Source organism: Eleutherodactylus coqui, chromosome 3 (genome assembly GCF_035609145.1).
Source record: "Eleutherodactylus coqui strain aEleCoq1 chromosome 3, aEleCoq1.hap1, whole genome shotgun sequence".
Taxonomy (NCBI): domain Eukaryota; kingdom Metazoa; phylum Chordata; class Amphibia; order Anura; family Eleutherodactylidae; genus Eleutherodactylus; species Eleutherodactylus coqui.
In genome coordinates, this window is record NC_089839.1 from 254,502,806 (window position 1) to 254,574,894 (window position 72,089).

Here is a 72,089-nt window from a genome sequence, read left to right on the forward strand (position 1 = left end):
CTGTCACGTGTGCCGATTCCAGTCAATCAGGAGGCTGGAATCGGCAATGGAACGCACAGAGCCCATGGTGCACCATGGGAGAAGACCCGCGGTACACCATGGGAGAAAACCGCAGTGTATCCCTGGGAAAGGACCGGCGGCCATCTTAGGGAGAAGATTTTTATAACTCCATATTTCGTCGGATCGGTGAGTAGTAAGCGGTTTAAAAACCGCTTTAAATTGCTATTTTATGCCAGGGGGGTGACAGGGGGAATGGGGTAATATAACATTTTGATGTTTGCCGCGAGACAACACCTTTAAGTGATACCAATATCTTTTCCTAAGTATCCAGAGCTACATTGAGAAGCCCCAGTTTATACCATGACACTCCTTAACAGCTTCCATAGCTGCCTCGGCATCTCTAGGTACTTGTCTACCAGGACACTTTTCCAGGCAATAACAGCTTGGCGAATCAAGTGGTTTTAAATGGAGTCTTTGTTTATTGATTTGATTGAACTTCCTTTCACCAATCGCAGAGTTTAAATTTTAAGCTTGTGTGGTGCAGAGTGTTAAGGCAGCAGGTTCAATCCCCGCATGGTTCAGGTAGCCGGCTCAAGGTTGACTCAGCCTTCCACCCTTCCGAGGTCGGTAAGCTTGCTGGGGGTAATAAATAAATTACCTGAAAGTGCTGCGGAATAAGTTGGCACTATACAAATAACAAGTCCCTATCCCCAACTGTAGTCACATGACTACGTTGTATAGATTTTTACCAGTCCTTCTCAAAACCTTTTGGCTTATTTACATTAAATTACATTAATCTTATCTATAATTTATGGTATTTTTTTAAAATTACCATCTAGTAGATAATTCTTATTCATTTTTTATTTTAATATTCCCTCCCACCCCCATCTCTACTTTATCCTGATCTCTTTGGGGGGGGGGGTTTGAGGTATATATTGTAATTGTGTTATACAGGGGGTGGGAGCGACAACGACACACTGGACTCCAAAGTTCATCAAAACTCACTTAGTCTTTATTTTGGCATCTGTTCCAGGCCACACTAGACAGCGACACAAAGTCCATGCAGTATAACAGAAATGAACTGCTGCACCACGCAGGGTGCTCAGAGGCTTCCTCCTCAGGCTGTCAGGCACTGACTCCCTGGAGCTGCAGTCTTTTATGCTCCAGTAACGGGGTCAGCACCAAATAGAACTCATTGACTATACCGAATTCTATTCAGTTGCTATTATGCAGTCCAACATTTTCCCGTATGAAATAGAGCTACCTGCAGCTTTATTTTGTCCAGGTGTTATTGGAGATCTCTAGCGGAGGCTCAGAACGAAGGCTCTAACGTAGATGTGAACAAAACCTAAGCTTATGTTGTATGTTTTATAATTGCACCTGGTGAAAAGAGAATCTACTTCAGAAATGATGTTATTGCCAATAAAGTGTCTTCACTACATTCTCCATTTCTTGCACATTGGCATCCTTTCAGCAGGGTTATTATCCTTATGTGTTCACTCTTTCAGCACAGTATGAATGGAACCATGACAGCAGGTTGGCAGAGATATCTCACACATCCACACTAGCCTACACTTTCACTTTCACTGCACCAGCTACCCAGTAAATTCAGGCAGCATGTGGGGCTCTTTTTAGTGGGTCATAGGATATATAGCGGCCATCTTGCTAACTCTTTATAGTCAGCTTGTATTTAAAGCGTACCTATCTGATTAAATATGCCCTGTGACACAATCCCAATGATCATTGAAATACACAGCAATGTTCTGACATGCTCACAGAAAGGAAATGCTGATACTTTTGTCAGCAAGCAGGACATTGCCATGGATCTTGCACCTGAAACTTATTTAAGATGAATTGATATATTGATTCTCCTTGTAGGATTTTAGTCTGCTATATAAGGCTTACTAGAAATTATTTGTAAATTATAGCACCCGTGTTTCTGGTGGTGCAGTGCAGCGCACAGCTCTGCTATTTGCATGTCACACACACAACTGTGGTACATGCACATCACACACACACACCACACAGTTCTGCTACATGCGCGTGTCACTGACACACACAGCTCTAATACATGCGTGCGTTACGCACACAGCTGGACTACATGTGTGTGTCACACAGCTCTACTACATGCCCGCGTCACACACACACACACTTAGCTCTGGTGCATGCACCTGTCACACACACAGCTGTACTACATGAATTTGTCGGCCTGTGCTAGTTTAGGATCTGTGATGATGTTACCATCATGTGACCGTGTACTTCGCCCACACAGGTGACTGATCGCATGATGGTGACATCATCACAGGTCCTGTGAGCACATGGCTGCTGTCCAACTTTGCAGGTTTTTGATAAAATGAAACACCTAAGATGACATCAGCATCATGTGATCAGGGGCAGAAGTCAGAACCTAGGTAACATAGTAACATAGTTTGTAAGGCCGAATGAAGACAGTATCCATCTAGTTCAGCCTGTTTATCCTCCTGTGTTGTTGATCCAGAGGAAGGCAAAAAAAAAAAAAAACAAGAGCAAAAGCCAATTAGCCCTTTTGGCGTAAAATTCCTTCCTGACTCCCTAATGGCAATCAGACTAATCCCTGGATCAACCTCTAATAGTTCCTACCTGCCTGTATACCCGGATTAACAATTAACCTAAGATTAATATCCTGTAATATCCTTCCGTTCCAGAAAGACATCTAGTCCCCTTTTAAACTCCTCTATGGATTTTGTCATCAACACATCCTCAGGCAGAGAGTTCCACAGTCTAACTGCTCTTACAGTAAAGAACCCCTTTCTATGTTTGTGATGAAACCTGCTTTCCTCTAGACGTAGCGGATGCCCTCTCGTTACCGTCGCAGTCCTGGACATAAACAGATCATGGGAGAGATCCTTGTATTGTCCCCTCATGTATTTATACATAGTTATTTGATCACCCCTTAGCTGCCTTTTTTCTAGAGTAAATAACCCCAATTTTGATAGCCCCCTCTGGGTATTCCAGTCCCTTCATTCCGTTTATTAGTTTAGTTGCCCTTCTTTGAACCCCCTCTAGCACTGTAACATCTTTCCTGACTGATCACATGACGGTGACATCATCACAGGTCCTGTGAGCACATGGCTGCTGTCAGGCTCTGCATGTTTTATGCTTTGGGACCTGTGATTACGTCACTGTCATGTGATCAGGGGCGGAGCCTGAGAAGCACTCACAGGCAAGTGGTGATTAGCACTTTAATGGTGTACACTTCTTCAGCATCAAAACGTGAGGTCGGTCTCATTCAAAAACGTACGTCCAGAGATTAGCAGGCCTGCTATTAAGGCAACGAGATAAAGCTAGCTATTGAGTACATTTGTAAGACAAGTAAGGCTTGAACAATTGGTAACGGACTGTGACTAGGACTCACTATTATATTGAGTCTGTGAATTTTGAAATAACACTATTGGGGTTACCGCTGATCTTCGCAGAAGCCTGTAGAGTGTGGCGCAAGTGTTGTTGTTCACAAACTTTGTGCATTCAGCTGCAACAGACTGTTTTAATATTCTGCATTAAAGTGTCATTTGCTTTATCATAGCTGTGTGAACCTAACATGGTACTTGTTGTTCACAGAGTATTAAAGATAGTTATCCTTTAATACGCATAACATAACTGTTATTTGTCTTAGTAAGGTGTAGTTGGAAATACTTACAGTCTCGTATCAGTTTATTGATGTCTGAACTGTTACTACCCCGTTTCCCTGAAAATAAAACATACCCTGAAAATAAGACATAGCATGATTTTCCAGAATTTTTGAGGATGCAAAATGATTTTTCAGTCTTTTTGAGGATGCTTGAAATATAAGCACTATTCCAAAATTAAGCCCTGCTAACAGCTAATTAAAAAGGTCAATTTAAATAGTGTCCAGGCAGCTATACATGTAAAAAAGTTACACCTTTTTGAACAAAAATTAATATAAGACACTGTCTTATTTTCGGGGAAACACAGTAAGTTTTGTAACTCCATTATTTACATCGTATCATGTAACCTGTGTCGTACGGTGACCCAGTGCCAACAATACATCCTGTTCTGATGTCTGGCAAGTAATTCTTATCTGAATGATTACACGGAGGGAATAAGCACCAACCGACACGCTCATTGCTGGTCAGTGGTCGTTAGCATGGACAGATTATCTGCCCATATAAAAGGACTGTTACTAGTTAGGTATGAGTGTCATTGACTGATGGCTCGGATAGACTAATGGCTTTGCAGAGCGCTCACCGGTAAAGGCGGTTGACAAGAAGACTTAAAATTTCTTGGTATTACAAAGTCCAATAGAATGCAATATGGTAATTACCAGCATTACTGTCACTGTGTCAATGTCTTTACTTAGATTAACGAGTCGACTAATCCACACAAGAATGGAGCTTCCTTATACAGAGCCTCACTGTGTCTATTCCCGGCCGTACAGGTTCCATCACAATGTCTGGGTTCGCACGGAATGGATTTGCTGCGGAATTTCCGTGCAGATTGTCCGCATGGAAATTCCGCACACGGCTCCTAATTCCGGGATTAGCCAGCAAAATGGACGCGATTTAGCAAAAATCTCATCCACACGCTGCGGCCAATCCGTTGCGGCCAAACCATGCAGAAATGGCCATGCGGCGTGGAAAATAAAGAGGATTAATATAAAGTCACACGTATACACTAGCTTGTTACCCGCGACTCCGTCTGCGTGGAATCTGTATTTTTTAATCTAATCTGAGTTTTTGTGTATATTGAAACATAAAAAAGGCAGCTTGTCTTTCAGCTCGTTGATGCCTTCCTGCCTCAGCACGGTCATCCGATTCTTGGGTTCTAGTAATTTTGCGGCTCGAGCTCTGCTAGAGCTAAGCCATAGATATGACTTACGCGGCATATTAAAAGAAGACTAAAAAAAACGGACAGTAAATACGATCAAAAGGAAACCATTCCTTATACATCTGAGGTAAAATAAAGCAGTGCTGTGATTGGTTGCTATTTGTTATACTACTGAGGTAAAATAAAAGCGGCGCTGTGATTGGCTGCTATGGGTAAGGGCTCCTGCACACTTGCGTTTTTCTTACGTGATATCGCTGCGTTTTTTAGTGCAAATGTTAATGAGGCTTTCTAATGTTGAAAAAGGCATCACACAAAAATTACAAAGCACAAACTTGTAATGCCTTTTTGAACATTAGAAAGTCTCATTGACAATCGCGTAAAAAAAAACGCAGCGATATCGCGTGAAAAAAACGTGCAAGAAAAAAGCAAGTGTTCAGGAGCCCTAACACAGATTTTCTTTAATAACTCAATCAATGTTAATGTGTCTTTTGTTTAAGTTGTAAGGCAAAATCTGTTTGTTTGTGTCGTACAGCCCAGCTTTCATTTGTTACACCGCTGAGGTAAAACAAAAGCTGCGCTGTGATTGGTTGCCGTGGGCAACACAGACTTTCTTTAAAATCTCAATCTATGTTAATGTGTCTTTGGCTCAAGATTTAATCCCGGGCAACGCCTGGTATCCCAGCTAGCTTAATAATCGCATACATGCGGCAGTGACGTCTGCCCTCATCTGTCAGCCTGTTTGGGGAGGCCTAGCTTATGATGCGCAACCTCTTCCCCTCTGCTCCGCCATACTTAATAATCACATACATCGCCCTGCCAAATTTCATCAAAAGCGCTTCAGTGGTTCAGCCGTGACAAGGTAACAGACAGAGCTACTTTCACATTTATAATATTAGTAATATATATATATATATATATAACAGACACACATCTCTCAGCACAAGGTGTGTCCTTCTGTATTGCTCTCTTTCCTTCTTTCCTACACTATGGCCCTCACTGAAGTGACTGCAGTGTCACGGTATACAGTGGATATAAAGTATCTACACTCCTGTTAAAAGCCATGTTTTGTCATGTTAAAAAAAGCCGACCAGATAAATCATCTCCGATTTATTCCACCTTCAGTGTGACCCGTTATCTGTACATTTCCAGTGAAAATCAAACTGAAATCTTTTAGGCCTCCTTCACATGGGCGACACAACATTGCCGTGAGAAAATCACAGCAATATTGCAATCACAGCTATACCACGACTTTGGAGCACTATTTGCGAGGATTTTCGCAATGTGTGTTACATCACATTTAGTTAAACCAGTCATAGTGAGATTATACACATATATACACACATATATATAAAAAACAGTGCAACCATAAGTAGTGGTGAAGTGATTAGTGAAGGCTATATACTGAAATGATGCTGCTCATAGGTTGCTATGGACAACTTTTTGTTACTTTCTATACAGATTCCTCGATTTTTGCTTTATATATTTACATATATATACATGTTTGTTGAGGCTTTTATATACCCTGTTTCCTCAAAAATAAGATGTACCTTGACAATAAGGCCTACCTTGACTTTTTTGGAGGCTTACAATACAAGCCTATAAATAATAGTCAGTACACGGCTGCCATCACTTTACAGTAGACTTTTTATATCCACTGTATATATTCATAATAACAATACTACCTGAAATGCTTTCTAATAGGATAGGAGGAATTCTATCTGGGCTCAACAGATTTACATAATCAGCATTTTTGACAGAGCTTGTTTCTACAAAGCTATTGTTATAGATGGTCCTGTACAAATTCACAGGATTAAAGAGGTTGTCCAGGTATGAAACGATTTTTTAAACATGGGTGCAAATGTATTAACACAATAAAAGTAGCCATACTTACCTGATTGTACCCTCGACGATCCAGCGCTGCAGCCTTGTGGTCCTTCCAGTGTATTTTTTATGAATGTTATCACCTGATCGCTGCAGTTAATCAGAGGCCACAGCGGTCACATATCATTCTCCTGGCACCACGGCTCAGATGCTGTGACCCATGATGCCAGGAAAACAGTACCTGACCGCTGTGGTCTCTGATCTGACTACAGGACTGGGAGGACCATGGGAGCTGCAGCTGGATTGCCAGGGGAATAAATTGGTGAATACATCTATTTTAATTGGACAAAGACCCTGAGTGGGTTGAAACATAGTTTTTCACTGTGTCGCTGAGGGATAAACTTTGGATACTTTCACTGCACCAGATTGACTGCTGCCCTCATCTTTATGCATTGGTCAATGAACCCTTCCTGTCACCTGTTCAGAGCCTATTCGTACCTCCATCTAATTTGTGTCAACTGCAAGAAGCTTCCTGTCTGCATGGGCTAATATTCCTGCAGAACAATTTAAACGCCTAATAGAATCAATGCCACAATGAGCTGCCGCCCTTCTGAAGGCCCAAAGAGGTCCAACACATTATTAAATGAGTGTCTCTAGTTAAATGGTCATTCAATGTATAAAGGGGGAAGAATCCCATTATGATACTATTATTCTCATAAGGGTAGAAGGGTGAACAAGCACTAGTTCCCAGAATGGCATGGTGTTCTTAGACCAGCACTAGGTGGAAGGTCCTTAAAAACTATTTCAGGGAAGTATGATGTAAGCTTAAGGGCAAGGACCTCCAAAGTAGTATTATCTGAGCTACCTGTACCACACCAGAAAGGCAGTAGTAGATTAGCATGGTAAACAAGTGGCTCAAGAGTTGGTGTAGGAAGGAGGGGTTTGGGTCCCTGGAGAACTGGCCTAACTTTGCTGTTGGCTAAAGGTTCTACCATAGGGATGCACTGCATCTCAATGGGAAGGGTCTTGAAGGAGTAGATGGCTGGAAGGTTAAAGGAGTGTTTAAACTAGAGACAGGTGGGGAGGGCAACCACAAAGATAGGGAGGGGGAGGAAAGATAGTGTAGACAGTGGTCTGCTACTAGGCAATTGAAATGGGGGTGAAACAATGGGAGGGGTTAGTACAGATAAAACTGGCAGGATAACCAAAACCTTCTTAACTGTATGGTGAGTAATGCTAGAAGTCTAACCAATAAGGTTGATGAACTGGAAGCAATAATGTCTGAGGAAAACTACGACATAGCAGTAATAACTGAGACCTGGTTGGATGTGGTGCCAATATTCAAAAAGGGGATAAAAAGTGAACCTGGAAACTACAGGCCAGTAAGTCTAACTTTTATTGTGGATAAAATGTTTTAAGGATTTCTAAGAGATGCTATCCTGGAGTACCCTAAGGAAAAGAGCTGTATAACTCCATATCACCATGGATTCATGGGGATCGCTTCCGTCAAACCAATCTGATCAACTTTTATGAGGAGGTAAGTCCTAGACTGGATCAAGGAGAGTCATTGGATCTTGCGTATCTGGACATTTCCAAAGCGTTTGATACTGTGCCGCATAAAAAGTTGGTATATAAAGTGAGAATGCTTGGTCTGGGTGAAAATGTGTGTAAGTGGGTAAATAATTGGCTCAATGATAGGAAATAGAGGGTGGTTATTAATGGCACATAATCTGATTGGGTCACCATTGCTAGTGGGGCACCACAGGGGTCAGTATTGGGCCCTATTCTTTTTAATATATTAATGAACTGGTAGAAGGATTGCATATTAAAAAAGCAATATTTGCAGATGATACAAAACTATGCAAAGAAATTAACACAAGGGAGGACAGAATGTGGCTGCATACGGATCTGGATAAGTTGGGGGCTTGAGAAGAAAAGTGGCAAAGGTTTAACACTGATAAATGTAAGGTTCTGCACATGGGCAAAGGAAATACATGTCACCATTACACACTAAATGGGAAACCACTGGGTAACAGTAAGATGGAAAATGACTTGGCGATTTTAGTTAACTGTAAGCTTAACTGGAGCAACCAATGCCAGGCAGCTGCTACCAAGGCAAATAGGGTTATGGTGTTCATCAAAAGAGGTATAGGGTCATGTGACGAGAACGTTGTTACTGGTTAGACCACACATCGAATATTATGTACAGTTTTGGGCATCAGCACTCAAGAAGGACATATCACAGCTTGAGCAGGTTCAAAGGCAGGCAACTAAAGTAATAAGTAGAATTTTCGGACTACAATATCCAGAGAGGTTGTCAAATTTGGTGTTGTTTTGTTTTGAAAAAAGATGGCAAATGGGCAAGCTAATAACTATGTATAATATATTTGGGGACAATACAGACATCTCTCTCATGATCTATTTATACCCCGGACTGTGACTGTAACAATGGGGCGCCCTCTACGTCTAGAGGAAAGAAGTTTTCTACACCAATATAGAAGGGGGTTCTTTCCTAAGGATGCGCTGATGGCAAACTCGATAAAAGAGTTTAAGAGGTGCCTAGATGCCGTTGTTGAGCATTATAACAATATATGGTATAATCGCTAATTACTTCAGTAGGGTTGTTGATCCGTGGATTATTCTGATTGCTAGACTTGGAGTCAGGAAGGAATTTTTTCCCCTTAAATTGGGAACATTTGCTTCTATCTCATTGGGTTTTACTTCCTCTGGATTAACATTGGGAGAAATGGGGGGGGGGGGGGGTAATAGGCTGAACTGGATGGACATATGTCTTTTTTCAGCCTTACATACTATGTTACTATGTCTGTGTTTTTTGTTGCAGGTCTACAGTGTATTTTAACCTTTGAGTTTCAAGACTTGAAATCTGCAGCATAACTTGTGGCATAAATGGGCATGCAGAGGATTTAGAATCCGCAGCGTTTTTCAAAAACTCTGTGTTGGAAATTTTGCATTCCCATGTGCAAGACATTTTGGAAATCTTGTACTGTAAATACTGCATCATTTCTACAGCAAATTCCACAATGTAAGATTTATGCCGTGTGCAAAGCCGTTCTAACTGTCAATCATTTTCTAAATTGACTTCCTAATTTTATGTTAATTTTCTTTTTCCTTGGAATTAAGATTATCCAGTTCATCAGCTACATTCACTATTTGTGAGTCATGTATTTTGATGCTTAAATGCTCTTATCAGAATGATAATGAGACACTAATTTCCTGTATGTAATGTTTACAGAAGAAAGACTGAGGAATCTGTATAGGAAGTAACACAAAAGTTGTCCTCAACAACCTTTGAGCAGCATCATTGCAGTATTTAGCCTTCACTAACCACCTCACCACTGATTATGGTTGCACTGTTTACTTATACGAGTATCGCTATCACAGGTCTAGCTGGATATCATGTAACGAGACCTGATCATGGTAACAGAGATGTGCCCCCTGTTTATGAAATAAGCCTCATGTCCATGGGCAGATCAAATTCTGCATGTGGGAGCCCGCAGTGGAATCCAACCCTGCCCGTGGCAGAGCACACTCCGGGACTTGTCCGGGTCTTCTACAGGTCTTCTCTCTTCTCCACTGCGGATGCGTGCATAAGCGCTGGCCGGCGTGCTGCCGCACATGCACAGTAACATTTTTTTTAAACTCCTGCTTTCCTGTGGAATCCTCAGCCCGTCCGCAATTCAATTGCGGACAGGCCGCAGATCGGACAGCTTCCATTGACTTCAATGGAAGCTGTCCGTGCGGGATCCGTAGTGAAATGGACCATGCTGCCATTTTTTCCAGTACCAAAAGGTCTGCAAATCAAATCCACATGCTTTATTTTACTTGCGGGCACCCATGTATCCCTATGAACGGCTTTTGCGGAAATGCCAGCACAGAAGATCCGCCAAATCAGAAACCCCCAAATGAACATTGGGCCATACTCGTGAGAGTTGCCCAAATTCCCACATTTGTTACAGATGACCCAAGACATCTTGAGGGTTGTGGATCCACGCAGGTCGTGCAATGCGAGAAACTGCCGTGCAAATCCTCTCCGTGAAGTTACAATTCTTCTTTCCTCATTGAGTATCTCTTTCAATCTGACAGCATACAGCGGTCTTGGGGACGGTGGCTATGAGGACGTGGTGGGTGAACATTTCAAGCCTGACATGTATAAACACAAATAATACACTGTGTATGTGGAGAATATTATGTGCTTTGTTAAATTATTGCTGGAGAGACCCTGTAATTGTAAAACTGTAAGTTAATGGGTTCTATGCTGTTAGGTCTATTAGCCACTAAAACTAAAGTAACTTTGTAATACCCGACATTTGCCTTTAAATCATGGTGGTGTCTATAAGGAGAGGGCTGTTCATGCAGTCAACTCTTTTAGGGTGAATTCACACATCGCAGATTAGCTGTGAAATTTCAGAATGTAATTCTGCAGCAATGTCCAGTACAATGTGAGTGAATGGGGTTCTAACATAGTAATTCACTTATAGCAGAATGATCTGCAATGGAAGAGAGAGTCATTCTACTGATTTTGAAATCCGAATCATGCTCTATTTGTTATAAAAATGACATGGATTTTCATCACGGAATTCATTTATTGGGATACAGCAAGTTTATTCCGTTGTCAAAATCTGCAGGTGGATCTTCTCTGCGATGTATGCACATACCCTTAGGGCTCATTCACACAAACATATTTTCTGTCCGTATTACGTCCATATTGTTTACGTCCATAATACAGACAGCGTAAATTCCATGGATTTACATTGGGGTATTTAGATGGCTGTTTTATTTTTCACACACTGAAGAAAATCATAGCATGTCCTATTTTGGTTTGCAATCATAAAATTACCCATTAAAGTCTATGGGATTGCATAAAAACGCAGCAAATACACAGTGGCATGCATATTCACAGTGTTTTTATGCATTTTGCCAGGAGACAGTGGTTAGAAAATAGTGACATCAATTGGGCCTTCCGTTTTTTTTTGCCTCCGTAAAACATGCAAAGAATAGGAATGCAATACATGCGTAAAAAATGCTATAAATGCGCACATACTTAATGAAAATGGTTCAATTTTAAGGCCGCTCTCACACAGCCCGCTTTTTACAGCATTTACCGCAGCGTTTCAAACACCTTAAAAATGTCTCTATTGATTTCAATGGGGCTTCTCAGACCAATGTTCGAATTCGGCGTTTCAAACGCCATGCTTTTCGAGCCCTGTCTTTTCTATTTTCGGCGTTAAAGCATTTTTAAACGTGACGCGTCTCACATTGTATTTAATAGGGAGAGTTTTCAATATTGTGTACAAATGCTGTATTTCTACTATGCCCCTGTGTGAATGTGGCCTAATGCATCAAAATTGCATACGCCCATGGAATTGCCAACAGAAATATTGGCCATTTTCATTCCACATCAAAACCTGCATGGAGTCGTACAGATTCTGGTGCAGAATTTACGATGGGTTGCGGAACGGAATGCAGAAAAATTCCACCTGGATGAAAGGTTCCTAAAAGTTCAATGTGCAAAACCCACATTAAAGTCCTGACTACTGGATTCAGCTTCGTAAACCATTGGATCTCCAGCTGTTGCAGGACTACAACTCCCAGCATTTTCTTATAGTTGCTGGGAGTTTTAGTTGTGTAAATGCTATAGAGCCACAGGTTGGAGACCATGGGATTATAGCCGGTTTGTACAGAGGCGACTCTCTTCTTTATAAATCCTGGTTGTACTTTGCAAAACATTAAAACAAAAATAGAAAAATGGTTCATTTTGCAACATTATAGGAAAAAGTATTTCCCCTTACTATAGATTAACTTCTCAGTGGAGGTTGTTCAGATGTGAGAGGGAGTTTCCCGCAGAATGGAGATGCAGAAAGGGGAGTGCACTGCAGGAATCCACTGCCTGCTGGAGCCGCACTATATATCTGCCTTCCAGCAAGTTGCTGTTAGTTTGGGAACTGGAGCTCCTCTGTTCTCTGCACTGAAACTGTAGGTGAGTGACTGTTCTGCTTTATTCTGCTGCTTAGTAACTTCATATCAAGAATGTCATCATATTTAAGTATTGACTAGTAGCTCCTTAGCTATATATATATATTCCATAATGTTCATGCTTTGAGAATTTCCCACTGCTGAGTTAGAACCTGTTTGGGGTTCTCTTTCGCAATCTGACTGTGTTTTGTCCTTGCTTGAACTGTGTCTCATATTCCAGACCCTATAATGACAAATTCATTGTGTTCTCAAGGTTTGATTGATATGAAATATTTCAGTGAAATTACGTATGTTATTTAACGGTAACATCATTATATGGCTCCATGTATATAGGCTGTATGTAATATCAATAATATAATTGGCATTTTTATTACTGGGGAAGAATGGGAATATGCTCAGTTTACTGGTCTTGAACGAATGATTTCACTGTGATGTCCTTTGAAATGTAACTAAACTTTCAAAAAACGTTCGACTTGTCATAAATTTTGATTAGTGTCAGCGTGCTGAGCCCCCCACTGAACACTAAAATATTGAGGCAGAAGCGTGTATCTTGGTTGCTGTGCCCGATCCTCCTTTTCTATAGGACTCATGCTCATGGTACCCACCTCGGTACATATTGTATGTTGTAACATGTTTGTATTATTTGAGCACTTTACGGTGATGGTTTTGCACTGTACAACATTTATGGCCCCGTATAGTAAAGTATTTCTGCAGCGTGTGGTGGCGGTGACGCTAAATAGCGTGGCTATTTAGGCAACTGAATGGAAGTGTTATTGGAACAATGTATGGCAGTGTTACTTGGGTAGCATATTGTATAGCACATATAATTAAGCACTATACGCTATGGTTATTTTTTCACTGCTGGGCAGTACTTCATATGGATCATTGGCAGGTACCATCCAGCATAGGGCCAGCCCTGCTTTCATTTCAATGTATTATATTACTGTATTATAAGATCAATTTCACTTGCGCTGGTTCACAAAAGACGAAGTTGAAAATAGTGAGAAATTGAAACCCAAAGGGAAACATTTACTACAGACTGGGGATCTTATGTTTAGCAGCAGTGAGACAGAGAAATACTTATGCATCTTTGGCTGTCTGTGCAGCAGAGATGCAAATCTACACCAGCTACGAGCTGACATAGATTTGCGCTATAACTTGCGCAAGTTTCTGATGTAAATTATAGTAGATTAGTCAGGCTACGGGAAACGCTGCCCCTTTCACTAATCCCTGCTTACGCTTTTAAAAAGTGGCAAGAGCAGTGTAAAACTGAAAAAGGACACAAATTTTTGCGCAAATGCAAAATGCGACAACATTTTCGACTTTTTTCCACCATAGTTGGTGTACAAAAGCATGAATAAATTCTCCTCAAAGTAAACTAGAAAATTGCTAAACTCCAAGCCTTCCTTACATAAAAAAGGAAAACCTTGTTATAATGTTCCTTAACAAACCATGCAATCTGTGATGTAATATTGTGAAACTGTTGACTAATTACAGGTCACTTTCAGGGAGAAGAACTCAGGATAACATTGTCACTTCAGTTAACGCAGACTAACCGCTGAGAGAACTGCAGAGGCAACAATGAAGTTGGTCGGGATACTTGTTCTTATTTCTGTGCTGCATGTAACACATTCAGCAATTAACTCATTAGTAAAGCTTGTAAACAATGGATATGAAGACATTATCATTGCCATACATCCAAAGATTCCAGAAAACAAAAAGATCATTGAGAGCATAAAGGTAAGTCTTCTTATATTCCCTATAATACATATAGAGAGATAACAATATACACTGAGTATCTCGATGCAGGTCCTTCAGGTGAAGGTCAGTATCAAGAATTCAAGGGTAGAAAAAGAATCAGCAGCACTCCAAAATCATGACGGGAACTTGCTTTAGGCTGCCTGTCCATGGGCGTTGCGATATCCCGCGGCGGATCTCCGATGCGGGAGCAGCCGCCGGGGAGCAGGAGCCATCTGACGGTTCTCCGCACTGAGCCTATCTGCCAGATAGGCTCGCCGCGGAGAATCAGGGCATGCCGCAATTTGCCGCCCACGAGCGGAGAACCTCAATAATTCTCCGCTCGTGGACAGGGGGGGAAGCGCTCTCCATAGCAACACTATGGAAAGCATTCACTGCGTTCCCCGCGGCCGGATTATCGCCACGGGGAATGCAATGAAAATACGCCCGTGGACAGGCAGCCTAATTCATCCGTATGTTCACATACAAACATGGCTGAATAAAAGTAAAGGTACATAAATTCCAAAACACGTAACACAACGTTATCTTCATCTAGTAAGTGGGTAATATTTACTACAGTTTAGCTGGAAGGTTTCCAGACGCTCCGGCTGACCGTGAGTCACACGGCTTGAGTACCAACAAAGGAGAAAAGCCGGCTCCTTGAAAACACCTCTTATTACAAAAAATATATAGGATTATAGATGGTAGGTACCGTGTAACACTATGTCTACTCACAGACGCGTTTCAAATGCCCGCGTTTCGAAAAACACTTCTTTCTTGATCCCAAGTACATAAAACCCCAAGTGTGATGTCACATATGAAGATATAGGTGAATGAAAGAAGTTCACTTTTTTATCATTTTAGAATAATGTTGATTTATTTCTATAATTGATAGATACTCCCCTAGGTATATGTCTGATCACTAAAATCTATTGATCTACTATATATACATATAATATTTTTTTTCCCCAGAAAATGGTGACAGATGCTTCTCCCTATATGATGAAAGCTACAGAGAACAGGGTCTATATTAGGAGTGCAAAAATTATAATCCCTAATACCTGGTCCAGTGACAGTACATACAGCAGGCCAAAAACAGAGTCCTTTGACAAGGTAAGTCATGTCCATAATATAATTCTGCATGCTTATCATTACCAGCTCAGTATGTAAGCATTGTATAGTAGGTGAAGGTATAGAAAACCTGGTCTGTGCTATTTCTCTTCATGCAGTAAGTGACCAAATTATCTGTTCTCTTGGTTCTTCAAAGATCCACTATTTTTAGGCCTTATTCTTTATGCTGCAGAATTCAACCCTTGGAACACAAGTGTTATATCCCACAGAAGATCCACTTAAAAAACCGCTTCCAAATCCATACCACTTAGGTGCGAATTTGGCCACTGCAGTTTTCCAGTGTAATTGCTGCAGGTTTTCCGTTGAGGAATGCCCACAATGACTACCTGTATGTGAAGGAACCCTTATAGTTTCCTGATTGTGAGACTCCTCAAGCATTCACTACTTAAGGACGTTAGACTCTTAACCACTCTTTGAATAAAGTGCCCAGGGTAGTCAGCTGATTCCTTTGGGTCCCAATCCCAAATTGCTGATTTTGCTGGAGAAGCCAGGCAGGCATTTACCCTGCGATGATGGTAGTCCCATAATTGCATGCAGAATGATATGGCGTAGTTTATGGGTGTCAAACTCATGTCCCGCGGGCCGAATATCATTTCTTTTTTTCCATCTCTGCATGGTATGATTGCTATTTGAGTTATGGGCAGAGTTTAATGCTATATTATAGAGCCTATAATATACAATAACCTCTGTCCATGACTCAATGCATAGTCGCACCATGTACAGATAGAGGAAAAGAAATGATATTCAGTTAAATGTGATACATATGGTGTAGTTTAACTATCTATCCATCTATCTAATAAAATTTCCTGTTGCTCATGTAGCTCTAACATATTTCTTGGCACAGTAGAGAGATTACCACTATTCACCATTAGTCCCTGTCTCATAGACTAGAATACAGATTCCAATCTAATCTATTTATCTCAGGTATAAGCATTAGGTTGCCATTTGATTTATAGATGCATCCACCCTTACATTGGCATAAATTTTGTTAACGACCATAATTTGATACAAAAATGATACATTCTCACGCAATCAGTAAAAAAAAGTATACATTAACCCTTTCCAATCCCCTGTCTGATGTCTAAGGACATTCTGACTGAAGGCTGTACAGCTCCAATGTCGGAGGATGTCCGGCAGGGTGTGCTTACTGTAGATCTGTTGTCGGGGGCCTCTCCAGCATGTCACATACTGCAGTACTGGCTCTAGCCAGCAGATGGTGCCATTTTATAATGGCAAAAAGAGAAAGCCCCCTAGGAAACCCTGTATCCAAAATTGGATTGCAAAGGCTTAAGCATGAATGTCAATGAGTTACAGATGGCATGTGAATGGTCATCTTGTAATATTACACTTCCTTTGCAGCCATGGCTGCAGGGAATATAGACCAGCAGCGTCTTCCCTGGCAAAATCCGTTGCTTAACCCATGCTACGTCAGAAAGTCATACTGTTGAAAATACGTTTAATTCACATATATGTATACATTGTAACCAATACAAATAGTGAAATGTTGTGTGGTGCACTAAGTGACCAATTAGGGCATACGAATATCCTACAGTGCCCCCCCCCCCCCCCCCCCCCTATGAGCGGAAATGCAAAGCCGCTCTCTTAGAGTTGCTCCTGTTCTGGCGAACTTGTATTAAATGTTCTCCTATAATGCTACATCTTCCCTGCCGCGGCCACAGTAGGAGAAATGCCTGGCTGGTTACAACTTCTCTCGACAAAATCAGCTGTTCGGGACCCCAGCAAACATCTGATTTTGCCAGTGAAAGCCACATACTGTGAGGGCTTATAATGGAAAGAAAAAAAACTTTAAATGGGAAATATTAAAAGATACCATCAATATTGTGCACTTGGACCCCCAAACATCTCCAAAAGGCAGGTGCTTCAGTTAAAAGTCAACAAAGGTTGAAGCTCTCTGTCTACACCAATGTGATCTTCTGACACATAATTAAGAAAAAGCCACAGACAAGCCAAATCTGTTTTAAAAAAAGCAGACTTCCTTCATCCTGTTGCAACTTTAGATATAGTCCTGGCAGCACCACTATATGTTATCTCCTGGTATGTCAAAGCAGACGTACATGTTAATGGTGCTGATTAGTAGGGCCAGAAAAGGGGGTGGATGAGCTTTTCTAGGTGACTTGAGAATGACCCAACTAACTGACAAGTTGTGCTTTGGAGTATAACTATGATATGCATTGCTTCAAGACTTTAACTTTAATATTTGACTTGCACTTTTTTCTTAAGGCCGATATTATCATTGCCGATCCTTTTATTTATGGAGATTTTCCTTACACCTTGCAATATGGTGGCTGCGGAGAGAGAGGAAAGTACATACATCTTACACCAAACTTCATACTGAATGACGACGTACTGGAACTTTATGGACCCAGAGGTAAAGAGCGAAATATATAATTAAAGTCAATATATTAAGGCTCTTGTGCTCTCCTATTTTAGGGAAGGCTAGAGTAGAGAGGGAGATCAGCTTAATGTAATGTCAGCAAGGAGACCGGGAGCTGCTGGCAGGAGACTTGCTGGGAGGAGTAGGAGTTCTTTATTATGCTTTTACCATGGGGAAGCCATTTGCACATAAGGGTTTTAACTCGGACAACCTTTCTTAAGATACATTATTTGTATTTCTCTATAAAACTGGCCATGAGCCCAGTGCCCAGGAACTAGTGATATAAAAACCATAGAAGTTATCTGAAAGATAAAAACAAGAGTTGATCATTTAAGTGAATGCTTATATCCTAGTGAAAATAAAGACAAATTAAGAGTCATGCCATAACGAAAGCCTGTGGAAGCCGCCAAACAAGCAAATGCTCATTTGTAGGGTGATTGCATCTTTTATGCGGCACCAGAAATGATCTGTTGATGGCAGCACAGAGCTTTGTGTAAATAGTGATGTACTGCCAACAACAATTGAAGGTCCATGAATGATTGTTCGGTACATATAATGCTTCTGATTTGTCATGTAAATGGAGCAGATTGACGTACAAAAAAGTGGATTGGCGCTATCTTCCAATGTAAAAGGGCCTTAAAGGGTTTTTCCCCCTAACTTATAAAAAAGCTTCACAACTACTCTGTCCTTTCTGGTTGCTGCTGACCAGGACCTCTGTGACCGTATTTTTTCAGCAAGTCATTGGCTACAACAGTCACAGGTCCTGGTCAGCAGCAACCAAGAAGGACAGAGTGGTTAACTTTAACACTACCAGAGTAATGGACGCTCTTTGTTATCTATGCGCAAATTTAAAAAAGCATTCCTTTTTTTTTTTTTTAAGAAATCAATCACTGACATCTGCTACGAAGAATCCAGTTCTGTAGCTTGTTTCCCCTCCAGGCTGTGTATTCTGCACTTTTCTTCTGGCCTCCAGGTCACATGACCAGCATTCTGACAACATTCTGTGCCCGGGAGAAATCCTTTTGTTTTGGCAGTTGGCATAAATCTGCCCCATTAACTGCAGGGCACAGAGTGTTGTCAGAGTGCTGCTCATGTGACCTGTAGGCTGGAAGAAAAGTGCAGCATACAAAGCTTGGAGGGGAAGAGCTATAGAACTGGATTCTTAACAGCAGAGGTCAGGAATATTGTGATGGATTTCCAAGAAAAAAGTGCTTTTTTGAAGTCCTTAAAACGTGTTCTTTCTTTCCACAGGTCGTGTGCTTGTACATGAATGGGCTCACCTTCGATGGGGTGTCTTTGATGAGTACAATGAGGACATTCCCTTCTATATTAGTAGACAGGGCAAGGTGGAAGCAACAAGGTAATAAAATGGAACGTTATCGTTATAAAGCATGTGAGCAGAAAAGGAAAAAATACATTAATGTGCACTAAAGCCGGCTTCACACAGACATTTTGCTTTCCACTTAGTTGTTCCATCATAGGAGCAGCAAAATGGAAAGAAACTGTTTCAGTTTTCCAGTCTATAGAAATGTTATGAGGTGGACAAAAATATGGAACCATCGTATGAAATGCATGGGATTATAATCATTAGCACTGAGCTTCCCTTTTGACACCTGCCATGGGGCGCCTGCACACAAATTCCACAACAGGATTTCCTGTCGCTGAAAGCTGCCATAGGATTTCGTTAACAAACGCAATCCTATGCAGATGGCCGCGATTTGGCCGCGCGAAATCTCTCACAGTAAACAAATTGCGGCATGCTCTATTTCTGTGCGGGGCTCACAAAGCCCCGCACAGAAACGTCACTGCCCAGACGCGGGCTCCGGTCTGCGCATGCCGGCACATCAAACAGCCGGAGCCGTGGGCGCGGATGAGTATGCGCCGCTCTCTGCAGGCGCTCGGGTCGGGTCCTGCGGCGAGAATCCTCGCCACCGGATCCAATCCGCCCGTCTGCAGGCGGCCTTGCCGAGAGCTTTTCTGCCATATTTGTGTTTACTTAACCTCTTGCCCTGCTCTGGGTGGTTTTGGGAGCCAGCTGGTAACAGCAGCTGAGTGGCTCAGACCCCTGATCAGTGGAACCTTGTTGCTCGGGCAGATGTTCACCTCTGCTCGGTGGCATCTGTGCTATATTACCTCCACTCAAGTTACACAGGATTATAAATCATATTTCAATAAGACATGTAGAGATCGATTTTAAGGCAGTGCTTTTATATATATATAACTCCAAGATTCAATGTAGTTTTAGTATGTGGGCAGCAGACTGTGTGTCTCAGTTTTCAATATATTACCCAAGTTCTTAATAATAGCATTCACCTCCCTAACAACATGAAAGAAATACCATACTATACCTGTGGGCTAAAGATTTCTGATGTCACATGACTGTAGCTCAATCAGTTCTCTATGGCCGCGTTTGCATTACGAAATCCGCAGTCAGCGTCCACACCACGGTTCTGCAGCAAACATCTTCTAGACAGATAAGGTGTTTATAATGATGTGAATTTCTTAACCTTCTGTGGAAATATTACAGCTGCAGCGCCATTAAAAGCCAGTTTTTGTTGAACAGTTTTGGTAAATGATACCCTATACGTCTATTTTCAAGCTTCCGGTTCACATCTATAGAGATCACTTGGCTGGAGACAGCATACTGTACAAAGTAGGTCACTGTTAACAGGGTCACTCTTCCATGTTCACATGAGTGAAAGCCACATCAAAAAATCTGATGCAGTTTTCAAACAAAACCGTGGCAGTAATCCACATGTGTAAGGGCTCCTTCACAGGAGCGTATGCAAATTTGCACGTGCCTGAATGCTGCGTTTTGCACATGAGCTGTGCCTTTTTGCACATGTATCGGCATATTTTACTGTACTTTTTTCATCCACAGGGCATATTCATTTGCGTGCAGCATATAAGACGCACCACTTGGCTAATTAGTTCCGGATGTGTTATTTTTTAATCTTCCAGTGGAATAATGCAGCATTTCATGCATCTCCTTGCATATTGCACTTCTATAGGGAACTTTGGTGCAGAAATGTGTAGAGAAGTACAGCATGCTGTGGTTTTGTTTTGTGCGTCTGAAATGCGTGCACAAAATACGGAAATGTGAAAAACTATTAAAAACCTTGGACATAGAGTCCAAATAAAACGCACGTCAAGGAGACAAGCCACTTCTTTTCTTCCATATAGACTACAGCGCGGATATCCATTAGAGTTAATATACTTTATGACGTAGATTTTACTTCTGATGCAATGAAAAATCCATGCAGAACCAATGCGTCAGATTCACAGCAAGACAGTAAACAACGTGCATCGCCTCATAGTTCTCTATAAGAGCACAAGGAAATAACTACTGAACCCAATGGCAAATTGCCAAGAAATCTGTACTCTATACTCACTGCGGTATGTGACCGTGCATCAGCGAGATCTCTGTTGCTACAAACTTACTAACAATTACAGGTCAGTTGGGGTGAAGTGAAAAGAATAAATAGGCAAGAAACCTCAGATAATCCCATGTAAAACACTTGTAGTAACTTCCTTGTTTTATACAAAAGTAAATAAAATGTTATCTCATAGTAAATATAACATAGATGAAGCAAAAAAAGTAATCTTGCAGATATGATACCTTTTATTGGGCAACAAAAAGAAATAAGTGTAACAGTGCAAGTCCACACCGCAAGCTGCAACCCCACAAACAGGACACAAGCTGCGACCCCACAAGCAGCAGGACACAGGTCCACACCGCAAGCTGCGACCCCACAAGCAGCAGGACACAGGTCCACACCGCAAGCTGCGACCCCACAAGCAGCAGGACACAGGTCCACACCGCAAGCTGCGACCCCACAAGCAGCAGGACACAAGCTGCGACCCCACAAACAGGACACCAGCTGCGACCCCACAAACAGGACACAAGTCACACCACAAGCTGCAACACAACCTTCCTTGCAGCCACCACACATAAAACCAGTTCACACCACAAACAGAGACAGAGTGAGCCCTGCACCGGACTGCTCACACTAGACTACAACAGGTAGTACATACAACACGGACTCCACCCAGAGCTCACATGCACACAGATGAAAGTCCACAGCAAGTCCAAGTGTCCTCATACCGGGGGGGGGGGGGGGGGGGGGTAGACAGTCAGCCACCATGCCAAAATAGGGAACTGTGTCAGGGATCCACCAACTGACACGCAGACAAGACATAAGATGTTTGGAGGCCGCACCTGACAGGGGAAGGGAAAAGGGAGTCTGCATATGATAGACAGGGACTACAGGTGTAGCAACAACACAGATACATCCAAAGACCAGCATCAACTACTGAGAGATGCTGGCTTTTATGTGCTGAAGACTAAAAGAGATTGGCTGCTGGGGAATACCATACCCAGCCAGCTCAATTAACCCTCACCTGTGGAGCTGTGCTGCTAGGAACCTTAGTACTACAGATCCCAGAAGCACACCCTGACAGGAAACTTTGTCAATAATGCCAAGGTACTAGTGGATTATAGACTCAACTGGAGTAACAAATGCCAGTCAGCTGCTGCAAAAGCTAATAAAGTCTTGGGATGCATTAAAAGAGGTATGGGGGCGAAGGATGAGAACATTATCCTCCCACTATATAAGGCACTAGTCAGGCCCCACATGTAATACTGCGCACAGTTCTGGTCACTGCTGCTCAGGAAAGATGTTACAGTACTGGAGGGGGTTCAAAGAAGGGCAACTAGACTAATACATGGAATGAAGGGACTGGAATATCCAGAGAGGCTATCGAAATTGGGATTATTTACTCTAGAAAAAAGACGGCTAAGGGGCGACCAAATAACCATGTATAAGTACATGAGGGGACAATACAAGGATCTCTCCCATGATCTGTTTATACCCAGGACTGCGACGATAACAAGAGGGCATCAGCTACGTTTAGAGGAAAGCAGGTTTTATCACCAACATAGAAAGGGGTTCTTTACTGTAAGGGTGCCTACCCACTTGCGATTTTTTTTTTTCCTTTGCGTTTTGAGTTTTTTCTGAAGAGCAATTAGGATAGAATGTGTTCTCGTCCATTTGCGTTTTTTTTTCTCGGTCCGTTGCAATTTTTAACATAGGAACTGTCAGTTGCATATGTGTCCTTATTTTTCTCTTAATGCACCCATAAATGTCAATGGAAATTAACGGAAAAGCCGTGAAAAACGCGCCAAAAATGTGTGGAAAACGCTGCGTTTTTCACGCACGAAAATCGCAAAAGCAAGTGGGTAGGCGCCCTAAGAGCAGTGAGACTGTGGAACTCTCTGCCTGAGGATGTGGTGATGGCAAAATCCATAGAGGAGTTTAAAGGGGACTTGATGTCTGGAGAGGAAGGATATTATAGGTTATAAATTTTAGGTTAAAGGGGTTGTCCCGCGAAACAAAGTTGGGGTATACACTTCTGTATGGCTATATTAATGCACTTTGTAATGTACATTGTGCATTAAATATGAGCCATACAGAAGTTATTCACTTACCTGTTCCGTTGCTGGCGTCCCCGTCTCCATGGTGCCGTCTAATCTTCAGCGTCTAATCGCCCGATTAGACGTGCTTGCGCAGTCCGGTCTTTTCCCTTCTGAATGGGGCCACTCGTGCCAGAGAGCGGCTCCTCGTAGCTCCGCCCTGTCACGTGTGCCGATTCCAGCCAATCAGGAGGCTGGAATCGGCAATGGACCGCACAGAAGACCTGCGGTCCACCGAGGGTGAAGATCCCGGCGGCCATCTTCACAAAGTAAGTAAGAAGTCACCGGAGCGCGGGGATTCGGGTAAGTACTATCCGTTTTTGTTTTTTTTTAAACCCCTGCTTCGGGTTTGTCTCACGCCGAACGGGGGGGCTATTGAAAAAAAACAAAAACGTTTCGGCGCGGGACAACCCCTTTAATTGTTAACCCGGGTATACAGGCAGGTAGGAACTATTAGGGGTTGATCCAGGGATTAGTCTGATTGCCATTAGGGAGTCGGGAAGTAATTTTTTACCCAAAAGGGCTAATTGGCTTCTGCTCTTGGGGTTTTTTGCCTTCCTCTGGATCAACAACACAGGAGGATAGACAGGCTGGATTTGATGGACATTGTCTTCATTCAGCCTTACGAACTATCTTACTATATCAGTGGGAATGGAGTTGCCTGCTTCCTGCAGAAAGTAGCTCAGTCCAGGAGCATACCAGCTCAGACAGCAGCTGAGCAGCGTGGATCCTGGGAAGCGTACCCCGCCAATCTACTTTTGATGGTCATCAATAGTTTACAACTGGACAATCCCTTTAAATGGAAACTAACTTTTCACACAACTAATGCTAATTTATATGTGTATCATCGGCCTTGTAATATACTTGCATTAAAAAAAGTGTTTTAACCCTGAAAATAAAGTTTCAAGTTTCTGCCACTAGGGGTCTCCCTTCCAAATGCCTTTGCTATTGGTAGGCATTTGGTTACGCTAGAAACACAGAGGTAGGGACACTGCTAGTTACTACATACAACAGAGGCGCTGGCATTCAAATGCTGTCTTGCAGCTGATTGGAGCAGGGCTATGCAAAGCTGCAAAGAAAGTGCAGGAGAGGAAGTCCTGGATTTACAGTCTGCAAAGACTAACTTGTTGATGATTCTTTTTTATATTTCAGATGTCCTCTAAAGTTGCGCGGACAAAATAAAGTTTTGACTGTACGAGGCTCATCGTATGAAAGAGTAGACTGTAAAATAGATCGAAAAACTGGGCTCTTCGAAGACGAATGTGCATTTTACCCTGAGGTGGAGGAAGATGTTCATGAATCTGTTATGTATGGACAAGCGCTGGAACCTGTAAGTGTTGAAACTAAGGTGCTTTATTGTCACTGATTAACCATTTCAGGACTGCTAAATGAGTATAAATGTCCTGCGGTCCTAAAGTGTGTATGGCGCGGGCTGAGGAGCCAAGATCACTCCATATCTGGTGGCTGTCAGGTGTTTCTGACAGCAATGGTAACTACCACAATCAGAGTTAGCTCTGATTGCGGCAGTTATTTGTTTAGGTGCTGTAGTCAAAGCTGAGCGCGTGTCTAAACAATCAGCAGGAGGAGGTGACCCTGTCCTGCACTTCTTGGCACCACCCGCAGTGTGATTGGATGGTGCCGATGGGCTAGCACAGCAATCTAGAGCCTGCTGAAGGCTCCCAGGGCTGTCATGCATACATGCCTATCAAGCCCTGCCTGAAGCAGGGCTTAAAAGGCAACATCAAAAATCGCTAAATAATGCAATACTAAAGTATTGCAGTATATAGCACAAGCAATGAAATGAACACAAATTTAAGTCCCATGTGGGGACTCAAACAAAGTGTAGAAAAGAAAGATGCAATAAATTTTTCAAACAGACTTTCCAATATTTCTATTAAAAAACCTAAACAATTAAAAAACCCTACATACTTGGTATCGTCGTGTATGTCTGAACTATTAAAATCTCACAATGATTATCCCACATGGTAAAGGCAAGGGAAAAGAAGCTGGAATCCCAGAATGGCAATTATTTTTATTTTTTAATCTTGGCTCTCACAAAATTTGAACAAAGGCAATCCAATAGATGTGTAAAATGTACCATCTAATAAATGGTAAAAATAAAAGCTACAGCTCACTCCACAAAAAAACGAGCCCTCACATAGCCTGATCAGCGAAAAAAATAAAAAAAAATAAAGGTTTCAGAGTATGCCGGCAGAAAACAATTTTTGTTTAAGAAAAAATGTTTTACTTAAAAAAAAAAAATAAAACATTAAAAAGCTATATGAATTTGGTATCCCTGTAATCATACTGGCCCATATATAATTTGTACTGCATTGCTAACACTGCAACCCACCAAAGTTGGCATAATTGCATTTTCTTTTTCATTTCTCCCCACTTAAAAATGTGTGAAAGTTTTTCCGTACAAACACATCTTGTCCTGCAAAAAACAAGCTCACATGAGGCAATGTGAATGGAAAAATAAAAAAGTTATAGCCCTGGGAAGGCGGTCACACAAAAAAACCAAAAATAAAAGTGATAAATCTATTGTCCTAAAGTTGTTAATGCCAGAATTAGGTAAGTATGGACATTTTTTAATGAGGCTGAGCTACAATAGCAGGAAAAAGGACGGTCTTCCTGATCCATGGTTTCCATACGAAGTTTTACACGTGTAATAGAGGTGCTACCCTATTAGTATGGTGTGAAGTTATGAGGGTGCATTTTTATGTGCTACAGCATGGCACCATCGCTCACCTGGTCCGGGGTGTGTAGTTAGTCACCTTCTGTGGGGTGTGCACCTCTATTGGCTCCCAGGCTGCAGCCCGTTGGGCTTCTGCGCACTCCCTAATACTTCCCCAGCCAATCACTTGCATTCACTGCTATATTAGGCATCCTTTCAGGATGCCTAAAAATTGGTCTTATACCGCTGTGACAAAGCCACTATTTGTGTGTTCCTGGTTCTGAACTCTGCTACTCTTGATGATCCTGACTTCTTGCAGCCAGGCTATCTGTTCCCTGGGCACCGTGCCTCTGCCATGCATGTGGGCAGCCTTCAGGACTAAGAAGGAGGATATGAGGGCAGTAGGATTGAAGTCTGATGCAGATCTGCAGCAAAATCTGCATCAATGCTGCCGAGTTTTGACATTTGACCATTTTGGTCAGGATTTCTGCTGCGGAAAGTCCTCACTACTTTCCACTATAGGTGAGCGTACCCTAAAGGATGTATGTGAATCTGACCTGACTCTAACCTTGATAATCTCCTCAGGGCAATGGAATCTCATTTTTGCACAGGTCACTTGACCAAGATGAGCTTATGTGCTTTATATACATTTAGAACATTATATACATTTAGAACCAAATACACAATTGAAGCTACACAATCCTGTTAGCTGTTGGGCACTTCTTCATGCAGTTTTTTTACATAGTCGTTTGACATCTATCCACTCATCCATCATTCTACATTTCAGGTCCATGCATTCTGCAAAGAAAACTCTCATAATAAAGAAGCACCAAATCAACAAAACAAATTATGTAACCGGAAGAGCACATGGGAAGTCATCATGAATTCTCCGGACATGAAGACAAGCACCCCACTAGCCAACACTAACATTCCTGACCCTACTTTCTCCTTGCTGCAGTTCAAGGACAGAGTGGTCACCTTGGTTCTTGATGTTTCTGGAAGTATGGGGAGTGTAAGTACTTATTCTCTTATAAAAATTGAATTCATATCCTACCCATATGATGCTGACACTGTCCTGCGGTTTTTGAAGATGGCGCTTCATAGAATAATAGAATGGTAGAGCTGGAAGGGACCTCCAGTGTGATGGGCCCAACCCCCTGCTCAGTGCAGTATCACTAAACCATCCCAGACAGAGGTCTGTCCAGCCTTTGTTTGAAGACTTCCATTCAAGGAGAACTCACCACCTCCCGTGGTAACCTGTTCCACTCATTGATCACCCTCACTGTCAGAAAGTTTTTTTCTAATATCTAATCTGTCTCCTCCCTTTCAGTTTCATCCCATTGCTTCTAGTCTTTCCTTGTACAAATGAGAATAGGGCTGATCCCTCTGCACTGTTACAGCCCTTCAGATATTTGTAGACGGCTATTAAGTCTCCTCTCAGCCTTTTTTGCAAGATAAACATTCCCAGATCCAAATGTCCTTCAGCCAAGCACCTGGAAGGGGTTCCAACATACACAGGGTCCTGTAATGATAGTGCCACCTGTTTCTGAATGGCAGACAACAAAACAATTGGAACTGCTCGTGTTTGTCAGACGATCCTCTCTACTGGTCGTCTGTTGAGGGCGTTCTGAGCCCAGTTGCCTTGTGTGGCATCACTGGTCTCAAAATCTTCTAACAATCTGATCATAACAGCCGAGTCGGCAGGCAACTCGTCGATATAAGCGTCCAACTTCTCACATTTCAATAATGCGCCTCCTCTCAAACTCTGTAAGGGTGACTACCCACTACAGTTTTTTCCCCCTGCAAAATTCGCAGCATTTTGCAAAAAAATGCTGCGAATTTCGCAGGGAGAAAAAAAACTGTAGTGGGTAGTCACCCTTAACTGCGTGAAATATCTCTGATTGCATCGTAGAGGCATCTAGTGGTCAACAAGCTCTACGCAAGCAGAAAAAGAGGTCACTACACACAGGGAGCCTCCCAGAGCCTTTCTTATAAGCCAATGTAGAAACACTTTTAGGGCTTCAGGTGGCAAGACTGTTCATCTAATCCCGCCACAACTCTAATCATCTGCATATCTGCCTGAGATGGAACTGCAGGTTGAGTTTTGCAGCAAAACAACAACTTCTTCTAGGGGCAATATTTTTTTCTGAAGATTTTCCAGATGTTTTTACCTAATTGATTACTGTACAGTTATATAACACTCATCAATAAATAATTCATATTCTGCTTGTTTTCTGCACACCACAGTTTGACCGCATTGCCCGTCTCTACCAAGCCTCTGAAGTCTATATCATGCAAATTGTTGAATCCGGATCCCATGTTGGAATTGTCACGTTCTCCGATGTAGCAACAGTTCAATCTCAACTGGTTAAAATTGTTGACACGTTTCAGCGTGAAAAACTGAAGCAGCTTCTCCCAAAAGTAGCTGGTGGTGGCACAACCATTTGTGCTGGCGTTCGCAGCGGATTTGAGGTACAGTATTCAATTTTCAAAAAGGGAACAAGAACAGGGGTTGCGCTAATGATAATGTAGTACTGTCATAGCAAATGTGCAATTAATATGTTTGTAAGTATTAGATTACATGATATGTGATCATCACTAGCAAACAGTGGAATTTAACCCTGCCTGTGGCCGAGGACTGTGCATATTTGTCTGGGTCTTCCCTGCAGATGTGTGCAGAAGCGCTGGCCGGGGCGCCCCTGCACATGCGCAATAGAGGGGTTTTTTTTTTTAAATCTCCTGCTTTCCCGCGGATTAACAAGACCTGTTCGCAAGGGACTAGCGGACCTGCTGTGTATCGGACGGCTTCCATTGACTACAATGGAAGCCATCCATGCGGGAACCGCAGCAAAATGGAGCATGCTGCAATTTGTTTTTTTCGGACCAAACGTCCACAAATCAAATCCACATGCTTTAATTCAGCTGTGGACGCCCATGTCTCCCTATGGGCAGCTTGAATTGCGCATTCAATTTTGTCCGTGGACATTGGGCCTTAAACATCTGCAAACTTAGGTGGTATTTTCTAGTCCCCAGATATTCTCTCTGAGTAGGTCAGGAGAACACAATGAGAAAGGCTTCCTTCACCGTAGTCTTTTTACTGCCATTTTATTCTAGCAACAGATTCATTGGTATTTTCAGTGGCGTTTTTAATCGCAGTTTTTTTTCCCCTAAACTTAAAAGAAGGCTATGAGAAATCGCTAAAAATACCCCCATACCAAAACATGCTGCCATTTGCAAAAAATAACATGGACTCAAATATGCACTCAAGGTTAGAGAAAACGTCTCAAAAACCAGTTGGTAGTGTCTTTCATTGTTCCTTATTACCTGCAGCTAACATCTGGATACAGGGCTTTTTGCTGCAAAAACATTGTCAAAAAATCCAGCCACGTAACCAAAAGATGCTGCACTGTTATAAAATAACTACATGACACCAACAATTTCTCCAAATTTCTTTTCATATTTTTCACCCCCAGTTTTCAAAAGCTGTAACTTTTTCTGTTGAGATAACCATAAGAGGCCGGTTTCACGCGAGCGCTAATCTCACATGAGTTTTGTGTGTTGCGAGATGCACAAAACTCGTGCGAATATGAACTCCATTCTTTTGAATGGAATCATACACAAGAATCATGCTGCAAGAAAAAAATCGTGGAATGTTCTTTTTTTTTCTGCGTTTCCTCGGACCGCATCGCCTATTGATTTTCAGTGGGACCTTAAGTACATGGCATGGCTGTCGCATGCCGTGCGATGTGCCTGCGAGTGCAATGCGAGGTTTCCCATTTAAATCAATGGTAAACACTTTGTGAAACTCCTGCAAGAGGATCAGAAATCCACAGAAGCAATGCAGGGTGTTTTCTTCCTGAAAATAGCCTCGCATCCATTGACCAGCGCAGTATCAGGCCGGGGAACTCGCCGGTGTGCAGTTAGTCTTAGGACTTGTTTTTTTGTCGAGGTGAAATTAAGAAAAAACAAACTGGCTGTAAACCACAAGAAATACTAGATATTAGTCTACAAGCCACTCTCGACATCACTGCATACATAAAGTTGCAATGTAATATATGTAATGAGTAAAGTACGTTTAACTGGGGCTGCAGGGGAATTTTGCTGTCTCTGCTGTGGTCACCAACACACTCGGATATCCGTAAATATTCAGCATTTCTCCCTGATTTAGGTAAATAAAGGATATGATGGCAGCACCTACGGTACAGAAATAGTGTTGCTAACTGATGGGGAGGACTCTGGCATCAGTAGTTGCCATGAAGAAGTAAGGACCAGTGGTGCCATCATTCATACCATTGCTTTAGGAGACAAAGCAGATCCCGGACTGGAGCAATTAGCTAATATAACAGGTATCATGCAATGACTTTTTGTGTTGTTTTCTATCAGATAGCATTGGGTTGGTTACTAGAGCAATTACCTTTTAGCTGTAAGGCTTCGCTCCTGTGCGGACGACAAATTCTGGTAGACATCTGCATGATATTTACTCTAGAGGAATAGGTGTTGTCAGCGGCTCACCGAATAAGTCCACTCTGTGGTGAAGTAATCATCAGAGGTGCTTGCTCCGTAGTACAGGGCTTTAGACTCCTCAGCCCTCTATATTCAGACCAAGATACATATAGGGCTGCAGCACTCAGGAACTGAATCCGGCATCAGGTGTAGTAAGTAAAATTGTAGGACTTTATTCTCCCTCCATAAAATGCAGGCAACCTTTCAACCAGTAAGACACCGGGCTTTGTCAAGCAAAGATTTGCTTTTCATGGTTGGCAGTTTTTGAAATCCTGGCCCTAGCTAGACTAACACCAATAACCAGGCTTCATTGGAAGCTGCTCAGATTATCCCATTTTCCCATTCTGATGTGGATTCACACTGAAAATGATCCACAAAAAACTCTAACTCGATTTTACGCTGTTCTGTCTAATTTCCATACAGTGTAGCTCCAATCGTGAAAGGGCTGGTGTCTCTTATGAACTGGCCTTACAGTGTATACAGAATATGTCAGATAGCAGGCGGTAGATAAGTGAAGATTTACTAATGTTGGACCTTTGTTTTACAAACACTGCGCACCGTATTACGCCCACATTTTTTATGCCTGTTATAACGAGTGCTTAAACCCATTGACTTGCGTTGGGGTATTCAGAATATGCATAATTCACGCACATATTTCCATGATCAAAAATAATGGCAGCGTGTCCTTTTTAGCCCAATAACTCAATGTGACTGTGTAAATATGAAGTGAATACGCACGATACTTGTGTATTCACACATTAAAATAATAGGACCTTCTTGTGATTTTTTTTTTAAATTTCTTTTGCATGCATGCATGAAAACGCAATGTATACATGCGGTAAAAAAAATAAATGCAAGATTCAGGGAATATGCACAGCTTTAGGGTTCAGTCACACGGGAGTTTTTAAGCGCGTATATATGTGCGTAAAAACGTTCGTACTGCGTTCGAAAAAAAAAAAATCGCACCAACAAAAGATAGAATATATGGGTGGCAATGGACATGGTCATGCGCGTAAAAACGCCCGTGTGACTGAGCCCTTAGTTCGTGAAAACGCAGACCAAAAGTAAATACACCTGTGTGGATGAGGCCTAACTATAGAGGGGCAGAGCTATAAAATATTCTCTGATCTACGTGATTGTCCCGTGTGTTTATAATCATTATTATTTCCAACTTGTTATTAAAATGCATTTTCTACATAGTTTCACAGTTCATTACACTTTCCCATGCATCTGCAATGCTGTTTTACTGTAGGTTATCTGGTTTTTTAATACCATTTTTAATAATATGATACCTAAATAAGTAAATGTGATCTGTCCACAGGGGGCTTAAGACTTTCTGTAACTGATAAAGTGGATACAAATGGTTTGATCGACTCCTTCAGCAGGATCATATCTGGCAATGGAGATACTATACAGCAATCCGTTCAGGTATGCAAAACGCCAATATGATATTTGGCGTAACAATAGGGGATGCGGACCCAGGAGCCTTAGGGGGCTCATAAGGCCTCTCTTCTCCATATAGGGAGCCCAGTACTATGAATAAAGCATTATAGTTGGGGCCCCTGTTACAGGTTTTGCATTGAGGCCCACAAGCTTCAAGTTACGCCTCTGTGTTGTCTCATTATATAGAGACTACCAGGAAACAGATGACTTTGCTAGAGAACGTAGCCATTGGCTGCTCATTTCCTCTACAGCGGCCACCACAGGGGAAATGTAAGATTAAATGCAGCCATTGAAATACTATATGGACATATATATTGGTTCTCCCAGATTAAAAGCTGATACTTGTAAAGTAAAGCAGAGTCTTCTTCCCCATGACCTTTCATATATTATAATGGGGAATATGGAAAGGGATATTGAGACTGTGTGAGGGCCTGTTTTTTGTGGGACGATCTGCAGTTTTTATTGGTACTATTGTAGGGTACATGCAACTTTTTGATCTGTTTTTTAAGGGTTAGATGATCAAAAAGCAGTCTTTTTTTTCCTTGCATTCACTGTGCAGGATAAAAAATGTATTAATTTTATAATATGCGTTATTATTAGAGATGAGCGAGCATTGTCCTTAGCGAGTACCTGCCCGATCGGAAGAAAAGATTCGGGTGCCAGTGGGTACTCTCTCCACATATGACAGAGGCACTCTCCTTGTCGGGCTTTGGTGGCTCAGCTGTTGACTCTGGATCACTAGGCTGCAGCAATCAGCTTCAGTCATTCACAGTGGGTACCTGCTGTGTCAGTCTTGGAACCCACTGCTGCTGACCAAGCAGCTGATTAGTGTGTGGCCCAGTGAGGAGGACACCTCTCTTCTGTGTCCCAAGATCATGTTGGAGTGCAAGACAACGTGCAGCAGAAGCCGGTACCCTGTTGTCTTCCCTACTCCCGACCTCCTAGCTACACCCCTGGTGAGATTTGACGGCCCCTTTAAATACATCACACAGGCTGATTCTGGGAAAATATGACTTTAATCAAGAAAACCTCACCACATGACCAGCATTCGCCAGCAAAATGTCATGCAATATTCGGTGTTGGAGTGGAGCTTCTTCAGCACATCAGAGGAAATGATTCCATAGGCCAAACCTCTATCTATACGGAAGATGTGAAGGTCTAATTTAATCATCATCTTTGTATCCTCATTCAAACATAGGACATCCATCAATAAGTTGTAATAAATTATTTGTAAATCAACCTATAAGAAATGGATCTTTGCAGGAAGTGATTGCCCCAAATGTTGTCTTCTGCTGGACCTTAGGGGTCTATTGTTTCAGAGACTGGGTGCACTGGAGGATTGTCTGATGGGCCAGTATGACTCTACTACTAATGCAGAAGAATGATAGCTCTAGGTCTGGGCTGTAATTACAAAAAATATAGGCACTTAGATGACGAGCAAATTGTACAGCGTTCCCTCACAATTTAATGTGTATTTTATATTTCCTTTCCATTACAGATTGAAAGTACTGCAACAACAATCCCACCAAATCAATGTCTGACTGGCAAAGTGACCATCGATAATACTGTGGGCAATGACACTTTCTTTCTAGTTACATGGACCAGTGCGATTCCAGGCATTGTACTAAGAGATCCAAAAGGGAAAGAATACAAGGATGGACAATTTGTCAGTGACGCAACCTCAAAATCAGCTCGTCTCACAATCCCCGGCACGGCAGAGGTAACCACATACTGTGCTTAATCAACTCTCTTACTTCATATACTTTTACATGAATATGATTCATTCCGTGCACATATCCTGTTTCTTCAGCGTTATAATACTGTATATTAGCCCTTAGGCCTACCAGCAGGAATGTAGTTCCCCCCCCCCCAAAAAGTGATAGGGCTCTAGGGCAGAGCTAGCAGAATGCGTGCTGTTCCCTACTTAGCCAACAAAATATGCCTGTAATAAGTTAATACAATATTGCACATATACACCTATAATTGAGGAGGGCAATGGCAAACCACCTCCCAAAAACAGTCTGCCTAGAAAACGTCACAATGTGACGTCACCCTACGACTCAGTCACGACTCAGTGCTTGCACCAAGGGACTTTACCTTTTACATATACCTACAGTACCCACATTTACTACTCTATATTCACCCACTACTTCTAGGCCTATATAAGAATATTCAATAGCATAGACATATGCAGCCTATATAATTTAGTGGTGCACTGGGAGAACAGGGGGGATGGTTGTATGCAGACAATCTCCCACTTTTTTGTCACACTATGCAGAGTCAAGCTTAACCCTTTCCAATCCAATTTGTATCCTTGTTTTCCTAGAAGGCTTACTCTTTTACTGCCGTTATACAACGGCGCTATATGTTGGCTAAAGCCAGTACTGCATGAGGTGACACATTGGATAGGCTCCGACAGCAGAGAGGCTGGCAATATACAGTAAGAGAACCCCGATGGACATCTTCCAACATCAGAGCTGTACAACCTTAAATCATAATGTCTTTAGACGTCATACAGTGGATTGGAAAGGGTTATTGTTTAGATACGGTGCCAGAACCAAGCTCATTGCAGAAATACAGCCCCAGAAAAAAACTTGGCACTTAAATACAACAATAGAACCAAGCAAACTACATAGATAAGGTACCAGAACCAAGCAAACTACATAGACACAACAACAAAACAAGCTCAGTGAACAAATATGGTTCAAAGAACCAAGTTCTGTACATAATTGAAGTATCAGAATCGATCTTGGTACATACATACCATACCAGAACAAACCAAACTATAGATATGGTACCAGAAAGAAATTTAGTACATAAATACGTGATTTTGCCAGAGAATGCTCAGTACATATTTACAGGACCAGAAGCAAATTCAGTAGATACATACTATATGGTGCTAGGCCCAAGCTCAGTATGGACTAACAAATGAATGATCCAAAGCAGTCCATGGCAGAATTAACAATAAAATCTAGTGACTTAAGTCTTCTGTGATTGGAGTTGTTCTTTCCCTTTTTTCTATCGAGTCCCAACCACCATGACAACTTTTCTCAGTCATGATTTTGTAGAGTCTGTCTTTACCCCATACTTCATTGGTTCCAACATAGGAGGGTCAGCAGGAACAACGAGGCACCTGATGGGAAAGAAGTACTATTGTTATAACACAACAGGCTTAGATAGAGCGGCTCAGCTCTGTCCCCATGCAGAAATAATTCCCCCATTATTTCCAGCACAAAATAGTGCCTCCTTTGTGTCTCACATTAATACCCCCCTTGTGCCCGCTCAGAGTGATAGTAAGCTGCACTGTGCTCCAAAATTAATGAGCCACACCATGCACTAGAATAGTCTAGTTTAAAAGCCACATTGTGCCCTCTGAGTAATGAGCCAAACTGTCCCTCAGAATAGTAAATGAGCCACAGTGTGCCCCATGAGTAATTAATAAGCCCACTGGAGCTCTTGAATATTTAACAAGCTGCACTGTCCCCCAGAATAATAAATAAGCTGCACTGCCCCCTATAATAAAAAACATAATCTCATTCACCTCCCTCATGCTACCTTGGTGGCTTTCATCCACAGTCATCCCTCTTTTACCTGGGATTCTGTGGAATGACGCAGGTAGTGCAATGACACAATCATGCCCCCTGCATCACAGAGAAGATGGCAGAGCAGGGAGCCGAGTGAGGCTCTCTTACTGTCACAGTCTATTCTATTAAAGATGTGGAAACAATTAACTTAAAAGGGTTTACTACTAATGACCTATCCTCAGGATAGGAGATCAATAGTTGATTGGCAGGATCTGCCACTTGGGATCCCCACCAATCATCCTCCCGACCTGCTGTGATTGCAGCCAAGCCACACATTCGCATTGTTGCCAGAGCCGTAAGTCTAATAGAAAGGCTTCATTCTCATAGAAATTAATTGGAGCGATGCCTTTTATTACACTTTTGGCTCTGACCACAATGTAGATGTCTGGCCTAGTGGGCCGGAAGATCAGCTGATCAGTGTGAATATCAAGCAGCAACCAGCAGCAACCCCTGTCGAACAAGTATTGATGACCTATCCCGAAGATAGATTATAATGTTATAATAATTATCAGTAGTAAATACCCAGAAATACCCTTTAAGAGAAAGTGGACTGGATCAGGATCCTGGCTCTTCCCAGTTCTGTAAATTGGCAGCTATATTAACAACTGGTTTGAGAAAGGAAGAACCAGCTGAATATAAAGACTGACTGCCAGCCACAGGCGTAACCATAGGGGATGTAGTTGCACCTAGGCCCAGGAGCCTTAGGGGGCCCATCAGGCCTCTCTTCTCCATATAGTACGCCTAGTACTATGAGTAAAGCATTATAGTTGGGGGCCCTGTAACAGGTTTTGCATTGGGGCCCAGGAGCTTCAAGTTATACCTCTGCTGCCAGCTAGTCATCCAGAGTACAGTGGGCTTCTTTGAAGAGCGCCTTGTCATGCCCTAGCTGCCAAAAAAGAAATTATAAAAGTGCCAGGACATAGCCCTGTCTCTATTACACCCCTACAAACCATACCAAAGAAATATAAAAAGAAAAGTTAATACATTAAAATGAGAAACCATTTTGTATCCTTTTTCTACAAATAATGATAAATGGCCAGTGCCTGAGGCGGCAATACTACAGGAAGTCATTCGAATATATTTCCTGTTATGTGTTGAGGACAGTATTCTCACAGAAACTGTGTGGATTTTTCTATTTCTTTTTTCACATATATTAGTTTCTATTCAAGATAGTTAGGATATATTGCAGCAGATGGTGAGTGGAATCCGTTCAAGTACTCATTGACAATACACCATATTATCAGAATTACTGGTGCAGCCTCAGGTTTTCGGCCTGTAAGTTCAAATGATTATATCTTTACATACAATAGATACTGAAAAAAAACACATTAAAGGAGTTGGTTGTCTGACTTTATTAAAGCCCTCAAATCAGCCTATACTCACCACTCCCTGTTCCCCACTCACCCCCCCCCCCCCCCCCCCCCCCGCCGGCTCCGGTCTCCGTCGTCTTGGTTTGGAGGCTGCCTGCGACGTTCCATAAACCTCCTGCAGCCAATGACCGCGTTTAGCGATCATTGCTGGGCAATGAGATTAGCTGCAGCAGCTTGTTTGTAGATGGTTCAGGTTGACTGCAGCCTGTAAATATCATTGCAGAGACTGGAGACAGCGGCAGGAAATGAGCAGGCGATGTGTGGCCAGGTTTCTTGGCCTGATATTGAGCTCGCCTGTGTGAATGTAGCCTAAGAGAGAAGTACTACACATGCTGTAGGCTTTGAATTGCTTACCTTGTGGGGTTTGTCACACTAAAAAACCTCTTGTATTGGAACAATAAAAGAGAAGAGTTTGGAAACATCACTTGAGTGTTTCTCATTGTGTTCTTCCCCGATGCATTGAATAATAATTAGGCATACCTGATTGATAAGTGATTACAACAGGGACCCAGTGAGAGGGCTTTACTTGACTAGGGTAACCCTTTTAATGTACACCAGGGTGCCAATATATACACTACTTCTGCTAAATTTCCTTGTAAGGCTTATCTAAACTCTGTCTGTAAAATGTTTACCTTGCACTTACCTCAAGATCTAACAAACTGTGTATCTCATTTTAGAAAGGAGATTGGCAATACAGTCTATGTAATACTCCCTCAGGGGAACAAGTTCTTGGTTTCACAGTAAATTCCAGAGCAGCCAATCCGAATGTGGCTCCAATCATTGCTGAAGCATACATGAATGCTGACACAGCCAGTTTCCCTAGTCCGATAATTGTATATGCAATAGTCACTCAAGGCTTTTCTCCAGTTTTGGGTACAAAAGTTACTGCTACTATTGAGGCACAGGATGGAACAATAAAAACATTAGAACTTTTGGACAATGGCGCAGGTTAGTTCTTGTAATACAATATTATGTCATGCACATATATAAGAAATTGACTAGAAAATCATTTTATGTGGTAAACAATTCATACATTAAAGTTATTTTCCAACACTTAAACATTCTTAGGATAGGTCATCAATATCAGATCATTGATGGGTGGGCTCCCGACACCCCAGCTGCTCAGCTGATTCAACGGACCTTGGTGCTTGGCCGAGCACTGCAGCCTCCTCATTCTATACCAGCCACAGTGCTGTATATTGTTACATTGTCTAGCATCTGTATCAGGGATTGCAGCTCAATCCCATGCTCTTGAATGTGACTGACCTGCAAAAAGGCCATGTGACCTGTGGTCTTAGTGCCATCGCCCCATCACACAGCTGATCGGTGGGAGTGCCGGGAGTTGGACCCCCCACTAATTTGATATTGATGATCTGTCCAAAACGGGTCATCAATATCTGAGTTCTAGATGATGTCTTTAAAGGTCTTCTGCTTAGTTACATGGTTAGTCATGTGACCATCAAGTTCAACCCTGGGAGGAGAGCAAAATCTTCATAATCAGAATTAAAATAGATATACAGGCATTAACGCTAAGATAGAAAAAAATATATGCATATATATGTGCACATATAAACCTGCTGCAGCAATGAATAATGGCTTCTACCTATCCATTTACCATGTGAGTTAGTGTTCACAAATGGAAAGATCTTCTAAAGTGGGTGCCCGATCACCTGATTGGCCATGGTACCACACGGTGGACTGCTGCTGATCAACTGTTGACGTATTTGGAGGATAGGTCATCACTAGTATTTGACCAGAAAACCCCTTTAAAGAGGTAGAGCAGAACTTTTTTAACCCTTTCCAATCCACTGACTGACGTCCTCAGACATTCTGATTGAAGGCTGTATAGCTCCGATGTCGGAATACGTCCAGCAGGGTATTCTTATTGTATATTACTGGCTACTCTGTTGTCGGGGGCCTTTCCAGCATGAAACATCCTGCGGTACTGGCTCTAGCCAGCAGATGGTGCTGTTGTATAATGGCAGAAAGAGAAAACCCCCTAGGAAACCAGGAATCCAAAATTGGATTGCAAAGAGTTAAATGATTATCCTCAGAATAGGTAATCAATATCTGATCATAGATGGCCAACTCCCCGCACTCAAACTAGCACATCTGTACATTGTGCAGTGGCCCGGAATGATACTGCAATATCAGTCCCATTCACTTGCCATACCATATACGTCCACGGAGCTGTGTTAATTTTGATGCACACTGGCTCCAGTAAACAGTTGATCAGTGGAGGCGCCAGGTGTCAGACCCTACATCAATGGAAAGCACCCTAAAGAAGCAACTAAGGTTATACAATATTTCCCTATGAGGCTATTGAAAGGTTCAGCTTGGCTACACATATATGTCCCTTCCTTACTTAAACTTGACAGGCATGATGTTATGGATTTCAGCGGGATTATTGTTAATATATTTGCACATATAGATATCATTCAGCTGCTAATAACAATTAATTGGGGTATCTAAGCAATCTATTTGCTGAGGGCACTCACCACAGTACAGGTACACAAAGTTACTATATATAGTTTAACAGATTTTGCAAAAATACGCTCCCCCTAACCCCGAGACCCTGCCTTCACTTATATTAAAAATAATAAACTAATAAAAAAGTTATTAAGAAATGTTTGGGTTTTCTAGCGAGTGAATCACATTGTATATAACTAAACAATTTAAAAGTTTTAAGTTGTAGATTTATATCCTTGTTAAATTAACTATGCTTTCCTTGAAGGTGCCGATATTATCAAGAATGATGGCATATATTCTAGATACTTCACTAGTTACAAAGGAAACGGCAGGTACAACTTAAAAGTACATGTTGAAAATCAAGAGAAAGACAGTAAAGCTACCGGACCAAAAAGTGGAGCATTATACCTCCCTGGTGTTATTAAGAATGGTAAGATTATCATTATGTAAATATGAATAATTATGGGATGTGCATATTTATGCAGTGAAATGAATTATTTTCTTTAAAAAAATTACTCTTTTTATTATCTATATGGCAACATTACTTTTAGAGTTGAGCGAACATGCTCGTTCGAGCTTGTTGCTCGTTCAAGTATTAGCATACTCCATGGTGCTCGTTACTCGAGCGAGTACCATGCCGAGTTCGACCCCCTCCCCGTTTTGACCCCTCACCGCATTACCACTTCCTGCTGTGATTTGCGCATGTCCACAGCAGTATGTGAGAGAGAGGGAGAAAGAGAGAGAGAGAGAGAGAGAAGCACCCGAGCATTATGGTACTCGCTCATCTCTAATTACCTTCCATGGAGCAGTAGTGTAGACCCAAAGTGAGAAGATAAAATTAGAGTATAAATTATACATAACAGTAACAAGCAGCATAGGGGACAGGTGTTCCATAGCAAAAGGTACAAATAAAGATCCTCTCAAGTTCTGTATGACACCACTACATTCCTGATCACCTAAGATCACTACGCGTTGAAAGTCAAGAGAAAGACAGTAAAGCTACCGCACCAAAAAGCGGGGCATTGTACCTCCCTGGTGTTATTAAGAATGGTAAGATTATCATTATGTAAATATGAATAATTATGGGATTTGCTTATTTATGCAGTGAAATGCATTATTTTCTAAAAGAACTACTCTTTTTATTATCTATATGGCAACATTACCTTCTAGTAGTGCAGACCCGAAGTGAGAACATAAAATTAGAGTATAAATTATACATAACAGTAACAAGCAGCATAGGGGACAGGTGTTCCAAAGCAAAGGGTGCAAATAAAGACCCTCTCAGATATCACATGACACCACTACATTTCTGATCACCTAGGACAAGAGGCTTTCGTTCCCCCGATTCATGGTCATAATTCGGGTACATTTTACACGTCTTTGCTGAATTACATTGTATTACCTCGAGGCATGTTTTGCACCACCCATTAAACTGTGGATCACATAAATCTGGAGGCACTTAACAGCAGCCCGGACTGCAGTCATGTTATTTACGCCATTGACTGTAATCAGGAACATTACATGAGTGCCCTGCTGATATTAAATTATAACCCAAAGAGAGCAGACATGAGGCGGTAGTAGTGGAAGTTGTATTCAGAATGCACCCTGTTAGATAATGGAAGTCATGGCACTCTCAAGGTTGTGTTCGGAGGCTTGAAGTGTAGAAGGTGATTTGTACACAATGTGCTAGACATTCCAAAGAATTAAAGAGAAAAAAAAATATGTACCGTAAGTAACCAGGGTGTGTAGATAGAATCTAATGGGCACCAACAACTTTTACTTCTGAAAAGCCCTCATTAGCAATGCATACCTTAGCTAAGCACCACACTACCTCCAACAAAGCACAATCACTGCCTGCATGACATTCCGCTGCCACTTCTCCTGGGTTACATGCTGCCCCACCCACCCCGCCCCACCCCCCCCCGTACGACCCAGTGTCCACAGCGCACACCAAACTGTCCCTGCGCAGCCTTCAGCTGCACTCATGCCACACGCTGGCCTCATAGCCACACCACCCTCATGTCTATTTATAAGTGCGTCTGCCATGAGGAGGAACCGCAGGCACACACTGCAGAGGGTTGGCACGGCTAGGCAGCAACCCTCTTTAAAAGGGGCGGGGCGATAGGGAACCTATGTGCTACACACTATTCATTCTGTCAAGATGTCTGCATGCCCCAGTCAGACCGCGTTTTTTTATAAATAGTCACAGGCAGGTACAACTCCGCAATGGGAATTCCGTGTGCACCCACAGCATGGGTGGCTCCCTGGAACCCACCGGCTGTACATAAATGTATCCCATTGCAGTGCCCATCACAGCTGAGGTAACGTCCGATTAAATGCAGGTGGGCTTCGGCCCACACTGCATGCCCCAGTCAGACTGGGGTTCTTTAGAAGTGGACACATGCAGTTACAACTCCGTGTGGACCGACAGCATGGGCGGGTGCCAGGAAGCCACCGGCGGTACATAAATATATCCCATTGCATTGCCCATCACAGCTGAGGTAATAATGTCATGTTTAATGCAGGTGGGCTTTGGCCCACACTGCATGCCCCAGTCAGACTGGGGTTCTTTAGAAGTGGACACATGCAGTTACAACTCCGTGTGGACCGACAGCATAGGTGGCTCCCTGGAACCCACCGGCTGTACATAAATGTATCCCATTGCAGTGCCCATCACAGCTGATGTAACGTCAGCTTTAATGCAGGTGGGCAAAAAATTAATTGGATTAAACTGTAGGCGAGGGCCACAAAATATTGGTGTACCAACAGTACTAATGTACGTCAGAAAAATTGCCCATGCCCAACCAAGAGGGCAGGTGAAACCTATTAATCGCTTTGGTTAATGTGGCTTAATTTGTAACTAGGCCTGGAGGCAGCCCAGTTAAAATAAAAATTGGTTCAGGTGAAAGTTTCAACGCTTTAATGAGCATTGAAACGTATAAAAATTGTTTACAAAAATTATATGACTGAGCCTTGTGGGCCTAAGAAAAATTGCCCGTTCGGCGTGATTATGTCAGGTTTCAGGAGGAGGAGCAGGAGGAGGAGGATGAATATTATACACAGATTGATGAAGCTAAAAGGTCCACGTTTTTGATGGTGATAGAGAACGATGCTTCCATCCGCGGGTGCAGCCTACGTATTGTTTAGGTATCGCTGCTGTCCGCTGGTGGAGAAGAGAAGTCTGGGGAAATCCAGGCTTTGTTCATCTTGAAGAGTGTAAGCCTGTCGGCACTGTCGGTTGACAGGCGGGTACGCTTATCTGTGATGATTCCCCCAGCCGCACCAAACACCCTCTCTGACTAGACGCTAGCCGCAGGACAAGCAAGCACCTCCAGGGCATACAGCGCGAGTTCAGGCCACGTGTCCAGCTTCGACACCCAGTAGTTGTAGGGGGCAGAGGCGTCACAGAGGACGGTCGTGCGATCGGCTACGTACTCCCTCACCATCCTTTTACAGTGCCCCCGCCGACTCAGCCTTGACTGGGGAGCGGTGACACAGTCTTGCTGGGGAGCCAGAAAGCTGTCAAAGGCCTTAGAGAGTGTTCCCCTGCCTGTGCTGTACATGCTGCCTGATCTCCGCGCCTCCCCTGCTACCTGACCCTCGGAACTGCGCCTTCGGCCACTAGCGCCGTCGGATGGGAATTTTACCATCAGTTTTTCCGCCAGGGTCCTGTGGTATAGCATGACTCTCGAACCCCTTTCCTCTTCGGGTATGAGAGTGGAAAGGTTCTCCTTATACCGTGGGTCGAGCAGTGTGTACACCCAGTAATCCGTAGTGGCCAGAATGCGTGTAATGCGAGGGTCATGAGAAAGGCATCCTAACATGAAGTCAGCCATGTGTGCCAGGGTACCTGTACGCAACACATGGCTGTCCTCACTAGGAAGATCACTTTCAGGATCCTCCTCCTCCTCCCCCTCCTCAGGCCATACACGCTGAAAGGATGACAGGCAAGTAGCATGGGTACCCTCAGCAGTGGGCCAAGCTGTCTCTTCCCCCTCCTCCTCATCCTCCTCATGCGCCTCCTCCTCAACACGCTGAGATATAGACAGGAGGGTGCTCTGACTATCCAGCGACATACTGTCTTCCCCCGCCTCTGTTTCCGAGCGCAAAGCTTCTGCCTTTATGCTTTGCAGGGAACTTCTCAAGAGGCATAGCAGAGGAATGGTGATGCTAATGATTGCAGCATCGCCGCTCACCATCTGGGTAGACTCCTCAAAGTTTCCAAGGACCTGGCAGATGTCTGCCAACCAGGCCCACTCCTGTAAAGAATTGAGGAGGCTGACTCACACTGTACCGCCCATGTTGGAGTTGGTATTCCACTATAGCTCTACGCTGCTCATACAGCCTGGCCAAAATGTGGAGCGTAGAGTTCCACCGTGTGGGCACGTCGTACAGCAGTCGGTGCACTGGCAGATGAAACCGATGTTGCAGGGTGCGCAGGGTGGCAGCGTCCGTGTGGGACTTGCAGAAATGTGCGCAGAGCCGGCGCACCTTTCCGAGCAGGTCTGACAAGTGTGGGTAGCTTTTCAGAAAGCGTTGAACCACCAAATTAAAGACGTGGGCCAGGCATGGCACGTGCGTGAGGCTGCCGAGCAGCAGAGCCGCCACCAGGTTACGGCCGTTGTCACACACGACCATGCCCGGTTGGAGGCTCAGCGGCGCAAGCCAGCGGTCGGTCTGCTCTGTCAGACCCTGCAGCAGTTCGTGGGCCGTGTGCCTCTTATCTCCTAAGCTGAGTAGTTTCAGCACCTGCTGACGCTTGCCCACCACTGTGCTGCCGTGCCGCGCGACACCGACTGCTGGCGACGTGCTGCTTGATTGCGAGACAGAGGTTGGTTTAGTGGAGGAAGCATACACCACCGCAGATACCAGCACCGAGCTGGGGCCCGCAATTCTGGGGGTGGGTAGGACGTGAGCGGTCCCAGGCTCTGACTCTGTCCCAGCCTCCACTAAAGTTACCCAATGTGCCGTCAGGGAGATATAGTGGCCCTGCCCGCCTGTGCTTGTCCACGTGTCCGTTGTTAAGTGGACCTTGCCAGTAACCGCGTTGGTGAGGGCGCGTACAATGTTGCGGGAGACGTGGTCGTGCAGGGCTGGGACGGCACATCGGGAAAAGTAGTGGCGAATGGAAACTGAGTAGCGCGGGGCCGCGGCCGCCATCATACCTTTGAAAGCCTCCATTTCCACAACCCTATACGGCAGTTTCTCCAGGCTGATAAATTTGGCTATGTGCACGTTTAACGCTTGAGCGTGCAGGTGCGTGGCGGCGTACTTGCGCTCCAACAGTTGCGCTAGCGACGGCTGGACAGTGCGCTGAGAGACATTGGTGGATGGGGCCGAGCACAGCGGAGGTGAGGGTGTGGGTGCAGGCCAGGACACGGTAGTGCCTGTGTCCTGAGAGGGGGTTTGGATCTCAGTGGCAGGTTAGGGTACAGGGGGAGAGGCAGCGGTGCAAACCGGAGGCGGTGAACGGCCTTCGTCCCACCTTGTGGGGTGCTTGGCCATCATATGTCTGCGCATGCTGGTGGTGGTGAGGCTGTTGGTGGTGGCTGCCCGGCTGATCTTGGCGCGACAAAAGTTGCACACCACTGTTCGTCGGTCGTCTGCACTCTCAGTGAAAAACTGCCAGACCTTTGAGCACCTCAGCCTCTGCAGGGTGGCATGGCGCGAGGGGGCGCTTTGGGAAACAGTTGGTGGATTATTCAGTCTGGCCCTGCCTCTACCCCTGGCCACCGCACTGCCTCTTGCAACCTGCCCTGCTGCTGCCCTTGCCTCCCCCTCTGAAGACCTGTCCTCAGTAGGCGTAGCAAACCAGGTGGGGTCAGTCACCTCATCGTCCTGCTGCTCTTCCTCCGAATCCTCTGTGCGCTCCTCCCTTGGACTTACTCCAATTACTACTACCTGAATGATAGACAACTGTGTCTCATCGTCATCGTCCTCCTCACCCACTGAAAGCTCTTGAGACAGTTGCCGGAAGTCCCCAGCCTTATCCCCCGGACCCCGGGAACTTTCCAAAGGTTGGGCATCGGTCACGACAAACTCCTCCAGTGGGAGAGGATTCGGAACCATTGCTGCCCATTCTGGGCAGGGGCCCGAGAACAGTTCCTGGGAGTCTGCCTGCTCCTCAGAATGTGTCATTGTAATGGAGTGAGGAGGCTGGGAGGAAGGAGGAGCAGCAGCCAGAGGATTCAGAGTTGCAGCAGTGGATGGCGCAGAATTCTGGGTGGTCGATAGATTGCTGGATGCACTTTCTGCCATCCACGACAGGACCTGCTCAGCATGCTGTATTACCAGTAGTGCAGAAACAGAGCGCTGTAATTAAATGTGCCGCTTATTGGCCTGTGGTTGGAGGCTGACTTCCCTTATGGAACGCACAGCAGATCCAGGAAACAATTTTGCGCAAGCCTGCTGTAACGTTTAGCTGCGTATTAATTAGGACTACTACCCCCAGCAGACACGCAGTAAACTGAAGACGGTCACAGGCAGCCCAAATATAGTATTTTTTCCAAATTTTTTGGAAAAAGCCCACTGCCTATATAGCCTGAATATCTCTTTCCCTGCCTCACCAGTACTGGCCCTATACTCTGTACAATGACTTCAGACAGAGGACGCAATGCTCTGCACGGCTGATATACAAAAAAAAAAGTGCAACACTGCAAAAAGCAGCCTCAACAGTACTGCACACGGTCAGATGTGGCCCTAAGAAGGACCGTTGGGGTTCTTGAAGCCTAAAATCACTCCTAACGCTCTCCCTATAGCAGCTCCGGCACCAGCAGCACTTTCCCTGATCTCTGTCAGAATGCATCTGTGGTGAGCCGCGGGAGGGGCCGATTTATATACTCGGGTGATACCTGATCTCGCCAGCCACTCACTGCAGGGGGGTGGTATAGGGCTTGAACGTCGCAGGGGGAAGTTGTAATGCCTTCCCTGTCTTTCTATTGGCCAGAAAAGCGCGCTAACGTCTCAGAGATGAAAGTGAAAGTAACTCGAACATCGCGTGGTGCTCGCCTCTAGTAACGAGCATCTCGAACACGCTAATACTCGAACGAGTATCAAGCTCGGACGAGTAAGTTCGCTCATCTCTAGTGTAAATCCTTTCTCTGCAGTACCAGAATGCCTGTATCTAGCTGTCTGCAGGTCACTCTTTATATTGCACTCCCACAAAATCTATATATCTCATTGACAAGGTAGCTATATGCTAATTTGCTGCAAGATAATATACCTCTAAATGATACAGCTGTGCATTTAACAAATACTATCAATACACAAGTACCAATTATTACTCCATACTGTAACTCTGAACAAAACCCAGTATACCAAGTTAAATATTACGAATAATACCACCATACGCAGGCCAAATAATACCACCACACTATGACTATTATATCATTACCGCCATATAGTATATAAATAAAATTATCATACTGATACTGAATAAAAACCTCAGTACAAATATTCATATCAGATTAATACTGTGTATTTATTATTATTATTATTATTATTAAATAGTGTTGAGCAAATCCAACCAGTCGAACATTGCTAAAAGTTTTGTTCGGAATAAACCCAAACCTTGGGTGGTTCATCAAAACCAAACTAGCTAAAAGGTGGTAAAAGTGGGGCTCAGCGGTTGGGGCTGTTGCCTTGCAGTGCTGGGATCCTGGTTCAAATCTGACAACATCTGAATGGAGTTTGTATGTTCTCCTTGTGTTTCATAATAAAATCACCTTTATTTATTATTTAGCACATGCATGTTATGCAGCACTTTACATCTGTCCCTATTGGGGTTCACAGTCTATATTAATCTACTGGTGTGTTCGTGGAGCTTGGGAAGAAGCAAACACAAACACAGTGAGAACATACAAACTCCATGCAGATGTCCTTGGTCAGATTTGGACCTAGGACCCAGCACTGCAAGGTAACAATGCTAAATGCTGAGCCACAGCACCAGCACTGATTCTATACATCAATTTTAGGGGTACTGATAAAGTTCCAGTTTGGCTTGAACTAATTCGGACTAAACCAAACATTTTTGCGGAATTCAGTGATCCAGCTGAACCAGACTTTTCCAAGGGTCGCTCACCTGTATTGGTGAAGTCAAAAGACTCCAATAAAATACATAATATTCTAGCTGGCGAACATTCACTATGCCCTTCTCTCTACCCAGCTGTCACCATGTTGTATGATGTTGATACTTTATTGTCATCTTTAACAGATTTCTTTCTTTATACAGGCACTTTGTTCGCCAACCCACCAAAGCCAAAGCCTAATATTGAGGATCTAAATTTGGGAAATTTTAGCCGTACAGCTTCAGGAGGTGCTATTATAGTGTTCGGCGTGCCATCAGGTCCCTTACCAGATGTCTTTAAGCCTAGTAAAATCTCTGATTTGTCTGCATTCTTTGAGAGCTCACTAGTTGTGTTGACATGGACAGCGACCGGTGATGATGAAGATGAAGGGAATGGTAGGTGCCAATAGTCATGATATACATGTATAACAATTATTTTCATCTTGTCTGTGTTGTGGATATTTTACTAGATATATTTGCTAGTACAACGTTATACTAAAAAAAATATGATGCTATTAGAAGCCTTTTCACTTTAAGGATATGTTGAACTCAAGTGGCTTCCAATATAAGAGGTATATCTGAAAACTTATATCAGAAGTTTCCAGATATACTTCTGTGTGATAGTTAAAAGAATTTTAGTTCTCTTACTCTCACTTGCCTTTGCTAAAACTTACTGGGCTGAGGTAAAGGAAAACTAAGGGTTAATTTATAATGTAAATTGTCTGTTAAAAGGGCTTTCCTGGATTTTTTTTATACTGATGACCTGTACTCCTCTGCTGATCAACTCTTTGCCAAAGCCAATTCAATAGAGAGAGCTTGCAATACCATTCCTGCAACGCATGGTGTATGGAGCTATGCTACTTCTGGTATGCAGTGGGTCCAATGATTGATCACTGGAGTGCCGGATGTTGCACTCCCGACAATCTTTTATTCACGAGCTTTCCGGAAGATGAGTAAGAAAAAAAAATCCTGGAAAACCCCTTTTGTATAGTCAGCAGCATAAAACATATGGCGTATAGATTGGTATGTGGTTGATACATTGTAGATTTTGATGGTTTGTCTTTCTCAATGTTTAGCTACTAGATATGATCTACGAATGAGTCTCAGCAGTGAGCTTGTGGACAACTTTGAAAATGGCACAGCTATCAATATTTCCAGCCTTACACCCTCCCCGTCTGGATCAACTGAAGTATTCCGGTTTACTCTTCGGGACATTACTATTAAAAATGGCACAGTTCTTTATTTTGTCTTGGTTGCTATAGACAAGGTAAATCAAACGTCAGACCCGTCTAATTTGGCAAGGGCAGCTTTTTTCTTGCCAGCACCAGAATCGGGAAATTCAGCCAATAGCATTTTAGGAACTGGAAACACTTTGATTTTGACTCTTGTGATGACAATAATTACTTTCTATCTCTGAAGCACAAGTCAAATGTTATGAAATGGGATTTTGGACTGAAGCCTCTTGCAGTGGGACTGTAGAAGACAAGTATATACTCTTTTCTATCAGATTCTATACCGGTTAGAAATGACAGCCAGAGTTCTGCAATAACCTATCATGGCCATTTCCCTGTGAGCTTGTATGAAGCTCATACTACTTTAAACCCCCAAGACAATATATCACTGTAAAGTCTCCCGCAACGTCTTGGGGGGCGTTTTAAGACATATTCGGTATAAATGTAATGATTATTGTCCTGAAAGGCAGAATTATTGAGTAAGGTGGCACAGCAGCACATAAGGCTACGGCAGCTAATCATGCTATGCCTGCAATATAAGTCTCTTAAACTAGTCATGTATGGAGGAGTGCCATTTATTCCTCACTTCTTTTACGCTAAATGGGCCTTCACATTTGTTTTAGTTTTTTTTTCAAAAACATAGCTGGAAAACTAAAATACGTTTTTATCTAGTTATTTATCAAATGTGTATTTTTTCTTATGCCAGCCCTATTTGTCCTGCTGAAGCGGAGAGCTAAAAGAGCCTCTATGAGTCCTGCTGGACCAGAGGGCTAAGAACAGAAAACTGCTGTTATTTATGTGGGGCCCCGTCATCATATGAGCTATTCCTGTCCCCACAGCACCCTAAACTAAATTATGTTGCTGTTAGAGGATGAGACAGACAGTTGGGCGATGCAGTGCTGTCACCCGGTGAAGTTCGGTCACGGAAATCTGACTTTTCAGAGTCCTCTGCACACGCTCTCCTATACAAGTCTGTGGCAGAGAGCGCATGGCAATCTGAAAAGAGACAGATTTTCATGTAGCCCGCGGACTTCACTGGGTGGCAACACTGGGTGACTTAATTTATGGTGCTGTCAGGACATGACAGGTTCCCTTTAAAGCTTGATCTTGTCAGTCTCCCAAGAGTAGAGAATCAAGTCCAGTAACTTATTTAGTACAATTACATTTTACTTTCTTATTTATTATATTCTATTTCTACAGTAGTGATCCACTGGATAGTTTGCTGCGCATCACTTTAAGTACAGAACAGATATACATTTGTTAAAAACATTACTGAAATGTAAACTGCTTTTTGACACTGAACAAGAAGCACGGGATGTCACTAAATGCAAAATCGGGTTACTGTGTAAACCAATGTTTCCCAACTCCAGTCCTCAGGGACCCCCAACAGGTCATGTCAGGATTTCCTCAGTATGGCACAGGTGATGTAATTATTCTCAGTGCCTCAGATATTGCCACAAGTGATGTTACTACTGGATATCCTGAAAACATGACCTGTTGGGGTGCCTTGAAGACCAGAGTTGGGAAACATTGGCATAAACCAGTGATGTACAGTTGTATAACGTACTAATTTAGTATTGTTGAGATGACACCAGCTATATTAAAAGGTTATTTCCAGGACTTTAAATTCCTTCGCAACAACTCTACCCTTTCTGGTTGCTGCTGACGAGGACATGTGATTGTTGCAGCCAATTGTTGGTCACAGTAGTGACCGTCTATAGTCAGTGATTGGCTGTAGCAGTCACATGTCCTGGTCAGTAGAAAATGGGAAGATTGTTTGTGAATCAACCCCTTTAAGGAAAAGCTTTGCTAGAGTTTCTTGATACCTCAATCCCATCAAATCTGCTAATTACAATCAGGCCAGGGCTCAATGGCACCTGGTGTAAGTCCCAGTAACATCCCCATGTCAGATTTTTTACAATTTTTGCAAGGTCACAAGTGATCTTTTTCTACTCAAAAACACACATAAGGGAAATATTAAAGAGTAATACTGGAGGACTTTCTATGGAAAAATTACAATGTGAAATTCAAGATTCAACTGACTTTTTTTTCTGATGATAATAATATGAAGGAAAAAAAGATGAACTAACATAGAACAGGTTACTAGGAGATGTATGCTGGATGAATATCGCAATAAAATGTAAAAAATTTCTACTTTTGTTGATGTTCTCAATTAATGACTACTACCACAGCATACAGGGTGCAGCTCTTGGATTTGGCAGTTCATTGCCATAGTCACCGACAACAGGGACATGTCACTGCTGCAGCCAATCCCTGCCTCACTTTAGCCGGTAATTGGCTGCAGTGGTCACGTGTCCAGTTGTCGGGACGTCCTGGCTACAGCGGTAAGTAGAGAGCAGCAGGGAGTCAGTTAAGGTGAATATAACGTTTATGCTTTTTCCAGCAGGCTATACAGATTGCCAGATTTTCAGATTACTAAAGATTATTTTGCCTGGATAACCTCTTTAAAGTTCCAACTACTTAGTACTATGTTAGGAACTTCAGTAAGTCTTATACAAATGATAGTAGCAGTACAGACCTGAGACGTTAACAACATATAGAGCGGCATTAGTTAAACCAAAAGCTAAGTATGGCCACTTTCATACAGCAGTATTCTGGTCAGTACGTTGCAACACTATTTGTAATCCAAATCTAGAAGTGGAACCTACACAGATATAACTATAATGGAAAGATTTGAAGCCATTCCCCATATTTTGGATCCACTTTGGGTTTTGGCCTATAAATGCTGATGCAAAATACTGGCCAAAATAATACCGTGTGAAAGAGGCCAAAGGCTATAGTCACACTTTGTCAGAGTTCCACTGAATGTATATGCAAGTGTAGCACGGATGTCTGATATTGGCCGCCTGCAGACTCACCGCGGGACCCGACCCAAGCGCCTGCAGAGAGCGGCGCGTACTCACAGATATAGAGCATGCCGCGGTTTGTTTGCCGTCCGAGATTTCGGGCGGCCAAACCGCGGCCGTCTGCCTAGGATTGCGTTCCGTGTGCCTATGGCAGCTTCCAAAGGCGGAAATTCCGCGAGAAATCCCGCCACGGACTTTCCGCCCGTCTGCAGGCGGCCATTGAGTAGCATAAAAAATGTAGACGGTGTGAGATTGTACAAAGTTGTGTGGAAAAGGCTTTCGTAGGGAAGTGTGGAGGGAACGTCAATTGTATAACTAGTTCCAGGATCAACTGCACAATATCTTGTTACCTCCAATTACAACAACTTTTATTATGTGTTTTGGGCTTACAATGCTCTTTTAAGTGACAAAGTGTACATTAAGAAGATGCTTGAAATTTGTGCAGTTAATAAATATATTACCAGATTATAGGAATAAGGAAAGCAAAAAATATATTTTTGTTACATTAGTTTATATTTTTGGGATGTGGTTGTTTCTAAAGCTGTAATAATACTTGAAATAAATGTGAATAAACCCTGACAGCGGCTGATTCTGTTATTGTTTCCACAATCTGGAAGTGATATTATCTCCCTAGTGACAAATGCAAGACAGTGTTCACACAAACGCCATAAGCACACACAAAATGCATACTGAACACCAAGGTAGGACTGCAAACTGGTCTCATGGGCAGACATAACATATCCCTACTCTAACGGGACTACCATCACGTGAAAACCTGCCTGCAAGCAGGGTGATCGTTCCGATAAGGACAACCCTGCACTGAAACCTAATGACCTACCTATCCCCGGATAGCAAACAATCCACAGCAGGACAGGACACAGCTCACACCAACTCACAGAACAGGACTGTTCACACCTGGTGTCCAGTTTGTCAACATGTCGCTGTTCACACCAACATGCCAGGGACTTGCAAGCAAGATAGAACAGGTCTGTTCATGCACCATGTCTAGCACCTGCACAGACACACACCACACATCATGCATAGAAGCAAAACTCTAGGGTGACAGAGCAACCCAACACAGAAACCCCACTCAGAGATCCCATGCATAGAGATAAACTATGACTGACAAATAACCCAAAACACGTACCATGCATACCTGCATACATAACAGGTGTAATTGCTAAAAAATGTACAAGGTATTAGTTCGTGAATGGGCAAGTAACTTAAGCCCACAAGTCCACATCAAGGGTCCTCATTGTCTCGTGGGTCCTCACTCTAATGAGACAACTATCTCCAGGAAATGTGCCTGCAAGTACGCCAATCGTCCCAATAAGGACAACTCTGCGCTGGAACCTATGGATCTAACTAGCCCAGAGACAGTAAACGATCCAAGCAGCACAGGACACAGTTCACACTAATACAGTATGGAACATACAAAACTGAACAGGACTGTTCATGCCACATGTCCGTCATCAAGCTCAGAAACACAGAACACATTGCAGCTCACACCCACAGAGCAACAAGCATGAATGCAAACACAAGGGGAAATGAGGAACACCAGCTCCCTCAAGCCAGATGGTGATGATTAGCTGGCTGGAGAACACCACACCCAGCCAGCTCAATCATGCCACACCTGTGGAAATGTGTTCCTCGAAACTCATAGTGCTACAGGTCCCAGAAGCACAACCTAACACCAAGTTCATACAGTTTTTTATGTTTTTGGCTATTTTTGTGCAAAAAAACCAACACTTGCTTTTGTGTCGCTGCATTCGAAGAGCCACAGTATTTTTACTTTTCTGTTGACAATGCTCTATTAGAATTTGTTTTTTGCAGGATGAATTCTAGTCTTCATTTATCTGATTTTTATGAATATATTTTGATTGCTTTTTATTCAATTTTTTGCAGACCACTATGATTGTCAATACCAGATTTATATAATTTTTTCTTGTAATTTTTTCCCAAATTAAAAAAAAGTTGTTTTTTTTGACGCTGCATTCAAAGACCACTAACATTTTACTTTTTTTGCCAAAGGGTTGTGAAAGAATTTATTGTTGCAGGGTGAGTTGTACTTTTTAATGGTACCATTTGTTGATCCATGTGATGTTTTGATCACTTTCTATTCTGTTTTTTTGTGAGGCGATATAGATAAAATTAACTGTTTTCGACATGTTTTTTGTGTTTTCTTTTTCATGACATGTGATGTGTGGGTTGAAAAATGTACACATTTTTTTCTCTCTAGGAATGCAGTGATACCACATGTAATTTTTCTTTATTAATTTTAGTTTTTTTACATAGTGAAGGGCTAAAAATGAAGTTTTGACATTGTTTTTACTATTTTTTTAATACTTTAACTTTTTTATTTTCGTTCCGTTAGGGGATTTATCACCATCTTTTATCATTCTTCTGATATACTACTATATATCAGTACAGTTTCATGTCCACCCAAGACATGCTGGATCAGTTAACCACAAATACACACAAGTAGTGTCAAAACAATATCGTTAACCAAAACACGGGAAACGTCCCTACATTACCTAACTCAGGGAAAGGGGTCTGTCTAAATGCAGGCAACCCATCCTGACAAAGGTGAACTTGGCCTCGTATCTCGACCACTAGTTGACCCTACGTGGGAACAGTGGAAATAACGTAGGAAGCAATATAGAAATGAAAACAAACACAGACTTAGCTTTGAGATGCAGCAGGTAAATGGGAGATTCAGGACTCAGCTCCAACTGCAATCAGACTGAGGATTAAACAGCACTTCAGCTCAGCATCAGGCCAGGCTAAATGGTCCTGACAATTACCCCCAGGTGAAACTAAGCATGTCTTACCTCATACCACTCCAACCAGAGCCAGAAGGTGGAGAAACACCTACAAAACCTTCACTGTACTGTCAGAAAGGCAGCGATCCCAGTACAACATACAGTAGTGCATTAGAAAGCCCATGAGGTCAGCCAGAAGTTGATTCTCATAGGCCACCATAGCAGGCAAACTTGGAGGCTATAGTTAAACCTCCGGGGGAGGATCACATATATGGAATCCACCAAAAACCAAATTTCCCAAAATAACTATTAATTCAATCATTAAAATATATATACACAGTAGAAATGCACAACAAAGTTAAAAATATTAATGCATGCAATGCGTTTCGGCAGACATAAATAACCACCTTTATCAATAAATATATTGAACAGAAAAAAGTCTAATACTGAACCCTGTGGCACCCCACTAGCAATGGTGGCCCATTCAAAGTACAAACCATTTATTACCACCCTCTGCTTTCTATCCTCAAGCCAGTTCTTTACCCAGCTAGACAGGTTTTCGCCCAGTCTGAGCTGCCTCATTTTATATATTAACCTATTATGCGGCACGATGTCAAATGCTTTAGACAAATCCAGATATACGAGATCAATAGACCCTCCCAGCTCCAGCCTAGAACTTACTTCATTGTAGAAGCTAATCAAGTTGGTTTGACATGATCGACCCCTCATGAACCTGTGCTGATGTTTTCCTTGAGGTATTCCAGAATGGCATCTCTCAGAAACCCCTCACATATGTTTCCAATTATCGAAGTGAGACTTACTGGCCTGTAGTTACCAGGCTCTCTTTTTGACCCCTTTTGTATATTAGAACAACATTGGCAATGCACCATTCCAGTGGTACAACCCCGAGCTCAATAGAGTCCCAAAATATAAGAAATAGCGGTCTGTCTATTATGTCCCATTGTCCCATTTGATGTTGTTGAGAGTAATCCTGTGCTGCTCAAATTTTACTTTACTAAAATCACCCCCATGATTCTGTCTGGTTTGTTAGTTAATAGTAAGTTCAGGATGGCCCACCCTCTATTTGGATCCCATACAAGTTGGGTAAGGTAGTTATTTTTAATTGTTCTCAAGAACTTATCACCCTTGTGATCTTCCCAAATTATTTCAGGATAATTAAAGTCCCCCATAATAATTACTTGATTGCAGTTTGACACCTCTTCTATTTGTCTTAATAAGTTTTCAGTTTCTTCTATTAATTTTGGTGGCCTATAGAAAACCCCTATCAGGATATTATTATTTTTCCCTCCCTGTATTTCTACCCATAGAGATTTCACGTGTTCATCTCCTACACCTATATCTTCTCGTAGTCCCGCATTAAGTACAAATTAACATACAGACATCCACCCCCTTCCTTTCTGATTTCCACGGACCCTTCTGAAGAGATTGTAACCCTGTAAGTTCACCACCAAGTCTCATTTTTCATCAAGCCATATTTCTGTTATTCCTACTTTATTGTAGTTTTCTTCAGGCATTCTCGCTTCAAGCTCACCCACTTTACTGATCAGACTTCCTGCATTTGTTGCCATACAATTTATATGGTTGTGGTTATTGTTTGTATTTATTATGCTACTTATGACCCTATTAGCTGCTCTGTCAGTTCTAACTGTACTGATCCCAACCTCCAGCTCGACCCCCATTTCCATTCTTTAATCCCAGAACTCTGTCTACAAGGTCTTCCCCCCTATTTCTCTTGTTAGCCTTCCCCCAAATTCGTAGTTTAAAAACTCCTCCAACCTACTAGTCATCTTCTCCCCCAGCACAGCTGCACCATCCCCATTGAGATACAGCCCATCCCTACAGTAGAACTTGTAGCTGACAGTAGAGTCAGCCCAGTTCCCCAGGAACCCAAACCGCTCTTGCTCACACCAACTCTGGAGCCACTTGTTTACCTCCCTGATCTCCTTCTGCCTTTCTGGTGTGGCTCATGGTATAGGTTGTATTTCCAAGAAAACTACCTTGGGGGGCCTTGCCCTGAGCTTAGATCCCAGATCCCTGAAATAATTTTTAAGGGTCCTTAAACAATCTCTGACTTTGTCATTGGTGACAATGTGCACCAGTTAGGGCACTGCTTTGTCTTTCTCGCTATACTGAACAGCAATGTCTCTCAACGCAGCATTCAGCTGTCGCTAACTAAAGCGTTGGAGCGAAATCGCAAATACGCCGCCACCCAACCGCACACACAATGTGGTTACTGGGAAGGTCCACTTAACTACGGACACGTGGACCAGTAAAGGTGGGCAGGACCGCTATATCTCCCTGACGGCACATTGGGTGAACTTGGTGGAGGCTGGGACCGAGTCAGAGCCTGGGATTGCTCACGTCCTACCCACACCCAAAATAGCGGGTCCTACCTCGGTGCTAGTATTTGCGACGTTTTATGCCACCTCCTCCAAACCCTCTCCCTCCTCCTCCTCTGCCACCTCTACCTCTCAATTAAGAAGTGCGAGCACGTCGCCAGCAGTCGGTAGCACACGACGCGGCAGCACAGCGGTGGGCAAGCGTCAGCAAGCCATGCTGAAACTAATCAGATTAGGTGACAAGAGGCACACGGCCTCCGAGCTGTGGCCGGGTCTGACAGAGCAGACCGACCTCTGGCTTTCGCCGTTGAGCCTCCAACCAGGCATGGTTGTGTGTGACAACGGCTGTAACCTGGTGGCAGCTCGGCAGCCTCCCACATGTGCCATGCCTGACCCACATCTTCAATTTCGTGGTTCAGCAGTTTCTGAAAAACTACCCCCACTTGTCTGACCTGCTCGGCAATGTGCGCCGCGTCTGCGCGCATTTCCGCAAGTCCACCACGGACGCTGCCCCCCTGAGGTCCCTGCAATGTCGGTTTTAGCTGCCAGAGCACCGACTGCTGTGCGACATGCTCACACGCTGGAATTCTACGCTGCACATGTTGGCCAGGCTGTACGAGCAGCGTAGAGCAATAGTGGAATACCAGCCGCAATATGGCTTGCAGAGTGGTAGTCAGCCTCCACAATTCTTTACTGAGGAGTGGGAATGGATGGCAGACATCTGCCATGTCCTTGGAAACTTTGAGGGGTCTACCCAAATGGTGAGCGGAGATGCGGCCATCATTAGCGTTACTATCCTGCTGCTTTGCCTGCTAAGAAGTTTGCTGCTAAGCATAAAGGTCGACACTTTACGGTTGGAACAGGAGATGGGGGATAACAGTATGTTGCTTGATAGCCAGACCACCCTCATGTCTATATCTCAGCACATTTTGGAGGAGGAGGGGGAGGGTGAGGAGGCGAAGGAGGAGGAGGGGGAAGAGACGGCTGGCCACATTGCAGAGGGTACCCAGTACCAGAGGTACACTTGTACTCTTGATACACCAATTTTTCTGGCCCTTGCCTATACTGTTATCTAACTAATTTTTCCGGTCTTCGCCTACACTCTTGGTACACCAATGTTTCTGGGGTTCACTTACACTCTTGCTACAGAAATATTGCAGGGGTTCGCCTATACTCTTGCTACAGAAATGTCACTGGGGTCCGCCTATACTCTTGCTACATAAATGTTACTGGGGTCTGCCTATACACTTGCTACTGAAAGGCTTGAGGATTTTGCCTATACTCTTGCTACAGAAATGTTGCAGGGGTCCACTTATACTCTTGCTACAGAAATGTTACAGGGGTCCGCCTATACTCTTGCTACATAAATGTTACTGGGTTCCGCCTATACACTTGCTACAGAAAGGTTTGAGGGGTTCGCCTGTACTCTTGCTACAGAATATTACAGGGGTCCACCTATACTCTTGCTACAGAAATGTTACAGGGGATCGCCTATACTTTTGCTACAGAAATGTTACGCATATGATTGCGTACTTGCTGTTTGTCTGCGCAAGAGATTCTCGTGTGGCCACTGGTTCACACGGTCATGTGAACCCGGCCATAGGAGGAGACTTTTACTGAAATAGAGGGCCTTTTCGATTTTCAGTTTGAAAACTGGATGTCCAGTTGATCTGGAATATGATTTCTCCAGCAGGCTTTGGGGTATTTTGTCGCTTTCCGAATTGAGTGTCGTGTGCACACATCATCGATCCAGAATCAGACACAAATGCTGGTCTAAAACCGGGAGAGAGTCTCTACCATGTGTAGAGGCTCAGGCTTTTTATTATAACACATGACAACCGCCCTTCAATGGGCGTGCAACAGATTACATCAGTAACATATAAGATTCTCATTTGTCGGATCATACAGAGTCTCCCGCCTCCCTACCCTTCCGTCCTCACGTCCGCCAAGGTATGGACTTCGTCCTCTAGCTGAAGTCATCTCCGTGTAGTGATGACTCATTGTTTACCTAGCTTCAGGATGAGGAGTGGAAGGGGGCTAGACAAACACTCAGTATTAAACACAGGATATAAGGATATACACAGAGACTATGGCCCTTAACTCTTAGAAGCTGGTTGTGCAACTTGTGTAACTTCTATGTACTTAACTAACATTAGATCAGACATCCATTGTCTAGCAAATACTATGATTAGATTGTGTGTGTGTCCTTTAAACTCCTGAGCTAAAAGTCATTACAATAGCAAAATACATTTGGGTTATATTAAACGATAGACATTTTATAAATAATCATCATGTCTATCACAATCCCCCCTTAAAATGTCTATCCTCTAATTTTCTATCTAATTTTCACAGTTTTCTGCGCATGAGCCTATAACTGGAGCGCGTTGAAGGTTCGTTTTAGGGTCTTCAAGGGGGTGTAGGACTTGTCCACTCCTTCTGGGGATGCATCCAGCAAACTCATGGTGGGAGCGGCTTTTCCAGCATCAGTTTCACAGGTCTCTCTGACACAGGGGATAACACAGCAGACTAGAACAGAAAAGGTAACCATCAGTTCACATACAACAGCGACGCCCGTCTGTGCCAGGATCCTTTACCACCCGCTCATCCATGGCGAGTGCTGGTCCCAAAAGTTAGCTCTTTTTAGTTAGTGCGGTCAGCTTCTTAATGACAACTGCGTCTTTACCCGCGGGTCACGTGTCGTCTAGGATGTAGGTATGACAAGTCTCCCCTATCATCTTTCAGACACTCCCCTTTTTAGCTAAAGTCATATCTAAGGTCACTCTATTTTAAAAAAAGTCATAGTCGAGGTAGGTCCTATTGGTCGACTAGTCCCTATAAGGCGTCTCTAGTATAATTTATAAACCACTGCTAATTATAATAAACATAATTAATCCAGTCAACATTTATTTACCCTAATGATCAGGAAAATGGACTCGAATCTAGTTTTAACTTGGTCTCTAATTTTTAAAACTTGTCAGGTACCCCCCTTGGCTATCCTATGACGTCAATGTATACGTGTAGATCAAAACTACCACCAGGGGTCTCTCTTCTCGCTCTAGTATAATGTTACAATACTAGTAGCGTGCACAGGTACGCACGGCGTGGGACTCCCTAATCTTCACCCACACCAATGTCCCTCCTGGAGCTAGTCCTAATGGTGAACACGTCCAAGTCGCCTCACCCTTGCGTCAGGGTTTTCCCACTGCCCGTAAGTCCCTACTCCTAGGAGGGGGGGATCCCTACCTCACCTCAGAGGGAGGCCATGGATTCCCTGGGCTCATTTCCGGGCATCCATACCCTCTATCTGTACAAGTTAACACCCCACAGGGTGTGCCCTCGCCGGAACCTAAGGTCTTCTGCACTATCCCTAGGCAAATGGGAATTCCACTGACAATCCATCTTAGGAGATCGGGGCAGGCACAGTACTAGTACATTTCTCCTTTTTCTTTGGTAGCGCATGTGGTTGGCATTATCGGAACTGGCTCTTCATCTTTTTCAAACAAGGGAAACGTTGGTGTCTGACAGGATGTGGAGGAGCATAAGGGCTTTACTAAGGCACACTCCCCTGTCCAATTACCCTCCAGGCGGGTCCTCTACCTCATGTCTCCATAAAGCCAGTAAACGTCTCCTAAGGACTGGACCTGATTCTGCATCTATTCCCCTCCTATCATACTGTAAGAGGAGCAATACCCGTTGGTGAGTTCCCCAAAAATCTCCCTCCACCCTGCCTATTTGCCTGGCAGGTGTAGTTTCCAGGGTAGTCAGTAATACTCTCTCCGGTGCAAACACTTAAGTAGTTATAGAGTATTCCTTCTTCCATTTCTCACGGACAGTGAAATTAGCGGAAATGTTCGTGAAGAGACTAATAAACCACTCTTCAGCATCTACAGGGAGATTTAGGGGGACCATCCCCGAGTGTAGTCGGGCACTACCGCACACGCAACAGTTAGACTTGTTGCTCCTGTTAGCATTGTACCTCATCAACTCCAACCAGAGATTCTGGTCAGAGTAGCCAGTCGCTACTGTCAAGGTGTCCTCAAAGGTAGGGTCGGCTATGATCATCATGTTCGTCAAGGTCTTTATCTTACGGCGGAGGGGGTTAATTATGGGCACGGGACTAAGTGAAGGCTTCCATTCGGCTGCATCTACCATACCCCTTATTTTAAACTTCCCTAAGGGATCTGTCCTCCCGTACCGGTATGTCCCCAGACTATAAGTCTCCCCGTCCCCCGCGCTTGGATCTCCCATGGTTAGTGTAAAAACCGCATTAAAACCAAGCAGCATACTAAGTTCAGCCTTCCAATACCTGCTGTCCTTATTACTCTCAAGGAGGGTTATACGACTAATTAGGGATTTCCCGCTCTTATTTTTCTTATTTAAGGCACTTCGCGGTTTATAGGACTAGTCTATTCCTGTGTTCCATCCCACTAATCCCCAATAACGGCAGTCTTCTCCCCAGACGTTATCAGTGGCGCAAACATATTGTATTCCCCGGGTATATAAGTCATATAACCAGCTGGACTGAGCTAAATCTGGCCTGCGGTGGGATCTTGCGCCTAGACACGGGACCACAGTACAATAGTCGAAGGAATATGCAGCTACTTGAGCATTGGACGAGTTATACTAGAAGGTAACCATACCCTCATATTCTTCCGACTAAGGATTCCAGTTGCCACCCTCCTCTCTCACTAGCCCTAACCAGAGTAACGTCTTTGGCACAACTAAGACTGGTCTCCCGGATCTGAAGCTTTCTTACAGTATGAAGCGTGGATCCATGTAAGTCTTTCGGCTAGTTTCACAGCTGTGGCAGTAGTCAGAAGCACCTGGTAGGGGCCATCAAATCGGGGCTCAGGAGGGTGCTTCCTGGGGAACTTCTTGACGCACACCCAATCCAAGGCTGCAAGATATGTGTCCCAGTGTCTGCCTCTGAGTCTGGAAGAGAACACCTGTGCATAGGCTTTGGTTAGTTCTTTAACAACGGAAATCACATACTCAGTCAACACATCAGATTGTAATTGTAACCACTGAGGATAGTAACGACCTAGTCTTGGGGCTAGCCCAAACAATCTCGTAGGGAGATAATGTATAATCCCCCCTGGGTTCATATCTAACACTGTATAAGGCTATTGGATGACAGTCTTTCCAAAGTGGCGTCATTTTTAAGTATCTTACTTTTTAGCGTGCCACTACGTCTCTCCACCTTTCCACTACACTAAAGGTGGTACAGTATGTAAAAGGCCTGGGATACACCCAGAGCAGACATGACATGTTACATTCACCTGCGAAGTTTATACCTCTGTCTGACTCTGAATCACCTCTGGTACCCCATATTCACAGTTTACCTCGTTCATGAGCTTCTTTGCGGTTACCTACTTGTTTACCTTGGTAACAGGGTCGGCCTCCAACCTGCAAAGACATCAACAACAACAAGCACGTAGTCATACTTCCCAACAAGTGGGAGCTGAACGTAGTCAATTTGCAATCCCTGAAATGGGTAGAGTGGTCCCGGCAAGTGTGGTGTGGCAAATTTACTTCTGCCCTGACTTACCCATGGCATAGATCATGCTAAACCGGACAAATGATGCAGCAGCTACAGAGAACCCAGAAGTCGCCCAACCTCTTTCAAGCGTCGTCGTCATTACTGCTTTACTAGGTGGGTCTTTGCGTCCATCAGCTGGGCCATCATGGGATACAGGAACTGTGGTGGGCAAGTGCTGTTGACCGTTCACCACACGCTGTCCTGTTTCTGCTGCTCCCATATTAGTCCATTTATTCTTTTCTTCCTTGCTGGCTTGTAACTGTAAAAGTCTTTAGCATATCAAAGTCCAAATTTTTGTCAATGTCCAAAGTTTTTTACCACTGACTCATGCTGTCAGTATCTTTCTTCTTTCTTCCACGGCTTGAGGGCCGCTGCCTTTGCTGCGCTGTCAGCGAGGGTGTCGTCTCTCGCCTCTCCAGTGTAGGAATCGGTGCGAACTCTCAACTTTGTCAGGTAGAAGCAGGGCCTCCATGCGACTCTGTACCGTTGCACCATTCTCAATTGGTTGTCCTGCTAAGGTAAAAAACTGTCTGGCCTTCCATATTGGGCCGTAATCATGAGCTGTGCCAAATGCATACCAGGAGTCAGTGTAAAGGATTGCCGGTCTTACCTCTCGCCACTCTACACGCCTCAGTGAGGGCCTTCCATTCCGCTTATTGTACTGTGACATGCGGAGGCAGAGCTTCTGCTTCTAGGACATCTTGTTGTGTGACCACTGCATATCCGATGTGGAGTCATCAGTCCTCACCCTGGTACCATCTGCAAAAAGCTCAACATATGCATTATCAACAGGGGTTCTGGTAACTGTTTGCATATCTGCAGTTTCTTACTGTATTAGTACTAAATAATCGTGCTGATGTTCTATTTCACATGGCTCGGAATCTTGTAGCACAAAATCATTTATTTATTTATTTTTTTTTCAAACCCAATAGCTGATCTACAACACCTAGATCATCTATGACCCAGATCACCTATGCCTCCCCCCTTTTGAACCGCAATACTCAATGGAAAAAGAGTCATTGCGTTCAAACTAGTAAACCAAGAGGCACAAAACAAGCACTTTGTAGGTTAAGGTGACATTGTATGCAGCGAAGTCTGAGCGAAAATCTCCTTAAAAAAATTTTTTTTCTTTTTTTTTTTTCCCTTTCAGGTCGCAGTTAGTATTTTTTTAACACAAGGGGGCGCCACACAATTCAAATTTTACGTCACCCAGTGTAATAGTATTTCAGGGTATGGCCAGCGTTTAGCTTTTACTCTCCTGTCGGAATATAATTATAGCTTCAGTGTAGACTGACACTAGAATATACAAAAGACTTAAAGAAAAACTAAAGAATACGGATGACTTAACATCCTACTCTGGGCAATTCAGTCCCTCTTTCTTCACATAAAAAGTAAAATTACTTCACCAAATTGCATGAAAAAGTTTGCTGGGTGACTATAGTGAAATTATTCCATCTGTAGGAGCCTTCCATAACATCATCTGTCTGAGTATCCATTGGAGAAGCGGGCAGTGGAAAACAGAGCCCCTGGGAACATGAGAGAGCGTCCCCTGTCATGTATTCCCGGCCTCTGCCCCCCATGCATCAACTCCAATCTTCCATACACTATAAACCAGCTTAGTCATCTACTATGTCCCAAGCTGCATCTCCACAAAGGTTTGTTTCCCTGAACTTATCACACATCCAAAGTGGCCACATCTTGGAGCGTAACAAAGTCTGGTCAAACAAAACCTTACTTCAGACAATCATGATGTTAGCACTGGATACAGTGGCATTGGGAAATATAGGCTTCCCAAATGCAGCAAAATGGCCGCCAGAGGCAGAAAGGGGCGGGGCTACAAATCTCCCAAGTGAGGCAAAATGGCTGCCGGAGGAACGGGCGGGGCCAGGGGCAGCAGCACTTCCAGGTGAGGCAAGATGGCCGCTGGAGGAGGAAGGGGCGGGGCCAGGTCCTGTCCCGGATGGGGAGGGACCGGAAGTAACATCACACACCCTGAAAGTGAGCACATGGGGGGGGGGGAAGTAACTTCAGGGTGGGGGCAGGCCTCACTACATTTTCTGCAGAGTCACACTATGTTGGATTGTAAACATTGCAAGCGCGGCCGCCATTACAGGGAGGGGCTGTAGTCAACACAAAGACATTACATTGTTCATAAGCAATACACATACCCCCCCCTACATGCTTTCCCCTCTTCAATCTCTTAACTACATTATACCTCCTTCTAGCAATCTAAAAACACCTTTCTTTCTGCTAGGCTTCCTGCTCATCTTCTGTAAACTTTCTACAATCTATCTTATCTGTCTATAACCTGGCATTTCTTTCTGCAACTTTTCCTGATCCTTTCCCATTGTTCAGTAACCAAATCACAAGCTCTATGACCTTTGTCCTTGCTCACTTTGCTCCCCATTCTCTAAACAACCTGCGTCTATGCCAGAACCTTCTCAATCTGCTCAACTTTATGCTACCTGCTTATTCTATTCTATTCAAAGTTTCTGGACACAGTACTGTTTCTCTTGTAAAATCTGCTTTCTTCAAATCCTTTCCATATAACCTCTTTCCCACTCAGAATTATAATGCACATTAATTCTACAAAACACAGGGAACGACAAAGTAAACAGAAAGGGTTAATTGGAAAAAGCTTTCAGTTCACTCTTATCAGCAGCCCTCCCCCCAACAATAAACACTGCACATTCTTTCTATAATACCAGACAGACGGGATTACTGGAGAATACCCACAACGGCTCAAGGTATATATATATATATCCACCTTTATATCAACCCAAGGTATATATCTCATCTACCTTTTTTAACAACCCACCTTCTAGTAATCCCCAAGAGCACTCCTTGTACACGATCTAGACAGGACATTTAGCTATACACAGAGACTGACGATTATTTTCAATGACCAAGAGTTTCTGGAGCCAGCCGTCACACCACGGCTATATTCACCCGTAAATACCTTTCCACATATGAGAACATAACACGCTCAATCATAAAGTTAAGTATACGTATCATAAATCTTCCTAACCTCACACTAGTTTTACCTAGGAGCACGTGTCACTGGCGTGTTCCCTCAGACTTAAACAGCCGAGTCCGCCCTCCCGACACATTAACCCTCACAGAATTTATCTCTTGGTCTTGTATACACAATTTTTAACCGTCTCAGACATAATAGACACAGCATACAAAAATACCCCTTAAGCAGGTTAAAACGGTGGTCTTTTCCGAGTAAGAAAGAACTATATTACCTGCCTTTCATTGATTTATCACTCTGGATCAGGAACAGGCAGAAAAGCAGTCAGAACCCAGATCACATCGGTAGATTTACATAAAGCAATCTTACCGTGTTCTGTAGATTTTCGGGCCCCTGAGTTCTGCGTGCCGTCTGCCGATCTCTGTATTTTTCCAGAATGAAAGAAATCAAAATCTCTTAACTCGGCCCACCCAGGGACGCCACTGATCTGGAATATGATTTCTCCAGCAGGCTTTGGGGTATTTTGTCGCTTTCCGAATTGAGTGTCGTGTGCACACATCATCGATCCAGAATCAGACACAAATGCTGGTCTAAAACCGGGAGAGAGTCTCTACCATGTGTAGAGGCTCAGGCTTTTTATTATAACACATGACAACCGCCCTTCAATGGGCGTGCAACAGATTACATCAGTAACATATAAGATTCTCATTTGTCGGATCATACAGAGTCTCCCGCCTCCCTACCCTTCCGTCCTCACGTCCGCCAAGGTATGGACTTCGTCCTCTAGCTGAAGTCATCTCCGTGTAGTGATGACTCATTGTTTACCTAGCTTCAGGATGAGGAGTGGAAGGGGGCTAGACAAACACTCAGTATTAAACACAGGATATAAGGATATACACAGAGACTATGGCCCTTAACTCTTAGAAGCTGGTTGTGCAACTTGTGTAACTTCTATGTACTTAACTAACATTAGATCAGACATCCATTGTCTAGCAAATACTATGATTAGATTGTGTGTGTGTCCTTTAAACTCCTGAGCTAAAAGTCATTACAATAGCAAAATACATTTGGGTTATATTAAACGATAGACATTTTATAAATAATCATCATGTCTATCACACAGTGAGTCTAAAGCCTCCTTCACACGGGCGAAAAAGTTACATGATTTTCTCACTTTTCAGCAATGCAACAAATCACATGCATGTGAAGCCAATGCTTTCCTATGGGTTCCTTCTCATTTGCGATGCTTTGTAGCATGCAAAATTGCGAGTCAAAAACCTTGCGGATTTCATGATGTGCCTGCAAGTTGCAAAGCTCATGTTTCCGTATGGAGCCTTCCTCTCTGTTGCATCGCATTACACGAAAACGCGGTTTTCTTGCAGTGCGATGCAACTTTGACAATAGGAAATCCTACTGTCAAAGCCATAAACTAACCCATAGCTGCAAAAAAAAAGCAAAAAAAACCACATACATCACCTATGAAGCGCTGTCCAGCTCCGCAGCATCTTCTGCCCGATCCCCTGCATTGGTCTTCAGGCATGTCTTCTGGCCGGGGATTGGAAATTCCCCCGCCTCCAGGAAGCGCTGCCTATGATTGCCTGAGCACTGTGATCAAAATTCCAGAGTTTTGCCGACGGTATGTGTGAGAGTGGCCTTAGAGAGGGCCATAGCTACTTATGTGGCATGTTCAGTACGAGGTTCAGCAACTAGTGGACAGGGGAAGTATTCCACAACAGCCCAGATCAGGTAAGTGGTACTTTTGGGGTGGCATAGACCTCTATATCTCTGGCCAAAGCAGAATTTCCAATTTTTGTATGGAAATAGAATATAACCCATTATATGGAAATATACAGAATACAGCTGTATCATAAGTGCACGTTCTAAACTTGAACAGCAAGATAGATTGGTTCAAAAAAGCCCCAAATGTACCTACCTTACACAGGATGTAGTAAAAAAGACTGAACCAACGCTCTGTATCTCAAGAAGCCAAATTGCAAAGTTGAAGAGTAGCATGTGAGAAGCAGACATCCGCTTTCTTCATCTCTCTAAGAACTACACCAAAATGTTAAAAAAGCAGAACAGCGCCTCTAAATCCAAGAATAGAAATTAACACCACAGGAGGGCGCTCTTTACCCATAGGCCACCAATTCTCGGTTATACAAGATTTAATAAAGAAAAAAAGAAAGCTAGTGCTTAGGGGATGATACAAACCTAAATAGAGGTATTGAGGGGTAGTGAAAAGGCCAGCTGACTTACTCTCTGGAGGGGGTCTGATGTACCCCCTCTATCACCAAGCACTAATACACCGTAATCAGTAGTGACAAATAGGCAGTCACAGGTCAAATCCACAAGAAATTTATTAGCTTCAAAACAAAATCTTACAGGATACCATGGGAACCAGACTGGCAAATATGCAATGTGTTTCAGGGCATCTCTTCTATCCCATTTTTAAGCACACATATAGCAAACAAATATTGCACTGTATATATACACCGGTAAAATATATTAACAGATATATAGAGTAAATGTTAGAGAGATACTCTCATGTACAGTAAAGTCCAACATGCTTGGTGATATACAGAGGGGGTACATCGGACCCCTCCAGAGAGTAAGTCAGCTGGCCTTTTCACTCCTCCTCCTTACCTCTATTTATGGTTGTATCATTCCCTGAGCACTAGCTTTCTTTTTTTCCTCTAATAAATCTTCAAAAACCACGGGACCGCTGCTATGGCTGAAGTAAGGAAAGCAAATTCCAAGTGGCCGTCTATAGCTATGATACATTCATGGAACCTTTCAACAGTGCAGTCCAAGGCTGAAGCTATCATTGAGGGACCGTGTTAATGAATGATGAAGCACCGATTCAGTGCAGATGCAATGCAAATTACTAGAAAGAGCATGACCAATCAGAAAACATTGGAGATTTGAGCGTGAACGTGTATGTTAGAATTTGGCACTATCACCTCTTTGCACCAATGTTCATTCCAGGGACTCTCAAAGTGGATCGGTACCTGAATTCAGTCATAGCAGCAGACACACGGGTCTTAAAGAGTTGTACAATTTCTGTAAATCCAGACCCTCATGCAGGAAACTATCTAATAAATATATACTCACCTCTCCGCTCCCGATGTCCTGCGGCGCTGCTCCGTGTCCTACCTCCGATGTCCTGTTTACAGGGTTCCCCAGCCGGTTAATGGTGTAGTGTCCCAGAACATCATTCTGGACCCCTCCATAATTGTCATACATGTTTGTCTTATGTAGATGCACTTATTTCCAAAACTGTACTTCTGTCAACAGCACTCACCACACTTCCAAATACGTATATGGTAATTGGTGCACGCCTCAGGAGGGACTGGATCCCAAATCCCATGTAATTCCAGGAAAGATAGACGGTAAAGGCAGCACTCCGCACAACGATAAATAATCAATATGTGACCTTTATTAAGTCCATGGTCCTAAGCGTCAGCAACGTTTCAACCCTGACCGGGTCTTTTTCAAGCTGAGAACTCATAAGCAAACATCCCAATATATTTACAAAAACACCCCCCCTTCTTACAGAAATAACCAATAGGCGTGGTATAGTCATTACCAGTAGGTGTGCAGGTATCCGGTTTATGCGTCAGCAGTTATCACACCTCCCATTGTGAGATCGTGAGATTTCCGAGACCCCGCATATGCGTGGTCACAATTGGGGACGCCGGCGCTGTATTCAGCATGTAACAGGAGGCTTATCAGCGTGGAGGCACATTGGGAAGGGGAAACTACCTTATAATCATTGCTTGTGAGCTTGTCCGCATGTTTCATATATCTATCTTACAGTGTCATGTGACGTGCTGTGGATGAATCTATAAGTATGAGTGATTGGGTTCCAGAGAGGAGTTGAGTGGAGTTCAGAGTCCATCTTCCCGGCTGAGGAGCACACATCTAGCATCTGAGGGTTTGCTACCACAGAGGCACGTGAGAGCACCATCAGCCCTTGTGTCGCTAAAGATGGAGGAAAAGGAAAGACCGCCGGACCGTATGTGAAGCGCATGGGAGTGAGTGATCCTAAATGTTTTTCCTCCAAAAGTCCCACCACAAGAGAGAGCCATAGTAAGTAACCTACCGTTTGCAAGTGACGAGACGTTTAGCAGTGCAGACGTCTACTGAACCTCTGAAGATAATATTGAGATTATTGATGATTCCTATGCGGATGTCTGGAGTATAGATCACCGTATAGTGGTACACCTGTAACTGACACCCACACATACTGAAGTCTATGAGAGTGGGGTGATCATTATAGCCATCCTGTGGCCATTGACTTTCATGTCAAGTAATTGCTGAATATTTACTAAGTTTTCCTGCACTGTAAACTCTGCATTCTGAAGTCTGCTATAATTTATGGAAAAGTCACTAGTAAAGTTTTACCGGGCCTTCACCGTTCCGGAGGACCCGAGGTAATATGCACTTGTCCAGCGTCATTAATGCGCCAAGCGTTAATGCCGGTGTATGGAACGGTGGCATCACGAACTGACAGCTACTACCCCCATCATTGCCTGCCATTACAGGTAACAAGAGAGTTTGTATATAGTTTATCCCTCGGCCCCGTGTACAAATAATCTTTGGTCTCACGAACAGGCTGCTGTGTACGAGAATGGAACAACACAGGCGTTGAGCTCAGTTATTGGCTGCAGTGCCAGTGGTGTCCTGTAAACCAGGCGAGGCTGCAGTCGGTACACAAATACAGGCAAGGAGGGCCGAGCAGTGCCGCAGTTCACAGCGGGAGAGGCGAGTATATGCTTATTTGTCATTTTACAGCACAGGGGACTGGATTTACAGAAATATTACAACTCGGAAATCCCTTTAATCCTTTCCCGCCACAGGGCGTCACTGTACATCCTGGCACAGCGGTACTTAGCGCAACAGGGCGTACAGTTACGCCCTGAGGATAGCGTGAGATCAGAAGAGATCCCGTACTATTTGTCAGCGGGAGCTGGCTGTCACCGATAGCCGGGCTCCCCCTGCAACAGTTAACCCACGCTGTTAATCCCTTCCCTGCCGTGATTTATGTGAAGGACTCACAGAGGGAGAGCGCTCCCTCTGTGACGTCATTGGACTCTCGCGATGTAATCACAGAGAGCCCGACTGGTTACCATGAAAACAGGATGCCAGATACAGGCGTCCAGCATTGACAATGCCTGTGATCGCTAATACAAGCCAAAAGGCTGGATAGAAGTCTTGTAATGCCTTATCATAGCAATCAAAGGTGCTATGGTGCAAGTCCCCCACAGGGACACAAATAGTGTAAAAAAAATAAATAAATAAATAATGTACAAAAAAAGTATAAAAAAAACTTTTTTTTGTGCTTTTTCTCATATTAGCATAATTTTTTTTTATTTAAATCCCACATATTTGGTATTGTTCTATCTGTAATGTCGCATACAATAAGTTGAACTCGCTTTTTATCCTGTACGGCAAAAAGCGTAAAAAAAACACCTTAAAAAAACGGAGGCAAATGCAAATTTTTAGCCGTATGCGCCCCAAAATATTACCAGTATAGACTACAACCCGTCTTGCAAAAAATAAGCCCTCACAGAACACTGGCCATAGAAAAATAAAAAAGTTATAGGTCTTAGAATGCAGCGACTTAGAATTAAAAAATGGTTTTTTTTTGCGGAAAAGTGGAAAAAAGTTTAAAAAAAATAAGAATTTTGGTATTGTTGTAATTCTAGTGACCCGCAGCACAAAATGTATTGCGTCATTTATGCTGTATGATTAACGGTGTTAAAAAAAACCTAAAAATGTATGGCAGAATTGATGTGTTTTCTCTCCCTGCTATTATAAAAAAAATTAATAAAAGTTTTACAATATAGTCCGTGTACCCAAAAATGGCACCAATAAAAAACTACAGTTCGCCACGCAAAAAATAAGCATTTTTTATGGCCGTGTTGACAGAAAAATAAAGAGATGAAAATCCACCAAATGCGTTGCGTCTTTAAGCCCCAAATAGGCCATGTCCTTAAGGGGTTAAAGAGATTATGCCAGAATTGCAAGTGCAGTGTCCCATAGAGAGACCCTGGACACCTGACTTATGTGGGGACCTGGGAGGGTAAAGTGATGGCTTGTCATGTCGGCACTTACCCAACTCCTTTCCCGGAGGGACACACGCAGTCAAGGCCAGAGTATTACTGCAGGCCAACATAGACACCACTATGATAGGGAATGCCAATAACATGAAAAATGCAGGTTGTAGTTGTCATGGGTGACGCCACCGTTCCTACAGACCAGTATGACCTTCAGCGGAGAATAACTCCAGATAGAGATAGTCTTTGAGTCCCACGTGTCCCTAGGAATGGTTAGGGCCCAGAATAACTTTACTTTAGGAAACCTTTAAGCAGATAATACAAGGCAGTTTACTGAAAGTCTTTACCGCGCAGGCAAGGCAAAGCAATTTGAGGTCATGGAGGAAACTCAGGATGACACCGTTCCTGCAGTCCAAGTTATCTGCCAGGAACCTCTGCTCTCGGCAATCACCCCACCAAGGACGACCCCACGTCTTCAACCTGGACCACCTGCACTGATCTTAGGTGAAAACAGGGAACAACAGGGGCGATGACAGAAACAACTCTAATTTACAAGTACATAAAGCAGCTACTTAACTGAATCTGGGTGGCCATACCAAGGAAAATATGGACTAGACCAACATTACCACAAGAGATGAATAATCAGCATCTACAGTAGTAAGAGCAGAGGCTGGAATATATAAACTCCTACTCCAATACATTGGTCAGCCAGGGAAAATATCTAAGGGAATCTGAACATATAACTTCCAACGTTCCTGTAGCAATGATGGGGTATCCTATGGGGTAATAGACATAGGATCAAAGAAAATG

At 43.4% G+C, this 72,089-nt stretch overlaps 1 protein-coding gene across 3 annotated transcripts; it reads left to right on the forward strand.

The window, feature by feature from the left end:
• Positions 1-12,523: 12,523 nt before the first annotated feature.
• LOC136621663 (calcium-activated chloride channel regulator 1-like) lies at positions 12,524-52,164 on the forward strand. Of its 3 annotated transcripts, none has more exons than XM_066597314.1 (15): positions 12,524-12,643; positions 14,148-14,379; positions 15,349-15,489; positions 17,749-17,896; positions 19,154-19,262; positions 24,528-24,705; positions 26,840-27,064; positions 28,300-28,524; positions 30,221-30,398; positions 31,877-31,983; positions 33,497-33,718; positions 37,630-37,900; positions 39,687-39,851; positions 47,652-47,882; positions 48,563-52,164. In XM_066597314.1, the coding sequence occupies exons 2-15, from the start codon at positions 14,221-14,223 to the stop codon at positions 48,901-48,903; spliced, it is 2,700 nt and encodes an 899-aa protein (XP_066453411.1). In that variant the 5' UTR covers positions 12,524-12,643; positions 14,148-14,220; the 3' UTR covers positions 48,904-52,164. The 3 variants fall into 3 exon arrangements, with proteins under 3 accessions (XP_066453411.1, XP_066453410.1, XP_066453412.1); XM_066597313.1 differs by having other exon boundaries at positions 12,527-12,643; positions 14,137-14,379; XM_066597315.1 differs by having other exon boundaries at positions 12,623-12,639.
• The last annotated feature ends 19,925 nt before the right edge of the window (positions 52,165-72,089 follow it).

Bases quoted from the DNA above. Each gene is read 5' to 3' on its own strand.
- LOC136621663 (XM_066597314.1), top strand. From the start codon at position 14,221: ATGAAGTTGGTCGGGATACTTGTTCTTATTTCTGTGCTGCATGTAACA. The intron at 17,897-19,153 runs GTAAAGAGCGAA...TTCTTTCCACAG, and splicing joins GGAACTTTATGGACCCAGAG to GTCGTGTGCTTGTACATGAA. The intron at 24,706-26,839 runs GTAAGTGTTGAA...TCTACATTTCAG, and splicing joins ATGGACAAGCGCTGGAACCT to GTCCATGCATTCTGCAAAGA.